We start from the raw sequence: 71110 nt of genomic DNA on the forward strand, positions 1-71110 counted from the left end.
GGTGATAACCAAAACTAATGTGAATCGCGGACTATCCTACAACCAAAGAAAGTAAAGGAGATTATTTTTTACCTGCGTTAGCCAAATAAAGGACGGGACTGCACCCGTTACAAACCGTAAAAATTAAGTTTATTAGTTTTACAGTTGACTACAGTTGACAGTTCACTATAAGTCCACACAAACAATTCTGGTTTCCTTGCACTAGCCATTTCGTCAAGATTTGGTCAATTTCTGTAAAGAAACAGTGCCACCTATAGGCCTGGGATATGAAGTAGCGTGTTGAGTCGTGTTGAGATGGATCCGTTTGGACGCAATTCTTGTTACGGTTCCAGGGAACCGTAAGAGAGAATACTGGGATCTTAATTAATGAGCATTCCAGTGTATGCATTGGTTGCTGTGTACCGTGTACTACTCTTAATCCCCAAGATATGCACCTTTTCCATGAGCTATTTGAAACCTCCTCTTTGCTCCCTGAGGCTATGAAAATCAGGTGAGACACAAACAAGTCTGGCCACACCCATTAATTGATGTAAATGTGTATGAGTCAGAATTCATTCCCTTTAACCTTCCCTTGTGGTACAATCACACAGCACTAGAGACCAATAGAAAGCTTTGTGTATGGCCTTTGAAAAGTATTCTGCCTTTATTCTTCTGGTGCATAGTATTTTGAAAGGGCCATGCGTGCAGAGACACAGACTCACTACTGCATGTCGTTAGTGTGTGGCAATGCTGTTTCAAAGGTGAACACCACAAACTTCACAGACCTGTCATTATTTTGGTGTTCACTACAACATGCAACATAATGATTGTTGAATACTAAGAAACTCCACAAACGTTATGTAGTTGTTTTCCCTCTTCCACATAAATGTTTTTTCAAAAAAAGAAGGTATGTAGTAGGCCTCATTCAGCAAATAAAGAAGTGGTCACTAAGGTGTTTTTTATTTTTTATTTAAATGATCATAAAACTACAAATAATGTATTCAGACAAAATCTCACAGACAAAACCACACAGTAAAAATGAATCCAGTCAATACAAATCAATACAATACACACATGCAGTATAAAAAGGCATTTGAATCCCACATTTTAGAAAATGGCAGGAACAACTCCAAAACCCATCCCATCCCCATCTACCCAAACCCATCTACCCATGTTCTCTTCCTAATGGAATGCCAGTTCCCCGACATCCTCTTAACTTGTGTGATCCCTATACATGTGTGCCTGGGACTCCACCGCGAGTTGGGGGGTACCTCTGCCCTTTTCCAGATGAGTCAGTGCTACAATTGCAGCACAAGAAGCCTCCTCCGATGATTGCGAGAACAGATGCTGCCCAGCCCACAAAGAGAGCTGCACCAAACTCATACCTGTCAAATCAGAGTTTGAAGTCACGTTTAAGATCTACATTTGTGGCTCTCAGAGGCCCAATACCTTTTGGCAGGCGTCTGAAGCACACATAATTTATATGTGTCTTGAAAGGCTCTTTATAAATAAAATGTATTATTATTATTATTATTGTTGTTGTTGTTATTATTATTATTATTATTATTATTATTATTATTATTATTATTATTACTGTATATGTGTATTTTATCATGTTTACTAAAGATTGAGGCTTACTTTTTGAGCCCATCATTGTAAAATAATGTGAATAAAGAACATGCAATTAAGACAGAGCTTAATTTAGAAATGGAGGTGCGATACTTGGATATGTCTTTCACATACTTGGCATTTGTTGGGGTGAAGGGGTTGTAGAAGTCCTTAGCTATCTTATGTCCATACATGGATGTGGCAATAAGAGCACTCAGTCCTAGAGCAGAGATGTGCCAAAACAGTTGTGACATAGAAAATATTAAAAAGTAGGACAAAAAAGTGTTTAATGTATAGATAAAAACTGATAACTGACCTCCAATAATGAAGAGAATTCCTCCTGCCAGGGCGATTTTGTTTTTCTGTTGCTTGTTCTCTGCCAAGCATGCGGTGCATTTCATGCCCACCGCAGCCACTAGTATTGAGATGGCTACCAGCAGGATGGAAAACACCATCAGGCCACGGGTGGCCTGCAGCTCCCCTAAAGCATCAAGAGAGAGAGAGAGAGAGAGAGAGAGAGAGAGAGATGTTTGATTAGTCATATTCAATTCATTAATTCAATAAAGGCAAGACAAGAACACACAGGGAATGAAACATAGGCCTAACCCTCCTCCCATGGAATCGTTTTCCACAATAGTCTATTAAATAAAAATATATACATAATAGGCATCATTTTAGATTCAAAATGTAATTTGTCTTATTCTACTGTAGTGACAAATGCATTCATTTACTGTATTGTTTGCACCTGATATGAACAATTTTGCATAGGCCTATATGCGCATTCAGCTTAGTGAAGGTATTCCAAAAATGGGAACTTGTCTCAACAGGTAGGGGCTGCGCAGAACGTAAACCCCACCCTTGGATTTATTTTTATTTATTTATTTTCAAAAAGACCAAAACGATCGCATTTTAACAGGCAAATAAATTTGTAAAAATTAAACGAATTACATTATATCCTTACATTGGGTTATAGTTTAGGTTACTATTAAAACCTGTAAAGCAAATCGCAGCAGCAGTTTTACAATAGGCTTTGTCCTATACAAATAGTTTAAGTAGGCAGTTCTTACCTGACAGCTGAAGTAATGAATCATATTCTTTGCATTGAATCTGCCCAGTACTCTGAGACACACATGACATCCAAAGTCCTTCGTGGATGGCTTGGGCTGTGATGATATTGTCCCCCGCATATGAAGACGCTTTCCATTCTACCATTGCAGTCGAAGCGATTATTCCGAAAAAGCCCAGCACAGCCAGACTGAAACCAAGAAGTTGAACGCCTCCGTTTGCCATATTTATGCTTTACAAACTTATAAAGGGCAGTCAGGAGCCAATAAATGAATAACTGCGATCGTGTGCTACAGGGCGTCCCACACCGCTTCGAAGAATTACTCTCAACGAGCATCCATGGGATAGCCTATATGGGATGGGATGCAAGTGCCGACTTATTTCTTCCAAGAATTGTGTTAACTTCCAAGAATCGTGTTAATTCTGTCTGGAATACACTGCCACCCACCGGAACTTTGTTGAAAAGCTGTCTGATTTTTCTCAGAGGACTAAAGAGGCTGTCCAGCCTTTTCCGTCAATATAGATGTACCGCAAAGCGGTACAGAATACGACCGCCGCTCAGTCCTGCACATTCTCTCCGCAAAAATAAATCCCGCTTGTCAATTTGTCTACATCCCCCTACTCTTGCAACTGTTGTGTATGTAAAGTAGTGTGTGCACGTGTGTGTTTGCTTTTGTGTATATGTGTGTTTGTAGCAAAGGCATAATTTAGTGCAAATAAAGTTTTGTCTCTTTAGTGAACTTCCCCATATCTCTTGTAATATATGTTAATATTTTAATGGTTCCGTTAATGGTTTTGCTATTGTTTCCGATGGGGCATTAATTGGTGTTACACACCTGCAGACTTTCTCACCAAAGATGAAGATACTTCATGAGAGGCCATTTCCTGTCCCTGGAAATGTATGCAAATAGGGTAGCAGTACACGCCCCCGCACATTTATGCAGTGATCGGGCTCTCTTTTTAACATTGAGGTCTATATGGCAGAATCCAGAATTTGTCAAAGCCTTATTTTTCTGAGCAATGGATGCACATTTCGGACACGGTATCATGATCTCCAAACCCTCCTCCCTATTTCAGTAGAATGTCGTGATAGTATGACCCTCCAGTCGGGAGAAAATCAACATTAATGAAGGTGTACACCAAGTTTATTTTGAACTCCGGCTTGGCTGGCTTGGAACCGAGGCGTTCAAACGTCAGTGGGACCCTGAAGCCCAAGCCGTTGCATGAAATGATTGAAATCATTGCCTCAATATCAACACATCAGGATGTAGGCTATGAATCTGATCGAATTTAGTATTGGCCATCCCCAAAATGCACCAGAATACAGGAAATCACATCAAACAAATTAAAACATTTCTGAGGAAGGACCCCCAAACCCCCCTTCCACATATGCGACAATTAATGGGGGGGCCCTTAATACATCTGGGCCCAGGGGCCCGAAAGTTCATGATCCGTCCATGCTCACCGCTAGGTGGAGGCCCAAGCAAAAGGATCCGAAGAGAACCCTTGTAAGGTGTACTGAAAAGCATACAGAGGCCTTCAGACCTTGAGCCCCTGCCCCCACCGGACAGCTTTAGGCTGGAGTTGGCGGTGGCCCTGGCTGCGGAGAAGAGCAGAGGTGGAGCGGCAAGGAGGTGGTGTCTTGAGGACGGACGGTTGGCGGAGCGTGTTCGCCGGTGCTCTTTAGAAAAATAAGGGGGAAAAAAAGTTTGTTGTGTGAAATTCGATGGTACGAGCCAGAGAGAAGGTCTAGGCCTTGGCGCGATCGTGGCAGAGTGGAGCGGCCAGAACAGCGGAGGACAGCTCTGCGACAAGGCAGCAGAGGACGCCAACGTCGGTAGCTGTAGCCCAGTGTTTCTCAAAGTGTGGTCCGGGGACCACTGGTGGTCCGCAAGCTATCTCAAGTGGTCCGCGAGCAAACGTGGTAATTGCAATAGTTGCAATATTGAACCAACTTGTATGTAAATCCTGCAACACTGCCTATAGCTAGGCCAGTTTAAATCATATGAATCCTCTGACACAATAAGCAAGGTGCAAAAACAGTAAGCAAGGTGGTTCAGTGAGTAGGCCTATTGTGTAATATAATGTTGACGTAGGTCTACTGTTTTTTTTTTTTTTAGCTACATGGTCCGTGATTCTTTTTTTATTGGTTAAGTGGTCCTTGGTCTGAAAAAGTTTGAGAAACACTGCTGTAGCCTGATTGTGCAGCGTGGTCCGGCTGCGATGGAACTGGAGTCTGCTGCCCTGACTGGCGAGACGACGGAGTGGAGCATCGGAGGTGCAGTGCCAGTTACGGTGCTCAGCGCCGGGGAGTCTGTGGCAGTGGAGGCTAGGCCCCGCCAGGTGTTGGAGGAACGTTGCGGTGGTGCACACTGCGAAAGTGCGACCTGAGGGCGTTCTCTGAAGGGAGCTGGGGACGAGAGGCGACAGACCAGGTGACTGCTAGCACGCCCCGCATTGGGCCGCTGGTGGTTGTGGTTCCCCAGGGTGAGTAGGGCTCTTGCAGTGTGTGCACTCCACCTGCTGTGTTGCTAATTATGCTAATTTCTGCTAATTAGCTCAATTACACAAATTGCCCAACATATGCAAATTAGCATCCGGCAGTTTCTGCATGCTGGGAACCCATACTATATATTTCCATCATAAAACTTTGGTGTACTCAACATTTCCGGGTCCACAATGGGGCTCTATGGGCTGTCCACCGGACTAAAAGGGGCTTTGTAAATCCTGCAAAGCTGAAATGCTTTAAAACTGTGTATTTCTTATTTTACTGAAGATATTATCCTTTTATATGATGCAAGAATGTTCTGTGACACCTCCGCTATGTTTTTATTAGATTGAATATGCAAATTAGCGTCGTAACTTCATGTGAAGAAAACCGATTGTAATCTGCTTAACGTTAGCTAATTGACTGGGTGCTAACGGGTGCATTACTTTGTAGGATGCCAGAACTCTTTTCGTCTGCATGTCGTCCATTGATTGCCCTGTCTATTGTCTTCCAGGTATGTTTGCCTTAGAAAATGTATAAAACCAAGATTTGTCATGTCTCTTATTACTGTACGGTTTATTTCATGTTTTGTATATTGTAACCTATACTATACGATCAAGTGCACTGCTACTACTATTGTAGGCTGTTTATTTCACACTGTATTGAACAAAATGTACTGAACAGTATATATCTTACATTATGTAGCTTACATTATGTAGCTTACAGTATATAGCTTACATTATGTAGCTTACAGTATCTTCCAGACCAGGAAAAAATGCTGACAAATCAACTCTTCGTTTGAGTGGATATGGGATGGGTTGACATGTCCCCTAGAGGCCAACATACAAAAAAATGTATGTCATCCTAGGCCCCTAGGTTCTCAAGATATCCACAGAAAACTGTGTCCGGCCATTAACGGGCCAGTTGGTGTACAGTCACTAAATTTAGGCCTACACATAAATCAATTTATTGTATGACCCCCCCGGAATGAACGGAATTTCACGAAACTTGGCATGCATTTAGAAGGTGTCAGAAGAATGACAGTTTTGACCCTGTCAGCCAGAGATACCTACGACTACAACACCTTATTTTTGCTTTTTCATTTTTAACTAGGTGGCGCTATACATGAAATGAGTGGTTATGGGATGAGTTGACATGACCCGTTGGTATCAAGGGATGACCTTTAAGTTGATGGGATGAGTTGACATGACCCGTTGGTCTCAATACTAAAAAAATGTGGTCCCCCTACGGTTCTTGAGATATTCACAGCCCTATCCTCCTTTCGGGAGTCTAGTCCGGCGGGGGGGTGGGGGTGAATGGTTCCGTGTGATCCTGGGAATCGTTGACACAAAATTACTGAAGAAAAAAAATCCGGAAGAAAAAAATTAATAATCATAATTCATATCATAATCATAATTAATGGCAATATAATATAATATAATCATTTTATATAGGCTATAATATAATATAACATACACATATGAAGAGTTTGGCTCCAAAACGCTATATCCTTGTTAGCATGCAGACCTTCTCAATTTATTTATGACTTCCAGCAGGGGCGTAACTAGCAGTGACATTAAACTTAAATTGCATTACAACCTGCATGAGACAGTGTACCTTCCATGAAATGGAAGTTCCAAAGAAATACACAACCATGCCGGATTAGCGATTGTATATGCATGCCTGTTTTAGGGACATTGGAAATGTGCTTCAATGGCCTCACAGACCTGCAGAGCAAATCTCAAATTTGTCAAAGGTTTGTATGGGTATTCCCAGGCTACTATATCCTCCATATTCATGAATTTTCATGATTTGTTGTTAGTTTCATTTAGTTTTCTAGGTAATTTCAGTGGAAAAGTAATTGGGTTATTGTTATTTGATTTATCTTTTCTGAATCCAAACAACACAACTGCGATATTATTGATACACAATTAAATATTATTAAAATGGAGATAGCGTTTTGGAACCAAACTCTTCATACACACTTACACATATAACCTACATATTTTCTTGATGTTTTCACCAACATGATTTCTATAGAGTAATATGTGAATTTCATTTATCAGTGATATACAGGAGACCGTACTCACAAGGACTTAACTAACGTGAACCATATATTGCTGTACCCATGACTTTGTGTTCTTTTCCCAAAAGATGATGTAATAGTCTGATGTCCAATCACCAAAGAGCTGTTTTGGCTGGCAAATATTTATTGTGTGCATAGTGTCTTTTCAGTCTTTCAGAGAGACAGAATCCTACTTCTCCACCTCTCAACAGTGCTGAGCATTGCCGTAAGTTATGACTTTTTCCTTTTTATGATATTCTTCTCAAAGCAGGATGATGAAACATTAGTTTAGATGTTTAGTTCAGTTTTGTTTGAGCAAAGTGTTAGAGTACGGACATGACAAAACACACAAGGTGCTTGATTTTCTGCCTAAAATAGAGACAGATTAAAAACAAAATACAACAGGATAGTAAATGGATTAAATTATTTTGCATGACACTTTTTAACTGCAAAAACCTAAAAACACAATAGCTTGTGTGAATGCTATTTTGTGACACGTTTTCAACTGCCCTGAAACGTTCTTATTTTTCAACAGCACAACAATGATAAGTCACCACAGAATCACTCTGCTTCTGTTGCTTCTGCACTGTTGCTACATCCGTGGCTGTCCTTCCCAGTGCCAGTGCTTCCTGGGGTCAAAGGTCATATGCTCTGAGGAGCGAATGTACACATTTCCTCAAGGTCTTTCCCTTCAGGTGAGAGAGCTCATCATCATAACCTCTGGCCTCACAAGCATACCCTCTAACAGCTTCCTGGGCAGCCCTCAGCTAACAAAGCTGGCAATCATCAGCAACCCTCTGAGGGGTATCTCCCCTCTGGCCTTCAGTGGCCTCACAGAGCTGGGGGACCTGGAGGTCAGCGGAAACACTCGGCTGGAGGCTGTACAGCTTGGGACCCTTGACCATTTGGGCAACCTCACTAGACTCCTCCTGAACAACAACGAGCTGCTGATACTGGAAAAGGGGCTGTTTGATCATCTGCCCAAACTGGAGACTCTGGAGATAAGGGGCAATGCATTTATCTGGCTACCTGCTTCACTCTTTGGCAAACTTCAAAACCTCCACTCCCTGGATGTGTCCATGAATAAGATCACCTCAGTGGAGGCCACTCTGTTGAGTGACCTGACACAGCTGCAATCCCTCAAGCTTGGCTATAACCAGATTAGCTCTCTTCCATCAGACATGTTTAAATATGTTCCAGGGCTAAAGGAGCTCAGTTTGCAGAATAATAATATCTCAAACCTGCCAGAGGGACTATTCACTTTCCTAAATAAATTGGAGGAACTTAACCTCCGAGATAACCAACTGACTGATGTGAGGGCTGGCACATTCCCCTCCACTCTGAAGGAACTCAACCTGCAAGGGAACCACCTCACCTTGCTGTCACTGGAAAATTTACCTCTTCTTACAGATCTGGTACTGTCAAAAAATAGGTTCACGGATCTTCCAAGTGACCTTCTCAAGAACGTAACTTCACTGGAACAACTGGATCTATCTGAAAACCAGCTCTCATCTCTACCTGCCACCCTTTTCTCAGGCCTCTCAAGAATAATTTCCATCCACCTGCACAAAAACAACCTGACCTCTTTGGAGCCTGATGTGTTCCAAGACCAGGTTGACATGGAGCGACTGACTCTGTCTCAGAATCGACTGCAGAACCTTCCCCATGGCTTCTTTGAACCATTTCTGGAAACAAGGAATGTGATCACTCTCCGTGGTAACCCGTGGAATTGCGACTGTAACTTCTCATATCTGTATACCTGGCTGGAGTTTGGAGGTTACCTGGTTGAGGATCTAGGTCGGACCTATTGCAAAGGTCCTGCTGCTTTGAAAGGACAGAGCTTGATGTCTGTAGAAAGAGACCAGCTGGTATGCTCCAATAACTCTACCATACCTAAACCTGTTCCAGCAGACTCCCTCCAACCCCTTGACAAGGAAACCTTTGCACCAAATCAAACTAATCAATGCATCTTGCAGAAAAACAATGATGTTTACTCCATAAAATGCACAGTGACAAAATGTTCTAATCTTAAGATTCAGGCCCATATTTATGGTCCTGATGGAAGCACAACAAACTATATTTTGAACAAAGAGTGGTCTGTTACCCAATGTGTAAATGGCACCAGGACACCCGAAGTTTGAATATTGTTTGTAAAGTTATTTTCAATCACACTATATCTGTGATGGTGGTGAAAACCAGCAAAATGTCACACATGTAAGCTAACGAAGTACTTGCATTATGTTTAAAGTCTACCTGTTAGTAAAATGCCTCTGACATTAACTTCATGAAGTTATTTAGCCATTTTCTGACGTTTGATCTGCTGCTGACTTTGAATGTCAACTAAAGAGTTTGTAATGGGAGCAAAGGCTTTGTCAACAGGCTATGGTCAAATTAACTTTTGTAGTCTTTGCTATTAGCAATTTGGGTAATGAGCAACATTCCCTACATGTGTCACTGAAAAACCGAGATAAGCAGGGTAGATGAACAAATATTTAAAGTAAATAGTAGCCAGCCTAAGTTTGAACAGCGATCCACACTGCACTCCGCCATTCTCTAGTAGTGAGCCCAGAGCTTCACTGAAAAAGAGGCTGCAAGACCAGCCTATCCAGTAAATAAATTATTATTTGCAGAAATGAAATGCAGTTTGGGTGGCCTTGATTATTTTCAAACAAACAAATATAGCCTAAGTAAAGTCAAAATATAGTGAAATAAGCTGAGTAAATCGTCCATCTAAGACAAGAGACATTACCAAGACATTACAGCAGTTTTGCAGTCAAAATAATGTTGACATCTCCGCCCTCACGCATACGTCACTAACAAGAAGCAGGAAAACAAAAGGAGAGCCGGGAATAGTAGTTTAGCAGATCTCACGGAAAGCTACATTGAAACGAGTCAGTTGTGAAAAAAAGACTACAAGTCCCACAAACGTTCTTTGTTATTTGCAGCATCCCATACAAGACACACAGATAGTGTTGAAGTGTACAGAGAACGTAGTGACAATTGGAAACGCGAGGTTAAGTTATCTAAACCTCTAGCTCTAGTTATCTAGCTATTCATATTGGCTACAAAGCACTATCTTGAAACGTTGCCAAATAGCTGGTTCCCTACTGCAGTTCTTCCCTTGCAAGGTTTATCACCACCACCCTTTCATTTGGGGGGGCGTCTGTGGCTGTTCGCTCCTCCCGAGTCCAGTCAGTTACATCAGCTAGTTAGCTAGCTAGCTAGCGACATCGAAAGATTGACCCATGTCCTCTGAAGAAGTCTCATCGATATCGGATTGGCTCGTGCTGAATTCCTGGTGGCTACTTTTGCCTTTCATCATGCTGCTAGTTGTTGCTGCATTTGTCGTAGCCTTCGTGTTGCTGCTCTACATGATATCACCGCTAATAAGCCCCAAACCAATGAAATTGAACGGGGCCCACGTCGTGGTAAGAGCAACGTAACGTTATAACGACAGCAGAACTTAATCAAAAGCCCACTCAGATTAAAGTAATCGCTGTTCAGTTTCGCAGAAATAATAGGAAGCCGCACGTTTGCTTATATTGCATGTTTTGTGAATACTAACTACTGTTACGTATCCATTCTGGTTAGCTACGAGGAACGCAACGTTAGCCTACGTTGAACGTTTTAGGCTAGCTGACCTGTCAATGAGGATGGCTGTATGTGTATGACCTTTGCTCCAAATCGATAACCAATAACATCCCTGCTGTGAAATCTTGTAATCAGATATGGCAGTTTTGTGGAATGCATGTTGCATGCATCAATGCAACAGTTGATTAGGGTTGTGCTCAGTACGCACTATTATTGCAGATCCTTCCCATGCCAGCCTGACTGTCGTTTGCTCCATCCTATACAAGTCATTGGCGCTATGTAACCCATACATCCCTTTTACGTTAGTACATCTTGCTTTTGTAACAAGGCTGGAAATAGGTGCATGACGTGATGTGCCTTAAGTATTTGTGGTGGTTTTAAATCGGTCATATTGTAATCCTGAATAAGTTAGGTGACCTACTGTTGTTTTTATGAGGGCACCTTCCACATACTGTAGGGCAGTCCTTTCCTTGGTCTCCCCTCATCATTAAGTATTGATCACAGGATTTGCATGGATACATGGGGTGGTAGTCCTAGTTGTTGAACCAGCTGGACGTTGCTTCTAGTCCTTTTAATCCTGGTACATCTTGTGACGTGCCAGCAGCCAGACTAGCCTTCCTATCAACTCTTTGCACCTGTCCTGGGCACATGTGTACTTTACCTTTCATTGGTGTCTATTTCTTTATGCACTCAGTCAAAGGAGCCCTTCATGTTTCATCCACCAATCCATCTCAGGCTCTGGGCTGATGTTCATTTAGTCCCCTTAGACTTTTCCACGATTGTCATTCTGCTCTCTATCTGACCATTTAGGCAGTTCAGATTCTACTCTGATCTGGTTCTGTGTTGCTTTATTTTTTAGGCAGTAGCTTACTTGAATACATTTATAACGAAAGACAGCTCAAGATTCAGGAAAGGAGGCACTTCATGAACCCGGACAGCTTAAGAGAATGCTGTACCTATGTGAAAGTAGATAGCCGAAGTCAGAACTGTCTAAATGTGCCTAGACCTTGAAGGTTTGCATTTCTGTATGATTTGCTCCGTTTTACATTTGCCTTGCTTGTTTTATTTCAGGGATTTGTAACCATGATTATCTTCTTTGTGCTTTTTGTTCCATCTTTAGTTGTGTCCTTGTTAAAGCACTGCATGGCATGGTTACATCAGGACATTATTTATTTAATGATAAAGCACCTGATAGCTCAGTGCCTTAAAAAATGTAGGTTATTGGAATGGAGACATGCGCATACTGCCAAGAAAGTTTAGAAGGAGAAAGAAGTGTAACTAATTTTGTATTTCTGGCCTTGAAGAATTATCTGGGTTGTGGTAATGTCTGGCTGGTTTGACAACATTATATACTTGCTCTTTATATGCAAGCTATTACTGAATTCCAAGTATATAATGGCAAAGAATCCAAGTTATTATGAAAGAACAAATGTGAACAGGGGACAGGAATGACTACGGGTCCAACAGCATGACATCAATATTGTACTTTGGCCATGATAGCCTAGATTGTGATTGTGAGAAATGTGTGTGGAACCTGATAATATGTTACAATGTGATAACCTTTGCAAATTTTGTCCCCAAAACAAAAACTTACAACTAAAAACATAAAGCTTATTTACTCTGTTAATGTGAATATTTACCTATTCAACAGTCTGAAAAAGATGAGCAAATCATACATACACATAGAATTAATGAAATCCTCATTCAAGTAAATTATAGCTTTTTTGTAGCCTCACTTGTATCCTGTGTGCCAACAGGTCACTGGCGGGTCCAGTGGTATTGGGAAGTGCATCGCCGTCGAGTGCTATAAGCAAGGGGCCTTTATCACACTGGTGGCGCGGGATGAGGTAAGGGGACTGAACTGAGTTCTGTGGGCCGCTGGGGTTCATGGTCTCTTTCCAGACCTTTACCATCAATAGAGACTTGGGTAAAATAGGTTGCTTTGCCTTGGAAGGAATTAACATTTATATCTTATAAAAAGTGTAAACACTCTTGATACTTCACCGCACTGAAGACTTTTAGTACTATTGGTACGATTATGACTGCCCTCATGGTTTTCTCTGGTATTCTACTGATCACAGTTAAATGGTGGACTGTTACAGCTACGTGGGATGAAATTCAATACTCCTTTTAATTTAGGGGCACTCATGTTCTTCAATGTTGGGTATTGCTGTCATACAGGTTTGTGAAATTAATTTCATTATTTTTTGTGATATATTTATCTCTTTACAGAGCAAGTTGCTCCAGGCGAAGAAGGAAATTGAAAAATTTGCCATAAATGATAAGCAGGTTTGTAGCAGCAGATGGCACATTTCTACAACTAGTGGAGGTAACTCTAATAAAGAGTTTTGTTTCTGTGTCGTCGTATGCTAAATTTATTTTAATAATTGCCTCTATCAGGTTGTGCTGTGCATATCAGTCGACGTGTCCAAAGACTACAGTCAAGTGGAAAGTGTCATCAAACAGGCAAGTGAACATTTAGTTTGTAAAATCACCACCGACCACACTGGTGTTCCTTCATTTGTGGGTGATGGGTTGGGTTAATCTGGGGTTCTTGTGGTGTGGCTTGCAGGCCCAGGAGAAGCTGGGGCCTGTTGACATGCTGGTGAACTGTGCTGGCTCGTCCATCTCAGGGAAGTTTGAGGAGGTGGAGGTGGACCGTTTCCGGGTGAGTTGCCACAACAATGGCTCATGGGGGGGTGGGGTTCTCTGTTTGGAGGACGTGCAGGAAACCCTGTTGAAAACAACCTCATCTGATCTGATCACATGCACCAATGCAATTCAGAGTGCAATGTGCATGAATTTACAATTTGCGTGATAAGTGCTGGTCTTGTATGAGTAGCCTCCTCTAGGGATGTAATGGTTACCAGTGTAATAATAAAGCACGATAAAATTCTCGACGATAACAATTACTGTTTTGATTTTAGATAGATAGATAGATACTTTATTGATCCCCAAGGGGAAAATCAAGATTTAATTATCGCTGTGAATTACCACGGTGTGAAAAACATGTATGAAATTATTTCCAGCATCATCCGAGTCCCCCAAAATAAGGGGGCGCAGGCGCAGCATGCAACGTGGGCCTAATGTGTGTTCGAAATGAGGTGCCACTGCTATGCATAGCCCTTTTCAGGATGATTGCAAACACAACTAAACCTAGCTAGATTTGTGGATTTGCGGTGCATTTTGCAGGCCTACTCTCACAGGAATGGCTCTCTGTTGAATCTACCAAATGTATAGGGTAGGATAAGTGGCATAACATTTTTGAGCGTTTTAACTTTTTTACCACTCGTCTGAAATGAATGCACAGCTGCCTACTGCATCTTGGAAGTTTGTTGTGATAAACACTCTTGACATCTACTAGGCCACAGCTAACGGCAACTTGTGACGGCCATCCATTCACGATATGTTGTAAAATATTGGAATTGTCGGAAGTTTACATAGGCTAGTTTAAACTGTAGACTATGCTTTTCTTGTCTCCCATGCCCCAGACCAGGAGGTACGAATGAAACATTACGCACGTTCCGCTTTTGTTGAAATAATTCCTGAACGATTTTGTTTAGAGCTGAAAATGCAACTGTATTTGACAGAGGATAGATGTAGGTTGCTAGTGACAAAATATTAACTTTCTGTGTGGCATTCCCTTTATAAATTACATTTAATTAAAACGTGTTTAAAATTGTCCCGGCTCTCCCTTATGTTAGGCTAGTAGGGCAAGCACGCACTCGAGTAGACTCGAAAGTTTTGTACGTGTGTATCACGTTTTGAAACTGTAGAAATTATTTATAACTGTAAAAATTATCTGTACAAGTAATTGTCAAAATTACAAATATGCCCTACACTTACAAATCTATGCTACAGCTACGGATCAGTTTTACAGCTACAAATCATCCTACAGTTAAAAATATTTTACCATTACAAACATATTCTACAATTACAAATCAATATTCTACGCACAAAAAGTTGTCCTACAGTTACAAATCGTTTCTGCAAGTGCACAGACTTTTGCACCTCCTTAGGGATGAGAAGTGTCTTATATGTACATGTATTGTGTGTGTGTGCATCAATATTTGTAACTAAAACTAATTTGTGATTTAACAAAAAAATAACACGAACGATTTTAAGTATTACTCATATGTCCTTCACTCACAAATATATTCCACAGGTATTAAACCTTCCACAGTTGCTTGTCTTTGAATTACAAAGCTATTCTGCCATTACGAATCTCTGCCGCTGCACAAGTATTTTCTACAAGTATACGGAGACTATTGAGACTGTTCTGGCACTTCCTGTTGAATAGCCAATGGCGATGCTCAGGTTTGGCTAGCCACCAATTCACTAATTTTACCTCAGTTGCCAGCCCATCTAACTTCTATTAGTTTTGCGTATGCATTTTCTTTCTCCCTCTGCACTAACATGCACCGAGTAACAAAAACGGAACCTTTTGCTATTAAAGGAGCCACACCACTGTTTTGACAGTAAGACACTATGCTATTCTATTAACTCACTTTTGTTGCTATAATGCATGCAGGACGGGCCAATTTTAAGCTCTGTCCATTATTTGTGGTAGGCTTAGAAAACATGTTCAGAGATAATATCGACAACCGTGATAATTTTGGTCGTTACATCTCTAGCCTCGACCCAAAGCATCCAAAAATATCACTGTTCATTCTCCAAGTTTACATTTGTATAACCTCCCGTAGTGACAGTTAGCCTTTTTTTACGGTGCAATGCATTATTTATACAGGTAATGTATTTAATAGTCATGTCATTTTGTGTACCTAGATACACCCAGGCCATACTCTGTCTGCTTAGAATGCTAAGTGAATATTAATCTTCCTTGATCCTTCCATGGTACACTGTACCTCCATATGATGTTCCTATCAGAGCTCCATATGGCTTCTTATTTAAACCATACACACACACACACACACACACACACACTTATATGCTCTGCTCTCAGAATGCACCAATCAGTGTGCCACATTTCATCGTTTGAGTCTGATACAGCCTACAGACATTAGCCTGATGATGCACAAAAGCACATGAGCCAATATACATGCACATGCAGCACACTCAGTCAGCAGGGTATTCAATGCTCTCTTTGCTCATGTGGTTGTTGGTAACCTTCCAGAAGCTTGTAACAGAGATGCAATTCTCTTGATTCTATTGATTTGTGTCCCTTTAACCCCCCTATGAGCTAGGAGTGCTTACAGACACGCAGGATTTTTTTCCTTATCATCGAGTTGTTCTTGCAGTGGGGAGGTTCAGCCCTTGAGCTCTGTAGATCGTTTTGAGACAGTGTCTATTGTAAATGGTTAGCACTTTTTTTTTTGTGCTCTCATTTTTCATTACATATTAAAAGATGGAAGATTTCTTCCATGCACACTAACATCATCTATGCATATTTATTTTAGAGAAAGAAGGCTTATTTCTCTAACAAAAAAACAAAAAAATGTTGGTGAGCACTTCACCTTCACCAAGATAATCCTTCCACCTGACATGTGACATGTCAAAAAAATGTTGATCAAAAAGCATGATTATAGCGCAGATGCCTCTTGGACTGGTCGCAATAGAAGGCCAAACTAAAATATGTTATTTTATCATACAACACATTGCCACTGATGGCTCAGGTTTTGAGGGGTCGTGTAGTACTTGAATTTCCCCTTGGGGATCAATAAAGTATCTATCTATCTACTGACTGCAGGAATAATGTCCAACAGAGCTGTTTGTAAACTGAATGTAACGGTGAAGTGCTGACTGGCTAGTAAAGATTTTACCAAATTTGTGAATAAATACACCCTTGGTGTGCTTAGAAGAATTCTTGGATCTTTTTCTTCAAAAAAAGAAAGAAAAATGGGAGTGAAAACATGTTGCATTCTTTTTTTGATTTGGTATTAAATAAAAACATTGAATTAACTTAGCTGTAGCTATCCTTTAGCTCAGTGGTTCTCAAATGGGGGTACGTAAAGGCACTCCAGGGGGTACGTGAGATTTTAAAATATACAAATATTTAAAATGTTCAAAATATTTTTTTTTATCCCAAATGTTTGAATTTTGTATGTGTTTATCAGTTCCAAAGTTTAATAAATTAGACACTGATGGCACAGTGGTTAGGGGGTACTTGGCTGAAAAAATATTTCACAGGGGGGTACATCACTGAAAAAAAGGTTGAGAACCACTTGGCGCTGGTTAGGGGGTACTTGGCTGAAAAAATATTTCACAGGGGGGTACATCACTGAAAAAAGGTTGAGAACCACTGCAGTTTAGCTGATGAGCGGTTCTCCCGCAGCTTGCGCCTGCTCTGATAACTGGTGTCTGCCCCCAACAGAAACTGATGGAGGTGAACTATCTGGGGAGCGTCTACCCAACGCGCGCCGTCATCACCACCATGAAGGAGCGCAGGATGGGCCGCATCATGTTCGTCGCCTCCCAGGCCGGCCAAATCGGCCTGTTCGGCTACACCGCCTACTCCCCGTCCAAGTTCGCCCTGCGTGGCCTGGCTGAGTCCCTGCAGATGGAGGTGAGTGGAGGTGCTGTTGCGCACTCTGGTGCCCAGGGGGCGTCTGTGGGCAGCAGACTGGGCACTTGCATACAATATGATCTTAGAAAAGTCAGAACTTTAGAATTGCTGTAGTCAAGGAGAAAAAGTATTCATTTGAAACTTAAACACACGTGGGGAAACTGAACAGTCTAACCAGTAGGCTATGATAAACTAGCAAATTAAGCTACTTTGTTTACAATATTTCCAGGCTTTAACCAGTGCTGCTTTTCATTCAGACTTATGTGCACATTTATTTATTTGAGTGTTTTTCATGAGTGTGTTGCTATTTATTTTCCCTGTGTTTAAATTGTCTGTGTTTAAAGTGTTTAAATTTAACTTTTTTTTTCTTCTGGTCCTTATCTGAAATAGATTTTTTTTTAAAAAATCAATAATTATCTATATTGACTGATATGAAATACTTATATCGTGGTACAGTTTTCAGCCATATCGCTAGAATATATACATATAGAGTTTTGTTGAGAGGGAAATGGCGAAATCATTTTAAGTGCACAGTTTTTATGAAGTGTTTATGGGACTGTGTCTTACCTACAGATGAAGCCCTATAACATCTATGTGACAGTGGCCTACCCCCCGGATACTGACACACCAGGCCTTGCAGAGGAGAATAAGTCGAAGGTGAGAAATAGTCGTAGGCCTCGATATGGTTGCATGTTATTGTCAAGCCAGTGGCTCTCTTTGGCTCTGTTAAACTAAAATCAGTCCTGTGTAATTTGATTGGTAAGCCTGAAACTCTTCCTGCCCATGATCATTAAAGGTCGTTTTTTTCCCCTCTCAGCCCTTAGAGACCAGGCTGATATCTGAGACATCAGGGGTGTGCCAGCCAGACCAGGTGGCCAAAATCGTTGTCAGGGACGCTGTGGTAAGGGAGGCAGGAAAATTACTGCTCATGCTTCTTATGCTGGACTGTAACGTCTGTCCCTCAGATGGATTCATTGTATCTATTGTATATGTGTTCAGCTCTAATGCTTTTGTGTAACCTGCTGGTGTGTGTGTGTGTGTGTGTGTGTGTGTGTGTGTGTGTGTGTGTGTGTGTGTGTGTGTGTGTGTGTGTGTGTGTTTTGCAGCAGGGGAATTTTAGCAGCTCAGTGGGGCCTGATGGCTATATGCTGTCGGCTCTCACCTGTGGAATGAGCCCAGTCACGTCCATCACAGAGGGCCTACAGCAGGTACCGTACTTCACTGCATTGCTTCAGTGCTGGCTGTAGACTGGAGAGTTCAAACTAATTAGCATGAAAAGAAGGAAAGAAAACCATTTCCAGAGTTATTTCATTTGGTTACATGTTCACAATGGATTGATGTGTCATGAAAAATTACTAGATGCGTCTCAGATGTTACCACATGTCATTTTAATCGAATAATTATTTTATAGCATAAGATTTTAAAATACTCCTCTTGCAAAGGATGTTGTATGACAATATGTTATGTTGTAAATAATATAATAATATCTGCCTGATGATAAATCAGTGCCTCTAAGTCAATCAAATCAAGAAAATGGTATTTCACTGAGGATTCATGTTCTTTTGAATTATTCCTTTATATTACGAAGTTATATTAACAATTCCAACGTTAACATTTTAATAACATACAATTCCAACAAGCCAGTTGAATCACTACCATAAGGATAATGAATTGCAATGCATCAATGATTTTTGCATTAACACACTCTCAATGCATCAGTGACACTTTGCTGATGCCTCAGCCTTGAGTCTGTAAACAACATGACGGTGATTGATGCAAATGCAAACTTACATGGGCAATGCTCCCACTCTTGCTTACTGTCTGGGTAATGTACAATATAAAATGACCAGCCACTGAGTGCTCCTCTCATGTGGTCCACTCTAATCTCTAGATAAAAGGCACCTTGGTTGTTTTGGGTGTTGGTCAAAATGCCCCTCCCTGTCTGAGCAGGCAGGTGTTTCCCATCTTTGGTCACAGTTTGGTCAAAGTTGTAGTCCACGAGTTGTGATGAGGTGGCCGTCCCAAACTCTTCAGTGTTGGGAAGGTTGTAATTAAGGAGAGTGTCCCAAGTAGCGCTCTATTATTTCAGAATGTCAGACTTGGTGCAGGAGAATCGTGTGATTGTATGCAATCTGAAATGACTTGTCTGTGTTAACATAGCAGCAGAAGTAGCAAGTGATGCCCACATTTTGTCTTCACGTGAAGTATTTCGGTGTAACGTAATGCCGAAGACAATCAGAAAGACCTTACTATTCTCCCTCAGACGCCTGCGCTCACTCCACGCGAGCACCAGCACAGCCTTTTGGATAGTGTCGCTCCCACGTCAGAGATGTGGGTTTTCATTTCTCCTGTGCCACCTTTCCTGTAGATCGTGACCATGGGGCTTTTCCGCACCATCGCCCTCTTCTACCTGGGCAGCTTCGACAGCATCGTGCGGCGCTGCATGATCCAGAGGGAGCAGTCCAAAGCTACCGACAAGAAGGAGTAACCACTGACCCCCCCCTGACCCCCACCCCACCCTCCATCTCCTCCCTCACACACACCCCACCCCACCCCACCCCATTGCCTCCTCTCCCTGCTCACCATTCCATTCCATTCCATTCCATTGCAGCACCATTCCTGCCCAGAGATGCCAAATTAGCCCATCCTTGCTGTAGCGTGGCGGGTGAAGACTCATCCTTGGCTCACCAGAGGAGGCCCACAGAAACGCCAGGCAGAGAGACCTCGCCCGCCTGAGTCTCGATGGAGTCCTGTGGCAGGCAGTGCGGCAGGTGGCCGTTGTCTCTCTGTCTGTTCTGTGTCTGTGTCTCCTGTGGTTTTTTTGGGGGGGTGAAAATGATCCATTGTTCTCATCATTCCTCTAATTGCTATATTTTGATGGAATCGATATTTCATTTTGGGAGAGATGGACTCTTCAGGTGACACTGCTTGAGTTCGCTGTTTGAGGTTAGAATGTGTGTGTGTGTGTGTCTGTGTCTGTGTCTGTGTCTGTGTGTGAGTTGTGTGTGTGCGTGCGTGTGCGTCTTTTTCAAAACCTGTGTCAAATTTGACCCAGCGTTGGGCGAGAGCTTGTTTGAAACATTTCTGTGACCGTGAGCTTGCGCTTCTCGCAATCCTCTCATTCCTTGCATGCAGCGGAAGCTCAACACATGATGGGCGGCCAGACTGACAGCATTTTTGCTTTATGATTTAGTGACTGAGTGACAGTGAATGACTACAGTACATGTTAGAAAGCCTCTCTGTCCTTCTAAAGCACATTTTAACAAAACAAAGCTAGTTATTTTCACAGAAGTCATAGCAGAGAGTTGTATAGGTATTTTGTGTTGATTTGTGGTGAGACGTCTGTGGGACACCATGTTGGAAAAGGGGGAGTCTCGTGCCATACGGCCTTCTGCCGTAAATTGTTGTGACGTGTCATTATGCCAAATGTCCCCTCATCCCCTGAGATGCATATGGGGGCTTTGCAGGCGAAGCTCTCCTTATGTAAAGGGTCCACCTTTCACATTTCCCTTTATAAAAGAGAAAAATATTTACTCTTCCTCTCAAAACACACTCTTTGTCTGTATATACTTTATTGTGTATTGAAGGGTGTACGCACCTTGACGTCTTGTAGAGTAGAACTTTACAAGCCTTACCTTGCGTATGCTATTTTGGTCTTGATGGAGATGTTTACTGTGCGCGTGTGTTTGTGGGTGCTTATGTGAATGGATTGAAGTGGATGCGAGTCGGTGTGGGTTTTACACAACCTCAGGAGCTCTGTAGGATTTTTGAGATTGCAGGATGCTGTTGGTGAAAGCCACACAAGGAGGATTAGGCTTGCAGGTACGAGCCATCACCTCCACTGGCCAGAGGAGGGAGCTGAAGAGCTGAAAAGGTTTTTTTTTTTTTTTGAACGGCCGAGGGCTTGTTCGCATGCTGCACGCTGGTGGTCAGTGCTTTTCGGGGCGCGGCCATCGACTGTCTTGTGATTTTAGTTGGCGATCGTTAAAAACATCTCTGGCAAGCTGCAGTCTGACAAACCCCTCTGGTAGTTTGTAAGCTGTGGCAGTCTGTCTGCAGAGGGAAGCGTTCCAGTCGAAAGCACGTGTGGCCGCAGGTCAACGGAAAGTTCTCCCATTCATAAGCACAGACGTTTACCCCCGGCTGGGACATGTCCTCTGGAGGCCAGACAGACACGGCTGACTCTGCCAGGTGTGTGGATCAGGTAGATGGTTTCAGTAAGTGTGTGGTGTCTTCAGTCAAGTCCCCCCTTACCCTTTGCTCTGTTTCTTCTGTGTTGCTCTGTACCCTGTCACTCAAACACAATACTCTAAAGCAGGCAGAGAGCGAGCGAGAGAGAGAGAGGGAAAGAGAGAGAGAGGGAGAGGGAGAGGGGATTAAGGGAGAAAAGAGAGAGGATTTCTTCCTTTTTAAAAGCATCACTTGTTAGGGAGAATGTACCACTAATACAAATACAAACTACACTATGGGGGTAATAGATATTTGTTTTTTGTTTTGTTTATTCTGTCTTCGTGAATTGCTTCACCTCATCCCAATGGCAAGTTTGCTTTAAGAATCAGTCAGCTCAGTGCACTGTTGAGATTTCTGTTGATTGCATTTGTTCTGCCCATGCTGCTCTGCTTCTGTTTAGAGAAATGATTAAGCTCATGCAGTCAGGCACTACTACGTGGAGGCCCATTCTGCTGTAAAAGCCTTAAGAGATACGCTGCATTCAGTAATAAAAAGCCTAGAAGAATGGATCCGTCCACAGCTAAATGTGGCTTAAATTCGCTTTAGGTTCATGGTCTTTCGTTTTATTCTATCCAGTTTTGTCCTTCGCAAATAATATTGATTGATTGATTAATTGATTACTCGATTTATCTTGATTTTTTTATGTTGTTGTTATTGCTTTTCCTTTGCCTTTTTTGTACATAAAGCCTTACTGGGATCCACAATATGAAGGTGAGAACACATGACTCGGGCTGATGATGTTCTCATTTGATGTTGGCTCAAGGTGAGGGCATTCCCCAGTGCAGCATAGTGATCCGTATCAGGTGCTGGTTTTACAGACGCACCATGACCAGCTCATTCTCCAAGTAGCGACTTTTCATTCAATAGCCAGTTGGTACGTAGCTAGCTCCCAGAGAAGCAATCATTTTTACCTTTATGTTTTATTTTCACATCTTTTAAGCTATGCAAAACAAGCCTATGCTCACTACGTATTTAAAACATCACATAAGACAATACCTGTGCAACATTCCTTATCATCAAGGCTAAGCTGTAGTTTTCTTATTTTGTTATGCACTACTGAGAGATGTTTAAAAAAGAAAATTGAGTTTATTATCACTAAAACACTGGAATGCATTCATTTTTTGTCACCATCGTTTTGGTCTCTTATCCTCTGTTGCGCCTTTTGCTTTTATTGTTTGTGTTGCCATACTTGTATAAATTTCACCTTGTGTGCCATTGACAAGAAAAAAGAGGAGAAAGTTGTTGCTTTGTCTTATTTTCTTACATGATAAAAAATAAATAACTTTAGAAAATCGAGCCTCTGCATCTCTTTGTTTTCTTTCATATGACGTGTGAATTGTGTGCGTGGGGTGAGAGAGGATGTGTGCATCTGATCCTTGTGAAGTACGTGTGTGCATTGGAGATGAGAGTGGGAATGAGCAAAAGAGCTGTGGCTGTGACTTTACCCCCCTTTTTCCCGACTGAGCGCAGCCTAATGTGTGTCTGTGCCTGCTTGGTTTTCGGGACATGAATGACGCTGTGCGAGACAGATGAGAGCTATTTCAGTTTAGAAGTCACCTTTGATCTTCGGCTTCTCTTTTTCTTTGAAAGTGAAGACACAGTGCCAGGCCTCTATTCTCTCTTTAAAATATGACCCTCAGGGTTGAGGAAAAGGTAGCCACAACAGATCTAACAGACACCAGAATTGGAACATCATAATGATGATGGGTACCAGACCAGCAAGCAAGAAAGAATCTGCCTCTGGGTGTGTCTTCAACCAAATGTGTTTCTTCCTACACAGTTCATTTTTGTGGCATGATTCCGTCATTTATAGTGTAAGACAGAACTGGACAGCTGTAAAATGCCCTGGAAGTGACATGCAAACACACAGTCTAAGGATACAGGAGATGAGGTGGACAATGTGATATTTATGAGCAAGAACATGATGTCAGGGTCAGTGGAGGGGAGTGGAATACATATCCCAGAATTCTCTGGCTGCAACGACCACTAGGGGTCCCACATGAAAGCTAGGATGTAGTCCACTTCAGTATGACGCACAGCAATAATTCATAAGATGCTGCAAAAGGAGTTGCTTCATCTCACCTAATATTCAAAGCAGAACAATTGCAAAGGCTGTCACAGATCAAAGAGCATAATTATGTAGTTCAAAGAACTGTTTTATAAAATTAGCTGTCTCAACTGGGTCCTTAAGCTGTCTTTAAAATGCAAAACGGATTAAGAGTTTCACATGACATCACAGCCATTATTTCTGGCATTTGAAATGAGGGAATTATTGTAGAATTAATGATCTATACCAGCATTGTACAATGTGTGCTGTGTGTCACCAAACCCTTTACTGGGAGATCCTCAAAGCTATTCGAAATCTCATTTGGGTAAGGTTACTATCGCTTATTTGTCTCTCTAAATGTAAGGACCACACATGAATGAGTGACGTAGTGTACAGGAAATACCTCAGAGTCGTCAACGCGATTCAACGCTCCCAGCAGAGGCAGACAAGCCAAGTCTGCCTGCCACAGGATTCACTCTAGTCGAATGGATCCTGAATGCGACTTGGGCAAGTTGTGCCGAGATGAATGCTAGATGTTCATTTCTTGCACGAACACGGGGAAGCTAATGGTGTATTGCAAGATCGCTCAAGACTCGGCGTTGCAAGCACTACGCTGATGAAAACTCGAATAAACGCGCTCCGAAATTATTTCGTTCCCTTCCGTCTTTTCAGGAGCTCCACTCCCAACAGTTTACTGTAGTCTGCCAGAATATCGTTCTCTCGCTCTCCGATCGTCCAAGACCTCGAGTGCTGTCGTGCATTTAGAACAGATTAATGTTGTCATGGACTGTCATCTATACGGATATATATCCTGATTCACATCGAAGGATTTTCGCAGCAGGAAAAGTGGGCGTTTTACTAACCACATATTGATGGGTCATATTACTGGCCAGCATATGGACAGGAGTAAGTTTATGCTTGTCTTTGAAATTACATTAGGAAACAGAAGGTACCATTGCATGCTTTATAACAAGTGTCTACATTTGTATCATTTGTATCATTTTGATTATGTCGAACCTTTACTTCACAGAGATAATCAGAATGCTTGCACTGAAGATGGATATATTTTAACGCTCCGACGTTGCCAGTGTGCTGTTTGCTACAAGAAGTATCTATCATGGCTAACGAGAAACCCTACGATAACCGCAATATTGTGGAAAAGTATATCCATTACAAACTGACAAAAAAGGGATATGCGTGGGAATTCCACACTACCGACGAAATAGACTCATCTACCAACGGCCTAAAGGACGCACCTACTTTAGTGACTCGGCGGTGCCATGCAACATCGGCTGAGGAAGATAGCGCTCCACGTAAGGGCAGAGTTTCCACATATGACCAACATGCCGCACTTCATCGAGTTTTACGCGAAGCTGGTGATGAACTCGAAAGACTGTACCAGCCTGACTTTGCAGAGATGTCTATGCAACTGCATCTTACATCCATCACTGCGCATCGTAGGTTCACCGCAGTGGTTGACGAGTTATTTAGGGATGGGGTCAATTGGGGGCGAATAATAGCGTTTTTCGAGTTTGGGGGAACAGTGTGCGTGGAGTGCGTTAATAAGGAGATGACGTCGCAAGTGGACAACATTGCGGGCTGGATGACAGAGTACCTCAATGGACCACTTCAAGCCTGGATCCAGGAGAATGGAGGCTGGGTACGTATCGTGCGCTGTCTCTTTCCGGCAGCAGCGTTTCTTCTTTTCCTTTTTCTTTTTTTATGTATACATGCCTTGCGCGTGTGGTAACGCCTCTTTAAGAATGACGCTTGCATTTCGTGAGTTGCTGATTTGAAGCTCGCTGTTTGTCCTGTGTGTATGACCAATAAGGCTTGATGCTGTCCGTCACACCTCCCACACGCCCCCAGTGCGCCTGTCATGTTGAGCTTTTTCAATGGCATCCGTCGACAGATGCGGAGCATTAGAAGCTCACTACTTCGTTGAAACACGAGAGAATAATACAGGTTTCATCTCAGCTTACCTAAGGCTCATGATCTCCTGTACATAGTTTGGAACTGTATTTGAAATCAGACTCCAGACTAATGCAGAGTTGCTAATAAAATGTCAAATAAAAAGCAAACATTGACATTGTGTCCTTCAAAATCCCAAGTAGAGCTACATTTTTAAACAGTGCACCAGAATCACAGGCCAAGAAATACTTGCAGTAAAAGGTGTAACAGTCTGAGGTTGTTGGACCGTATTGGATGTGAGTGTCACAGAGAAGGTCTCATATTGGATGGATGACGGGGACAGAGAGTGGCCTAACTGATGTGTGAGAGGAGGGAGATGGCAGCCATTATCCAGTGCAGAAAATCAATTCAGTCATCCGGAAGCCCGGAGGACGCATGTCAGGGCACATGTCAGTATAATTTGAATGGCCCCTCCGGGCAAAAACACACAGAGCATTATATTGACTAAGGTGGTAAGTGATGGATTGGCTTTCCTGGTACGTAGCCTACTTACATATTAACATAGAGAAAGGCATACTCAAAAACATAAGTTTGTAGTATGTTGAAGTGAAGCATCTCATTTTGGTTTCATCAACCTTTCAAGAGGCAAAGCTTTCGAGGCTTTTGAGTTGTCTGATAGTGTCCCAGCTCAACCAGAGAAGCAGATGCAGCTTGGTGTCTATCAGACACGCCTAGTAGAGCAAGTGTTGGAGTTGAAGGGGAGGGCCAGGGTTGGGGGAGTGTGGTGGCGTCTCCTCTGCAGCCGGCAGAAAACGAACAGCAAAAAATTAGAGGCTAATTAGCAGGGAGCTGTTCAAACGAAAACTTTAACATGCGTCTGCATTATTCAGCCTCTCTGTCCGGAGGGGTGCATGCTGCTTCATCAATGATGTATGGATAGAATGTCATATTTAAGGAAGAAGCGTTTAACATTCCCCCTGAGTCCCGACCTCCAGAAGATGGCAAAGCTGGGCCCCATATCAAAGGATCCCTCTGCAAAGAGGCCCAGAGCAGGAGAGTTGTTCACTCAGCTCCAACAGTTCCATTCCCTCTTCAATTCAGTGAGCTACAAGGGAGCTCTTTTTAGTTTAAAACGAAACTGAATCTCATCTGTCTGGAAGAGGGCAAAACATTGTCTTCTGATGTGGGTTTTAATCACTGAATTTCCATTTACACATCACTAGGGGCCATACAGTACATAACCAACATAATCAAGGACCGACATGCATACAAAATGCACCGTGTAATGCTCACTGGAGCATAATTATATACATCATTTATTCCAGTGTAAACAATGAAGGTCTGTATTACACAAATAAAGAAGTAGGCTCTCTCCTGAAATGGTCAGGTTGGGACATTGTAGAGCATATCAACCTGCTGTTAAAAATATTAACTGATCTGAATGACACAAAAACATGCACTCAGACTATACGTTAGAGCTCGGAGCTCGAATCCAATAGTGAACTTTGTCGCATTTAATCAAGTGACAATGTTTGAACAGTGGTCACAAGTTTGTCACTAGACTCAAGGCAGATGCTCAGGCATACTGGGTGTAATGTGAGAGGTCATTTGTGGGTGAGGAGTTTCCACACACTAAATCCAGATAGGTGTGCCACTAATTAACTCAGAAGTGACTTTGTGCTCTATGTGAGTTGGATTTGGAAAATTCTGAGGCCGGGCTGGCTCTCTGTTTCCTGTTATTTGAATGCAGGTTCTGCTCAAAATAGTTGAGCCGTGGTCTCCGTGTTGTTGAGTCTGCAAATCCGGCTGTGCTTTCCTAATCACAACAGTTCTTTAACTACAACAATAACAGACTAAATATGTTTGTCTCTCTGTCTAGTCTGAAATATCATCATAAGCCTAACATTTACTTACTCTGCACATAGTATATCACACTGACAAACACACGAACACCCAACTCTATGTCTCTCACCCCCACACACACACACACACACACACACATTCTTATTCTCTAATTTCAGCTGGGAACCCCCGCCATTCTCCTCTGAGAAAAAGCAATTGAGGCTAGATTAAGGAGCAGGGCTCCTTTGCCTGACAGGATAATCACTCCCTGAGCCCACGCGCGGAGCACCTGTGTTTATTTGTGTGTCGATGTTTAAGGGGCGGGTGATTGGATACAGTGGTGACTGCCAGCCTCTTAAATTGCATGTCTGACCCAGACATGTGGTTGCTTCATGGCAGAAGGTGGGGACTCTAGGTGGGGATTGGGGGTGCTTGTGAGGCAGGGGCTTCTGATGAGGATAAACAAAAATGTTTTTATTTCGACATCATCGTGCACATTGCGGTTGCTGACTTTATGCTGTGAGTGGTGTGATCAAAGGGACAGTTTAGGTCCTTTGCAAAAATCGTAGAAATCAATTCTGTCCCTAATGTTGCCTGTATTTCTTTTGTCATTTTCTCTTTTTGTGCGTGTGTGCTGTATCCTTTCTGGATTTTGAGGTATTTGTAACTAGAATGATATCACCAGACCCATTCACTTTATGAAGAAGATCTGGCATCGCTTCATTGGGGAAATGTTTCCAGTTGTAGCATCCTAATGGGCGTAGACTTTGTGTTAACTTTAAAATCATTGGTCCAGCCATTGATCGGATTGATGTTACTTCCTACTTCGCCGCTAAGAGCTGGTTCCTCCGAGAGTACCTTTAAAAACTGATAATAAACAACATTGGCAGTAAGGAAATAATGTATTTGCACAGTCTCCTGTATTTGCACATTCTTCTGGCTGCAATGATTTGATGTTTGCTGGCATTGCTACTACCATTTCATTGCTTCCTCTAGTTCTGCCACTGACACTACACCCCAAATACATTCATAGCAGGTTTAGAACACAGGGCAAGTCTCTGTGGCAGAGAGAGAAGCCCAGTTAACACTCTTGCATGACACTCCCAGTGCATCTGCTAAGGGTCACAGACAGCCATATCAACAACATTTCCGCTTCACTTCAAAGTTGAGAGGGTAGAGAACAAGAGGAAGTGATTTCTCTTCGTCAGGAGGCGGTGTTTACTGAAGATGAAAGGGAAAGTTGGAGCACTGGAGCTGATGAAAAGCCAACAGTCCTGTAAAAGAATGGAAAAGGAGAAATCAACATGTCAAACAAAATCTACCGCTGATTCCGGCACAGATTTACACTGCCTTGATATCTGCGGTACATCTTGATGGCAGAAAGGAAAGCGGCAAACAAGAAGGTGTCTCCTGAGGTGTCTGGAGAACTGTACAGTACATTCAAAATGGAGTACCTATGGTGCCCTGAGTGAGCTCTGGGCCGTGGTATGAAAAGAGGCACTGTTCGCGCTGTACAGTCCAGGTTCTATGTGGCGGTGCATGCAAAGTGAGTGAGCTGGACTCTGCAGAGGGTCAGCGCCTCGGCCAGTGTGTCCCCCTCAGCTGGGCCTCTCGCAAGAGCCGGTCTGGGCCTCAGCCATCTGCTCCCGCTCTGTTTATAGTGATCATCTCTGGCGGCTAATCTCAGCTGTACAGAATTTATCATTCGAACAAAAACACAAATTTACAGGCCTACTGCCTCTCCCTCTCTCTCTCTCTCTCTCTCTCTCTCTCTCTCTCTCTCTTTATTTTCCAATGTTTCTTTTTGCTGTTTTTTTCCTCCTCCCCCATTCAATCATGAACATACTTGAAGAGGTGACATCTAATTAGTTGAGGAGATTTTGGGCCTTGATGGAAGCTCTTAGAGCTTCTTTGGATTAGAGGTAACTCCCATATTGATCTCTGGGTGTTGAGCTGCCTTCACATTCAGGTCACTATGTGGCAGTGCCAAGCAGATTGCCAAAACTGGCCATCCTTCCATGCTATTAGCTTCTGGTAAACAACCTTGCTTCAGTTGTAATTTGTAATAGTAAATCCACTCAATATAGCCTTGTGACCACATCAAGGCCAAACTAGATGTACCGCAGAACGGTACAAAATATGACCGCCGCCCAGTCCTGCACATTCTCTCCGCAAAAATAAATCACACTTGTCAATTTGTCTCTAGCTCCTACTCCATCCCCTACTCTCGCAATGTTTGTGTATGTAAATGAGTGTGTGCATGTGTGTGTTTGCTTCTGTGTATATGTGTGATTCTCTGTGTGTGTGTGTTCGCTTGTGAGTGTGTGTGTGTGTGGGGGCGGGGTTATGGTGTGTGTGTGTGTTACTGTTTATGTGTATATGTGTGTGTTTTTGTGAGTCTGTGTGTGTGTGCATGTGCATGCCTGTGTGTGTGTGTGTGTGTGTGTGTGTGTGTGTGTGTGTGTGTGTGTGTGTGTGTGTGTGTGCCTGCCTGTGTGTGGCATGTGTGTGTGTCTTTATGTGGGTGTGTTTGTGTGTACATTTCAACTTCATCCGGCAACCCTTCACTCAACACCAACATCTGCAGGCTGATTTGTGTATAGTCACTAAATGTCAATAAATTAATTTATTGTATGGCCCCCCATAAATGGAATTCCACGAAGCTTAGCATGCATTCATAGGGTGTCATAGTGATCCTACAGGTCATTTTGTGCAGTTTTGAACACGTCAGCCAAAGATTACAGGGCCGTAGTTTTGCTTTTTCATTTTTAACTATATGGCGCTATAACGTAAATGAGGGGCTATGGGATGGGTTGACATGGCCTCTTGAGCCCAATGTACAAAAACAATGTGGTCCTCCTAGGCCCTACGGTTCTCAAGAATATTCACAGAAAAGTGTGTCCGCCCTACCCTCCTTTCGGGGGTCCAATCCGGCAGGGGGGTGAGGGATTAAAATGAAAATGGTTCCGGGTCATCCTTGTGGGCTACATGCCTATCAAGTTTCGTGCAGCCCGGTCTTTCAGTGTCCTGGGAATCGTGGACACAAAATGACTGAAAAAAAGTAAAATAAATATCCGGAAGAAAAAAAACTATGACTAAACCTATATGACCACTGCGTACACTAGCGGTGGAAATAAGAAATAAACACTAGTATCAGAAAGCATTGCATCCTTGTGGCATATCAATCAGGGTAGAGAGTTGTCTTCATACGTCAACAAATATCTATCTTCATTGCCTTAAAATGGGTCTCCAGTGCAGATTGAAAACTGAACAGAGCTCCCATGTATAAGGTACTCTAGCTCTTCCTCTATGGAGCATGTTTGAAGGCTGTGTATAGGCACCTTGCGCTGGTGCCATTAGCTTGGGCCAAGTCTCATTGGCTCCCTCAGGTCCTCCACACCCTTCCACTGCTCATTCCAGGGCCCCCTCTCGTGGGCGCCTGCGCTGTCGTTAGCCACGTCTGCCGTGGTGGGTGAATAAATAGAGGGGACCACCTGGGCGTTGCTTTCCTTAGGGCCCCTCGGAGGGTGTGGAGGCTCCGTTGCATGGTGGACAATGACATCAGGTCAGTGGGTGTTCACACACCCAAGACTATTTTAGATCCATGTGAACTATGGATGTGGCTATTCCTGAAGGGATGTCAGTATATATGTGCAAAATGTGTGCGTGCGTGCGTGCGTGCGTGCGTGCGTACGTACGTGCGTGCATGCATGCGTGTGTTGGTGCTATTGCTGGTTGTTGTGGGTGGCACAAAATGATGTAATTCAAGTGTGGCTGTGTTTAAAACTTTGTTAATCCCTCATTTCGTCGGAGGATTCCTTTTATGATTCATGGTCACCAGTGCTCTTATGTGGTTTTTCCATGTTGGCACTGAGAGGTTTGTTGTGTGTGTGTGTGTGTGTGTGTGTGTGTGTGTGTGTGTGCAGGTCTGTGCGCGTATTCAGTTTCCTTCCTCTGGTTGCACACGGTCGTCACGGCTGAGCGTTCCTGCATCCTGAGAGGCTGTCTTGACATCACAAATTAACTCTTAGCGGGGGAGGAACACACACAGATAAATTATACATCCCTGGCATAATCTTTGACACTAAATGGCCTGCCCTCAAAACAAGAGCTGCCCACCGCCAGCCTGCCCAGGTCTTCTCCTCTTCCCATGTACCTGCAGATACTGCCGACAGTGTCAGGTGACTGCGAGCACTCTGAAATATGCAGGGCTATGCGAGACGCCTCTAAATATAGACGCGCAAGCACGCCTCCAGAGCGACAGTTAATTGCCTTATTATGAAAACATTAGAAGATTGTGACACGTGGCTTGTGCGCATGAGAGATGGCACTGTCACATTATGCTGACACCTGGACGAGTGTGTGTGTGTGTGTGTGTGTGTGTGTGTGTGGAGAGGAGAGATGTGTACACCAGCATGGGAACAGGGAGTTGAAATTGGAGATAGAGACAGATAGAGATCTGCCTGCCTCCTCCTGTGTGGGGCCTTCGCAGCTGAAACACCTTGCTAGTTGTTGATTGCTTGAGCTGTGCACTGGACGGTGGCAGATATGCCACCTCTGACTTCAGTAAGGCTGCAGGAGGTCGCTTGGTTGTCTCCAAGTGCTTTTCTTTCCTATTTATGGTCCTGTTTCCATGACTCTATGAATAAAATATCACTGCGCTGTTCTGTTTTTTTTATGTTTTTTTTTGCTCAGTGCTTTTGGCTCTGCAACAGCAAGAGTCAGATTCTGTAAACAGATCAACAACCAACAGAAATAAAGCCAACCACAATCTCACCCTCAGTTTGGAGTTGAATTGAACTTTTTTGTAAACATACACAATGGAATGCAGTGTTCAGAGTGTTGGCCCTTCAGAATGGTTGCACAACTGCATTTATTTTCACACACAATTTCAAAAGGAGAAGTGAAAAGGATGATGAATGAATTTGTCACAGGAAGTGAAAAAAATTAAAGCAATCTTGGCTGCCATGCGAGACCCACTCATGGAATTATGAAACAAGTGAACAAACGATCGAGCGAACCCACTGAAGACTGTGGCACTCCCCTACCCGGGCAAGCCACTCCCTCCCTGGCAGAGCCCAAGCTGATGCGAGGGCGTGAAATCAATAATGTGCCACTGTCAGTGGGCAACACACGAGAGAGCCCTGGAGGGAGTAATTAGCCCTGAGAACGGTTACTTCCTGTCACAGGGCCACCATCAGATATTTTAACCAGGCACCAGAGATACTGCGCTTCCAGCTATCCATTAGCCAGCCTATATTTGATCCAGCAGGAGATACTGGTGTCCAGTGTCTGCAGCCATACTGTGACAGTGTGTTTTACATTGTGTGATCCCTGGGAATTGAGCTCATGACCCGTGGCTTACTGTAAGTCATGCTGCAGGCAATGGATTGAATTACACAGGTAGCTAGCGAGTGAAGATTTCACCTCAGCATTAAGATCTATCCGTTTTAAACTCAAGCCTTGAATTCAGCCGTGACTTCCAAGAGCTGTGTAGTCACTCAACAAGTACAATGCACAAGGGTAGCGTATAGGTGACAGGGAAGAAAAACAAACAGCATCACAAAGAGGATTCACACACACACACACACACACACACACACACACACACACACACACACACACACACACACACACACATACACATACACATACACATACACACACACAAAGTCAGATGAGCAGTTACTGGTGGCAGAATGAATTCTCTTTCCCCTCTCCTCGTTCTCTGCAGACTGCCTTCATCTTTGATGGCGCCTGATGGCTTTTGATGTGTTGGAAAGTGATGTGTGTGTGATGTTGGGCAGATGAAAGCTGGAGGGGAGTGTTTCCCACGTACCTCTACCGAGCGCCGCCACACAGATCCTCCTCTGCGAGGAGGCCCTCGCCACTTCACGCACATTTTTTCTGTCAGCTTTTGACGCACAGAAAGCACAACTCGTTCAGAAGATGGATATCACCCCTAACAAGCCTCCTTTCACAGCTTCAACTAAAGCCCTTATTTTTGTGACTAGCTTTCACACAGGCCTGTCCAAATTCCTTGTGTGAGTATAGAAGGTGCCGCTATTGCTTGTTTTGATTTTTGTTTCCGATAAGAAACAGAAGCCCTAAGCCACCATACCTGCCATTCAAACATTATGACCATAGCCTTCATAAACCATGGGAACTAGTTCATCTAACCATGAGGTACCAAATTCACAGTCAATCTGGAAATAATTCATATGACATTAATTTGCAGTGCTTGTGTGTGTGTGTTTGTGTGTGTGTGTGTGTGTGTGTGTGTGTGTGTGTGTGTGTGTGTGTGTGTGTGACAGTAAGTGTGCTTAGATGTGTGAAACTCGTGACATTTGCTTTGTCATGCATCAAGGGAAAACAATGTTTTTCCAGTAAACAGGCTCATTCTGGGACATGTGACCAACAGTGAAATATAATGTTTGCTGATCTCAGAGTTACCTCACCAAGAAAATGATCTCAGTATGACTCGTGACTCAGCATGATTCAAGAGATTTTTTAATAATGTAAGATTAAGGCAAAGCTCCTTTTAAAAGACTTGATGTCATGTACTGTAAGTTGTTCATTCTCTTTGTGGCACATAGTGAAAATCTGCTTAGCAATGATGTGAGGGGTGACCAAAAACAGTTGAGCCCAGTTAGGTTGCAGTAAATTGATGCCCTTTTTATTTTACCATGGCTTTGCATGGCGCCATGATTCATACCCCCAACACCTCCTGAGTAAACACTTTTATGACTTAATATTTAATGGGTGCGTTTTGCTACTTTTGATCTACCCAAACATTCACAGTTTGGAAAACCCAATGTCTAGACATGGTTTCATTCACTCAATATGAACAATATAAACCATTCTTATTGGGCCTAATGAAATTCTATTTTTCCAAAGTTAAGTGCACTGTCTGTTTGAGTGTTAAAAGACAATATTGTGTGAGGGGGACTCAATTTTCAGTGCCTTGTTAATTTGTGTTGACACACTCCAATTTTATGTCTTAATTAGCAGGTCAGCTATATAATGACAAAACAAACGCCCCCCCCCGGCCTTTTCCAATGTGTAGCTTGACTTAACTTTGCTACGATCTTTGTCCTTGTCTAACCTTGTTTAATAAAGACAGAATATTACATCCATGTTCTTCCATTACAAAGGCCTCAGTCAGAAAGCACTCAAAAACAGCCCAGGCACAGTAGCAGCAGTGATTAGGAGCCTTTGATCTGTGGGGTGATGTTAACAAGTGGAGGAGGGATGTCACAAGGGGGGGGGGCTTTTGTCTAACTACAAACAGCAGATTTTTTATTAAACTGTGACGGTGAAACAGTAGCTCAGCCACATCACACAGGCAGAGGCACAGGGAGGGGCAGCTGACTCTGCCAAAGACGAGGGCACCAGACACGTCTGAAGAGGCATACAGCCATACATAAAATGGCAGCCAATTTGTGCATATGTTCAGGTAACAACTAGCCAAACGTGTGATTTTGCAAAAGATAGTGTTTGGATATTGATGTTAATGTCCATTAATGTTCACTAAATTGCGTTGCGAAATATCATACTATATGATATCTTAGTTGTTCCCGCAGAGGTTGTCCTTAAACTATCCCAAAAATATGTTCCATCAAGGTCTTTGGCCTGCAGCGGAACATTATAAACTCATTAATTCTCCTCTCATTTGAATTTCACTACTCTTATAGCAGATCATTAGAGGGGGAAAACCTATTAATCTGCAGTGGAAAAGTGCCATTTTCATATGATTAAAACCAACTTGACCTTTAATTTTTCAGCCATAAAAGTTTTCAAAGTGTTCTACTTGGTTCATGGCATTGAGAGGGCTTCACTCTTCCCAGTAAATACTAATCAAATCCCAAATGCAGCTAAGGCCACTTAGAATAGGCTATAGAGCAGTCAAGTCACATACCAAACAACCTTGAGTATAAAAGTGCTTTTGACCTTCATGTCTATCATCTCTCTTTGCCAGAGGGAATTTACTCAACAATAGGCCATTTATCGTCATTTAACACTGTGCTTATTTTCATGGTCCTGCTCATGGTAGTATGGACATAGATTATGATATATTCTATATGCTTTTCTCTTTGTTTGGTCATGTACAATCAACATTTAACTTTCATTTAATGTTAATGACATTTACTGACAATAGAAGAAGCCTATGTCAATATATTATTGTCTATCAATTAAATATAATGTTTATAATACTTATGGACACTTCTGTCGTAACCTGGTACACCTACAGTATGCTGATGCTATAACAGTAAATCTAGGCAGTTCGAAACATGGTTTCTAGAAAGAGCTTGGTTCGAATCAGACTGATTGGTTTGCTGAAGGAAAAATGAAACTACAAAACAAAGTGTAGACTTTGTATCTCTTCACACATACTAGACCTCACTCTTTTTTCTCTCAGGGAGACCCAGTAGGCTGCAAGCAGTTATCAAGATCTGTCCCTGGCCATCCATTATCTTTTACTGCCTAAACAGCTGGGCCTGAAGCCTGCTAGTCCACAGGCCAGAGGGTGGTTCGGAGTTAAGGGAGGCTCTGGATGCTCAAGCTGCATCCCATGGCATTTAGCACCATGAAACAAAGTGGGATTGTTTTCCCTCCTCGCACCATGGCATTCCTCTCATTCCTCAGGGCAAGGCCAGGCTGGGAAATCAGCTGGGCACAGGGGGAGGCCACTGAACTTTTCCCTGCTCTCTGTTCTCTCTCCCAGCACAATGACGGCAGTGCTGAAAGAGCCAAGCGGAGGTGGGGACGAAGGCCTCCGTATATGGGGACAGAGGAGCTGGGGTAACTGACACATATAGCAGTGTCAGTTTGTAAAGGAAAGAAACTTCATTTTCCACGTATTCTTGTTTTCGTTTCAGTTTGGTCAGGTGATTAGGAGAACAACCTCCTGACTCTGTCCTCTCTTTGCTAAGACTCTTTCCCCTCTCGATCAAGCATGAACTTAGCCTAGAAATCTAGACGCGCCCCTAGCGGAAGCAAATTACATTTGCTGCCAGGGCTAGTCTAGCAACTCTCCATTGGCTTGTGAGCTCCAGAAATCGAAACTTAATCAGGCCAATGAAATCGTGTATAGAGTCGTTAGGTGGGCTTAACATAATGATTGATGGCAGAGTTGCAACGGTTTGGCTTGAATTCCCTGCTACTTGAAAACAAATAAGATGGATGTTGCTGTTAGCAAACAGTGTGACACGAGTTAAGCTTTTATTAAGTTGGCAAACGTTTGAACTAGCCAACTAGATCTGCTGGTGGGAAACGCATGGGACTCATAGCGCTGCCGCTGTCCTATTGCATGCAGAGGGAATTTGAAAGACAACTGATTATCCCGCCCCTCGGACTCAGCACTGCGAACGGTGAGTTTCCAGACCCTACATTTTAATGTGGGTCTGGCTCGTCAGGCTAGCATGAACTAATTGTGGGGGAAAATCCCTGCCATGGATTTTGAATGCTCAGCCTACATGGCCTGTTACATACAGGTTATGAAAGATGTACATGCAGAACTGGGTCAGATTGATAAGGGGGCAAAAAAGCCCCCCATTGTGGTCCTCTGTGATTATTCTTCAACATTGTTCAAAGACTTTAGTCCATGCAAAGCATTGATTTATTATTTTAGCATCATAATTTGCATTGCAGCTCTGTAACAAGAGTGTCATCCCTCCAGGGAGCCAGCTGCAAAAGTAACGTGTGTTATGTTGTCGCACCTGCTCGGAATCAAACCTGCTTCCCCTTGCCTTGGAATGTGTCTAAAGGCCCCTTTCCCCTGCATTTCACTCTGTTACACTGCAATACCAAGTCAAGCCTGAAACTATTTTCATTTCCACTGCTTTAGGAGTAATACTCTGCTTCTTCAACTCCAGCAGTCTCTAAGACAGATAAGCCACAGAGAGACAAAAAGGCCTTGATTCTCTCGGCTCCACTTCAAAGATCTCCTTTGAGGACCTTTCTCACATAGGTCATTGTTTTTCTTTTCATTTTAATGGTCATCTGAAACCCTTTAATCTTACCAAGTTGGAGTCAGTGTTCACTTCACTTATAGAGAATGGTGAACCTGAAACCAAGCACCATTGTGTGGCAATGTTCAGAAAGAGTGGAAACTTGTTGCCAAAACCTGACTGCTATCATTATTTTGTAGCTGCATAGAGGGCAAAACCAGTGAAAGAGGAGACAGAATGGATGGGAGATGAATGATATGATTTTTTTGTCTCTTTTTGATCTTTTCTTTTTGTTGGTGTTATGTCAGTCAGCGCGGTTTTCACATTTCACTCTGTAATATGCTCCTGCACCTATTGCCATAATAAAGGGGGAAGATTGAGAGCTTACAAAGGAGCTGAATCATGCTTTTGGCCATCGAGTGTTGTCTCCACGGCGTCTTTGCGCCGTTATTTCCATGGTTACCAGACATTTAGGCTGGCAGCGGGTGTCTGCTGGTTGCCAGGGCCGTTTCTGAGCTTCGGTGTAACTGGCCTCGGCATTATGGAAAAGTTCATTGCTGTCCAGACCTACGCTGAGTTTGTGCTTGTTACACCCACTCTCTCAGGGAAGAATGGTATGTTTGTAATCTCCTCGTCAAGGTTTTAACTGTTTGGACACACACGCGCACACACTGTTTTTGCTTTTTTCACCTGCAGTGCAGAAACTGAATCGATTGCTCTGTCCTTGTGTGAGGTGTTTGTGTCAGGGCAACAGTGTGTTGTGCCTAGGCTACACCCCCACACACACACACACACCTTAACATGTCATCATTACTACCTGTAAGACACCTCAACATGTCATCATTACTACCTGTAAGACACCTCAACATGTCATTATAACTACCTGTAAGACACCTCAACATGTCATCATTACTACCTGTAAGACACCTCAACATGTGATCATTACTACCTGTAAGAGCAACATGTAACTTTCATTCCCAACACAAAAATACTGTGTTATGCTTCTCTCAGAGAGAGAGAGAGAGGGTATAAGAGAGAGAGAGAGAGGGTATAAGAGAGAGAGAGAGGGAGAGCTTCAGCCTCTTTTGTGCATGGTCTTTCCAAGGGTAACTGGAGAACCTTCTCCCTCCTTGTGGGTACCCCTCTTTGCTTTTAATGACATGAGGCCTGGGCCCTCGACAAGTGACTGTTGCTAGGATTCAAGTATAAACAATGGCGTGTGCCCAGAGCCACTGGCGTCCTGTCCCTGATGTGGGTTTTGATGTAATCCAGTGGGCGCAGGCCGAGGTTAACCACCGGAGAGCCTCAGCCTATGATGTCGGAGCAACAGCCCCATGACAACGTAGATTATGCTGGGGTGGCATTAGTCATGTGACCAGTCTGATCATAAGGCCCCATGCTGAGGTCAGTGGGGGAGGGTTTCGCAGCCTGGAAAGGACCATGGAAGTTGGGCAAGATAGCAGTTACACAAGATGGGATGTATGTCGCACAAGATGGCACATGCTACTTGGGAATGTTCACATTCCCACAGTCTGGGAAGTGAGGCCTAGGCTACTCTCTAGTCCAGAGGCAATGGAGCATGTCCTAAAGCAGAGCTGCCAACTCTCACACATTGAGAGTGAGATTCATTCATTTGATTGGCTCCACATGCTCTTAGACCATTCGAATGCGTGAGGGTTGGCAGCTCTGCCTAAAGGATCCTCATACCTCATACCTCATACCTCTCTCATCTCAACCAAGTTTGTGTGTGTGTGTGTGTGTGTGTATGTGCTGTGCCTGGAGTGAGATCCACAGGATATAGGCGCATCATTTCTATCATTACATCACATTACCTCATGAAGCGTGGTAGTAGAAGATAAGACCTTGAGCGTTTGACCCTCATTACCACAAAGGCGTCTTCGATATGTCGTTAATGAGGGAGGCGTTTGGTTTTGAGTCTTGAAAATTGGACAAAGGTCACAGATGACACATAAATTGTAAGATATGGGACTAACGACTGTCAGCGGGAGGCATTGTGCTGTGAAAAGGATGAATCCCTCAACGCACAGACATGCGGTCAAGGCATCCGGAGATCAGGTCTGGAAAGCCTGCTGTGCGCCTTCAGTTTCTTTTTATAAAATCTAATTCAGTTCAATTGAATTTGTGTTGAATAGAACACAGAATGAAACACAGTCACAAAGAGGTCCCCCGAATAGAAACAATTGTCGTCGTGATGGGTCGGTATGGACACATTGTGCCTCCTGGCCTCTGGTAAACCCCTATTGTTCCAGAGGGCAGGGCGATGTTGCTAAGGGTGTGGTGATGGGGGCGCCCTCTCACTCTGCTTACCTCCACCCTGTGGCCTCTCCTCTCCACCTCCGCTCAGCAGCAGGTGATGACTCAGCATCCTCCTCTTCCTGCATCCTGCCGTGTCTAGCTGAGGCTGGAGCGGCTTCGTTAGATTGACCAGATCAGCGGGCGTGGCTCTCTCTCTGGCCCCCTGCTCGCTCGGCAGTTTATTTATAGAAGTAAGAGACAGACAGCGCCGCTCTTTGGTTAGTGCCCCTCTGGGGAACGGGCAAGGAGAGCCTGCTGCAGACATGAGCTTTTGTCAGCGCTCCTCTCGAGGGATGCCAGAGCCAGGGCCAGGCCATCATGAAAAGGACACACACACACACACACACACACACACACACACACACACACACACACGAACACTCCCCTATCGCCTCTCTGTGTGTGCTGTTCTGCTGGGCATGGAGGCTCTGTGACAGGCAAACGCTTCAAAGGTGGTGCTGCAGCAAGACAATAAGCTCAGAATACACTATGACATTAGAATGGTGTGTGTTTGACTCTGTGATTTATAGAGTGCCTATTTTATTTTGCAATTTTACAATTTTCCGATCCTGTTGTTGTGTACTTGATCTCTTGCTTACCTCATTTCTAAGGCTGTGATCCTGGCTGGAGTATTACTTTATTACTTTATCATAATTGGAGCAAGTTGCTTGATACTATTGCAACTGACAGGCCGCTGAGTAGCGGCTGCTCTTTCATTTGAGAGAGATGACTATCGCCTGTGACAGGGTTCCTGAGACTCAATCTCCAGTGACACTGGTATGAGAGGGGGAAGAATTAGACTTTTTTAATTGCCAGGTGCTATCCAAAAGACACCAGGCTGACGAATGGAGGAGGGAAAGAGATGGTGGGTGGGGTGGGGGGGGGTCGCCTCAGGCAGTCAGTCCAGAGTGCAGTGTGATGAGCCAATGCCCCATGGACCTGTGGAGGCAGCGCGAGGCAGCCAGTCAGAAGTGGGACAGAGTGAAGCAGAGCACCACACTCAACCCTCTTCCAGTCAGCCATAATGCTACGGCACATTGTTTGTGACAGGCTGTTGGAAATTTGATTATGGAAATATTGGATCCGTACAGTAATTGGATTATTGGTCCAACATTTTCTCTAGACGGTCATTGTCTTTTATGAAAAATACGGCAAAAAGGATTTTTCAGCCCATGCTGATGAGAGATAAATGAACAATAAATTGAATTTAGGTATGGTTCATGTCCTTGCAAAAAAGAGTAAACAAATAAATAAATAATAACTGGAAGTAATATGTCACCTACACACATGCTTTATTTGATTTATTCATGGTTGTTTCCAAAAGAGCAATGAGGAACCGTTAAAAACAGGAATTCTCAAGATGGCTGCCGTTGATTTATGGGCATATCAAATTCCATTTTTGCAGGAGACTGGATAATGGCCTGGGGAAAGCTTGTGTTTTGTGTACACACACACACTGCCACTGACACACATTTGAATATTTATGAGTGAGAATTGGGACGATCGCAGGTCATTTTTGCAGACAGCGCAGTGGTTGGCACTCAGATGTGGGCTGCCAGCTCAGCGGCGCTCCCTGATGCCCCAGGTGTTTTCCAGCGCGTACAGACGGCCCTTCCAGGCATGGTTCGCCAGCACGACAACCAGAGCGCATCTGTCTGCTGCACGGCCCTTCAATCTCACCTTCCGCCTGAACACACAGGAGATTGGAGTCCAGTTGTATAAATGTATCCAGGTCAATAACATAGGATTTTTTTTTTGAGAGAGAGAAAGGATTATTCTCTGTAGTGCTGTAACCTAATCCTTTTTATTTCAAGTTTTGTCAAATGAGACTTTATCTCAGTACTGCCAGTGCCATCTCAGGTAGCTCTAATGCTGACTATCATGCTGATAGCGACTTGTCCGTCCTGCATTCCTTTGGCATATACTCACCCTTCTCTGCCACTGTTAATACTGCAGCCATGCAGTTTGAAACATCGGCGGTCATAGCCATCTCTTCTATTTTACTTGGCCAGCTTGTTAAATCAATAGCCTGAGGTTTTGCTGGATGTGGAGTGTCAACTTTATCCAAGGGCTTTGTGTCCTTTCGGTTCCCGGCCAGTGCTGACTCTCTGCATTCTGCCGGTAATGAGCACGACCCAAAGTATTCAGTCATCGGATTTCCTTCAGGCGGGTCGATGAACGACACTCCTGAGACCTGTGGCTTCAACCTTGCCGCCTGGTACAAGGTTACTGCTTTGTCACCTATCGTCTGCGCTGGTCCTCATTGGAAGGCTTCAGTGTGTGTGTGTGTGTGTGTGTGTGTGTATGGGTGTGCGTGTCTTTGGGTTGCAGTCTGTGTAAACAGCAGAAGTGTTTGTTTATGTGAGAGTTCAAACCCACTGGGAATTTCCTGTCTTGCTTCGTGAGATCAGTGTGACAATCAGTCATGAGACATCCAAGTGATCCTGTCTAATCGTTTTTACACTTGCCTTTTTACTTGCTGTCTATCTATCTATTTATACTATCTTTAACGATAGCTTTCTGCTCATCACAAAGGTGATGGTAGGTACCACCACACTGAACTGAACTGAACACAGAACTCAACAAAGCACCTCATTTGTGTCACTAATGTCACAAAGCTGTCTGGTAACCATGGCGCACTGGCAACAAGTTGCGGGTCATGGCCCTCCCTCGGCTGGCCTTTCATTAGTCTGGGGCTCGCTGTGGGTTCCTCTGGGGCTTTATGGATCTCACATGGCCGAGTCAGGGCCGTCATAAAAGGGCAGGCAGAGTGATGTGACCGGGGAGGGATTGTGGTTGCGGGGGCTCCATGTGATTGCCCTTCACTTTATTAAAAGAGGGCCCATTTAAGTAAGCGCATTCCTCCTCGGTGCTCCCACTGCACTGGTGTTGGGGCCGAGCTGTCTTAAAGGAGCACTGGTGTGTTTTTCTATGTGTGTTCATAATTCCATTTTAGTTGCCTCCGTATGCAGAATGTATTTTAGAGTCGCTCATGAAGACAGTTGTGATAGTTACTGGTATTTTCCTTCATTCAAAAGAGCTGTTTGAAGCTGCAGTAGTACTTTTCCACCTTGCAATTGGAGTCTTGAATCCAATTTAGTCTGGCAATCAAAGAAGCAAGCCAGAAGCAGCAATAAGAAAACTGTGACATATTTATATCTTTGTTGACAAATATTTATATCTCTGTTGACACCTACTCATGCCCACGTACAGCTGCTATATCCAGCAATAGCACTTACCATGCTTGCGTGTCAAGACAGAAGTGTTGTAATAGAAAGGAGAAGGCTGCAGATTTTTCTGTCGACCCTGTGCTGGAGTCACATGAGTAAGTTGTGTACACTGGGCACTCCTCCCATGTATGTCTGAGCGAGAGAGAGAGTGAACGAGAGAGAGAGAGAGAGAGAGAGAGAGAGAGAGGTGCGGGGGTGTCTTATGATGTCCACCTGACTTTTCGCTAGCATGTCATACTCCCTGGTGGAGTTGCGGTCTGGTGCTTCCATGATTCCCTCCTGTGATCTGTGATCTATGATCTGGCGGCTCAAGTGCTTTCTGAAGCAGTTCCCACATCTAAGGTGAACAGAGCAGTATTCAAAATGCTATGTGAGGGAGGTGAAGAGTTTCAGGGATGCTCCTCAAAGAAGCTGGCAGGATATTAAATTCATAGCTATATTAAAGTGACCTCACTGCTCCAACATGACCCGTAGCAAGTTGATAACAATAGATCCTTGCGGTGTTGCATGAGTCATGGTGTATTAGCACCTGTGATTACCCAGGCTCCGCACATATGATCCCCATGGGAGTGTGTGCAATAGATCACCTCTGTATTCCAGCGCCATTGTATGTAGTGTTTCAGGAGACTCTTGAGAACCAAGGTAAGACGGTCAGTGTGCGGGCTACACCAAAGGCAAGTGATCGTTTACTGTGACATGTTGTTTTGTTCACAGCACATTAACTGTTTGAGAGAGAGAGAGAGAGAGAGAGAGAGAGAGAGAGAGACAGTTTTATTTTGGCAGACGGGGCCCCCTGCTGAGAACACATTCTCACAGTCGGTGGTCTCACCATGGCCCACATTACACAAATTAATGCACAATTCAGTGGTGATCCACACGTGGAAGGGTGCAGAAGCAGACAGTGAGACAGAGAGAGAAGCAGGGAGGTGTGTGTGTGTGTTGGAGGAGTGGGGGGAGGGGGGGGGGTAGGAGGGAGAGAGGTGTCCTTAGGGTGCCTGATGACCTACATGTCTCATCGGTCTGCGTTGCAACTCCCTCACATCCGCCTTGGATCACAGGCCGTCGAGGGCCGAGGTGGTAAATGTCGGTACCTGCAGGTTTTTAGCCCACAGGTGTGGGATTGAAGATGCAATGTGAGCACATTTTCTATGTCTCCGTCTCTAGTTTATGGTTATGGGGCCTTGGCTGCAGAAAACGGAAAGAGACGGGAAGGAAATGGTTTTGTCTGGTTGTAGCACTTTTGGGATGGATCGCTCAAGTGAGATCATATCAGCAAATGCCTTCAGAATTCACATTTTCTTGCATTCCTGCTCTTCGACTCCCAACCGGCACTCTCACTGTACTGAATGCAGAGATGGCATGAGACTGTAGCACGCTCATTTCTAACAACTGTTGTGCCATTAAGTGTAAATTGAGGTGCCAAATTATTGCATTCATAATGGTTTACTGAATTCCTTCAACCAGACAAATAGAGGTTCTAGAATAATTTACATCTATTGCAGATTATTCTAGAACCTCTATTTTCCAGTGCATGACAGGAAATATTTACATGAAAACTGAATATTTAACATTTTATATGGAAGTATTTAGAGAGCTATTTTGTTACCATCAAATATGCGGTATACATGCTGAAATAAAGACCCTGATCTTCTGTATAGAGAAACCATTCTCAGTCAGACTACATGAGGTCCTGCTGCTGGATTCCACCTTTAGAGACAACTTCCTGTACCCGACTGGTTTCCCTCAGCGGGCGCCAGAGAGGACATCCTCATCCACCTCTGTCATTCTCAAGAACTTCCCATTTCCAAACTATAGTGAGAACTCAGCCAGGAGGGTCAAGGGTACAGAAATACCACCGCCTTTGTCTGAGATGATGGTTTCTTCCTCTGAATCAGTCCCCCTGAATAGAACCAAATTGGTATCCTTTCCGACACTGTATATGTTTGACATTCTCTGACATATACACCGACGACGTTAGTGTGTATCCTGTGAGTGTGATGCAGGGATTGGTTCACATGACTCGACTCTCTCGCACACTCGTGGTCGACAGTCAGGTGCTTCAGGAAACGGAAGAGCTAAGGCCAGTTGGCCACTGGCTTCATGCAGTTTCCAATGAGTTACATCAGTTAGCCTATATCTCCATTTTAGCCATATAGGCTAGCTATGGAGCAAACAGTCTAACGCACTTCTATTGAATTAAACTAAACCAGGTTAACGGAATCAGACTGGGTTATTGCATGCACAGAGAAGAGAAGGATAGGCTATGTATCCTCTGATCTGGGGTAGATGATAAATAAGCTAATCTCCCCAAAAAAAATGCTCCTTTAAGGTTTTAAGGTTTTTATGATAAACACTCCAAGGTAATTATCACAATCACATTGGCGTTTACTTGGCATAATATGATTTGTGTGTATTTCTGTGATTTCTGTGGCACACCCATCTGTGTGTGTGTGTGTGTGTGTGTGTGTGTGTGTGTGTGTGTGTGTCAGGGGGTGGATGTGGACTTTTTTTATTGCCCTCTTTTTGTATTTGGCATCTTGCATGTGAGAGCATGTGCTGAATGAACATGAAGATCGGAACCCACATTTACAGTCTGGCCCCCCCAGCGAGCTGTGATCATGTGATCACACACACACACACACACACACACACTCACTCACAGAAAGAGAGAGATAGACAGTTATGCACAATGATTTCAGTTTTGCAACCCCTATTGGTCTACATTCTTTCTGAGACATAGAAGACAAAACAGCACTCACATTACAGTCAAAACAAAACAATGCATAAAGATGTTTGCAAATGCTTTGAAATTATGCTGCATGTCTACCTTCTAACAACAATACAAAAATGGCTTTTAGATTCATTTTAAATAATTTTCCTCTCTCTCTCTCTCTCTCTCTCTCCCCAGGAAGCGTTTGTGGAGCTCTACGGCCGGCAAAAGGAGAGTGTGTTTCGCAGCTCATGGCCGTCCATAGTGACCATCTTTGGCCTGGCTGCTGTCGGCGCTATAGGCCTGACTATCGGGGCTTACCTGGTTCAAAAATGAAGGACACCTTTCTTCTTCCTTCTTCCTCTCCTTCCCTCTGTCTTTCCCTCCCTCCCTCCCTCCCTCCCTCCCTTTCACTCTCTCTTGTCTCTTTCTCTCTCTCTCTCTATCAAACACACAAACACACACACACACACACACACACACACAATTCATGCTTGTTTTTATGAAGGAGCTCCTGCCCCTGTGAGAGGCTTCACTCGCTCTTTCTTCCAACCTGTCTCTCATCAAAGCATCCCATGTCACTCCCTCATATTCCCCCTTCTCCCCCCCCCCAACCCCTCCCTCTCGTCCCACTGATCTTCAAAACAAAGACACAAACCAAACAGTGCGGGAGAAAAACACAGCGGGAAAGGGAAGCTTCTGCCCACACACCATGAAGTAAAACGGCAAAGATACCAAAGACTCACAATTACTGACATGCAAAGGCTGAGATGAGGTCATATCAACTGGGAGGGAGCTTGGCAGTGATGGACCTCTCTGTTGTTGTTACCAACCCCTAACCCAGACATAAGTTCTGCGTGTGTCTTTCTGGCTGAAGTCCATGTGGGTGATTTTGTGTACAGTGAGGGGAAGACTTTGCATGTGCCATGGTCTCTGAGAATCTCCCCAAAGTAAAACAGTGCAACAGTGAGAATGTTGTGGTGGAGGAGAACTCAAGGACACACCCACGGTTTTACAGAAGATTAAGTACTCTGACCCCCCCCACACACACACACACACCCACGGTTTTACAGAAGATGAAGTACTCTGACCCCCCCCACACACACACACACCCACGGCTTTACAGAAGATGAAGTACGCTGACCCCCCCCCACCACCACCGCGCACACACACACACACACACACACTCTCTCTGTTTGGAGTGGGCAGCCCCAGTTGAGTGATGGACTGTGGGTTCACCCTTCCAGAACGCTGTCTGAGTTAGCCCCCTCCTCCTCACACCTGGTCCTGTGCATGCTGGCTGACAGAGACTTGCATCCAGCCCAGTGAGAGACCGTTGCCCTGTTGCCCATTTCTAGAGCCGTCGTCCCCTCTCAAGGTTAACCAGAAATGGCTATTTATCCTCACACTGCCTGCCAAAAAAGCAAGGCGAGGCCAGCCAACCCAGCGGGCGTCTGAATTCAAATTCATCTAGTGCCACGGTGTGTGTGGGGAAGAAACGAGGAGGGAGGGGGGGACTGTGAAGTTTTTTTTTTTTGAATCCACGTATAGTTCAGACCCTTGTCCTTTTTGACCGCAACATGGGTCATTACATCCAATCAGCACCTTTTTCTCATTTCTCTCGAAAAGTGTCCCCTCGTGTCACCTCCTGGGAGGGAGAAAGAGAACCGAGAGGCTTTCAGCACCTGTCTGGAAGACTGCAAAAGCACACAGGGAGTGAGGGTGATCCCAGGCGCGGCTCACTGTGTGTAATATCCGGGAGCTTTTGAGAGCTCCGCTCTGGGAGCCTCAGCCCTGAGGAGACGGACTGAGGGCCCATTGACAGAGGAATGGAAGAGGAGTGTTTATATTGGAACCATTTGGGACGTGGTGCTGAGAGACAAAGCAACCAAGCCTGACTACAGGAAAGAAAGAGAGAATGATGCAGGTGAGAGAGAGAGGAAATGGAATAGGATAGAAACAAGGAATGAATACAAAGGGCTTTGTTACACTGACTGGAGCATCAGAGTGTGTAGTGTTTAGTTGACTTTGGATGTATTTTAGCAAGAGATTAAGAGAGGATGATGGGGTGATATACACAGAGAGAGAGAAAGAGTGTGAGAGAGAAAGATGACAACTCCTGCTGTTGTAGATGAGGAATTCTTGACTGTCTAGGTTCCCACACAATGACTGTTACTGTTAACCATTCTTACTCAAATCAGCAAAGGTTACCAGCCCACTTGGCCCACAGTATAGTACGTACAGGCAGTGACTGGTGCCTCGCAACAGCTCCATCGGAACAGTACCTTAGCCTCCATGCCTGGGCATAGTTCCTGTAGCCCCTTCATGGTACTGTTCACTGAGATTAAAACAACTACTAACCAGCACTACTGCAGAATAAGCATTCCAAACATCACCTAAACTAGTCTCTCTAAAGCCCAGTCTTTTAGTGCAATGGAAATACCCATGATGCACATCAAACTGACTTTGTTGTTCTTGTCACATTTCAGCTGTCCACTTAATTGGTTGTGGAGGTGCTATACAGTCATTCTTTTAGTTTGTTTTCACTTGTGTTTACTGTCAAAAGACAAAAAAAAACAGTTGTCTGTGTTGAGATCTGTACAGTAAATTGCATTAATTAATTGTTTATAGTTTATATTTTCAACAAAAAAAATGACAATGACAATGACTGTAACAAAATGGTCACTGATTCTCATGATAATTCTTTAATGATTTTATGAAACAATCATCTTGTTAATTCTCCAGTCTCTTCCTCCGAAGATCAACCACACTCTTATATTGCTTTATATGATGTTTCTGAACGTTCTATTGTTGTGTCATTTCATTATATTGTTTAGCAGCAGCTACTGGTTTACAATAACGACATGTATGACATGGTATAATCATGTCTGTGTCTTACTTTTAGTTATTTATTACTGGGTACCCAAACATAGCTATTTAAAATCCAGAAAGTCAAGAGAACTCTTTTTTTGCCTTGAATGATTCTGAGAATAGCCCCATATGTTGATTATTTCCTTTTTATTTTATTTATGCTGTATGTTAAAGAATCTATAATGTATCTTGAGAACCAATAACAGTCATGGGTGTAAGTGTGTGAGCCCAGACAATGCTGCTTATTAAGTAGGGTTTATCACGGAAAAAATGCTATGGATATGTATTCACTCTTTTACATGTAGCCCAGTCATAGTGAGGATCACACAAAACCTACAAATTAAAAAGCTAAATATTGTGTAACAATACATAGAACATGCCAAATCTACTGTTGGTTGTTAAAAAAATTCTTTGATAATGTAAAAAAATATTGAAAGATGTCAGAAGAAGACACCAATTGAATTGAAACACACAGTCCACAGAGCCTTTGTTTTAGTCATTTTATTTAATATGTCATAGCTATAGGCTTTCTTTGTGTTTCAATCGTGCAAAATTATGCAGAGTGCAAGTGTGTTCACCATCCATTAGTTACATGTTTATAATTGTAACCCTCTGTGTGTAAATCAAGCAGATGTAGCATAACAGTACGTCTCACAACAGTGCAACATGAGATTGGTTCAGTTCCATTTATTTTGCATCACATCACAGAGGAGGATGGACAGGAACATATGTGGCAGTAGAGGATGGACCCAAAGCCTGGTGAAAACTCAAATGTATATCAACAACTCACATTTATCATATGTAGTCATTAACACTCTAAGAAAACCGTAGGTAGATATGCAACATTGTATAGCTCTTAGAAAGGAGGAGAAGGAAGAAGCAATCACAATTTTCAAACACAAACCTGTGAACAGACAGTGCAGTTTAGCACCGTGCCAGAGTGCAGCACACAGATTTGTTTCTGCATTACACACATGTTTTGGCCTTTTCTGTGAAAAGCTGCTATAACCCTTGCAGTCTGTGCAGCATAGTAATGCCAGTCACTCTGGTTGCAGTTACACTGTAAATAGTTTTACGCATGGGACAATTTTTGAAATAAGCTACTGGAATCTTGCATTCCAATACCACCCTTTCAAAAAAATAAATAAAAGCAGATGATTAAAATGTCTTGTTGTGTGTGTGCTGATAACACATAAAGTAAACACTGAAGTAGCTTTCATCACATGTAGCTTTCATCACTTCATTCGAATATATGTGTAGCTGTGGTAAATTTTACAAAAAAATTGTGTTAACAAAAAATTAACTCATTCCTACTATACTTTGGATACCACGTTTTAACCCCTTTCAAACACACAATATATCATGTGTTTTAACCTGAGGAAATTTAAATCACTCCTATTTTCTGTAATAGGCTGTGAGCTACTGTGTGGTGGGACATGTCTTAATTCATGTCAAAACACATCTAGAGGGCATAATATTTTATAAAAGTAAGTACACACTGCTTGCATGCTTGTGGGGCCTATAGGATGTTCAGCGACATTTTCAGTTCACTTGGCTGTTTTGTTTGATTTACTGTGCATAAATGTACAGTTTAAGTAGACACCATAAATCTGAGAGAAGGAGGAAATAGATATACAAACAGATACAGTCTCTCTCTGTGTGTGTGTGAGAGAGAGAGTGAGAGAGAGAGAGTGAGAGTGTGAGTGAGAGAGAGAGAGAAAAAGAGAGAAAGAGAAGGGAAGCCATTGCCAGTCAGCCAGCCAGCCAAGGCAGAGCCACTGTGCTGTCTCCAAACTTCAAAGCCGCCCCAGAGCATGACATTGTCAGCCATCCTCTCCTCTCCTCTCCATCTCCCTTGTGCTGCTAAACGCGCCGAATGTAAAACTAATTCCCTCAGGCAAGGTTTCACTTCACACACCCGATCGTGTCTCTCACACACAGACCCTCCCTCGCGCCCCAGACCCGCTCGTTATTCACAGCACACTGCGCTTCAAACAGGCGCGGCTACGGCCCCGCAGAATTTGTGAAAAGCGCGATGTGCTAAAACTAATGCGGTGCGTGTAAGGAAGGGATCCCCGAGGAGGAGAATAGAGAGGAGAGTTCTTTTTTTCATTGGGTCGAGCCATTTTCTTAAGCTTTCTACACTTTCTCTCTCTCTCTCTCTCTCTCTCTCTGTCTCCATCTCTCTCTTTCTCTCTCTCTCCTCTTCTCTTGCTTTCCTCTCTTGCGTCGTGCATATCAAATACACTGCATGCTCTGAAGAAGGAGAATTTTAAATCAGCCGCAGGCTTTCATGAGATTGTCCGGTGTGTGCTCATGCTCTCCGTAGTGCATATCCCAGCAGTGGGGAGTTCTTAAAAACGGAGCCTGGCCAGCCCTGGTGCAGCAGCAAGGTAAAACGAACTAATGCGGCTGTTGCCGTTTCGTGGGAGGCTTCCTGCCAGGGACAGCAGGTGTACTCATCAGTATTTCTCTTTGGTCAACAATGGGTGTCCAGACCTGCATACAAAGTATAGCCTACATGTTTGTTTCCCCTAATCGATTCACCTCATACATGGACAGATTATGAACTTTCGGGTCCCTGGGCCCAGATGTATCAAGGGCCCCCCACTAATTGTCGCATATGTGGGAGGGGGGTTTGGGGGTCCTCCCCGAGAACATTTTTAATTTGTTTGATGTGATTTCCTGTATTCTGGTGCATTTTGGGGATGGCCAATACTAAATTCAATCAGATTCATAACCTACATCCTGATTTGTTGATATTGAGGCAGTGATTCCATGCAAAGGCTTGGGCTTCAGGGCCCCCTGACCCCTTGGGCCCCTGGGCCCGGTAGGCCCGTGCAGTAATCCATCCCTGACCTCATATATGCACCTATAAAACAGTGTTTCAATGTGTCAGCTTAGCAGAGATAACTTGAGAATGAGATAACAGAGAGGGTGTCTTGTGTGTAAGGAGAAAGACCTGATCTGTGCTTTAGAGAGCTGTTCTTCCTAAAACACATTAACAATGCCCCACCCTGTGCAGTGGTATGTGACAAATGAGCTTTCTCCATTCCTTTCTGAGTTGACAGGTTGACACATGCCAAATAATGTTAAATAATGTGTAGAAAGTTCATTGACAATGGCTTATCAATGCAAAGGAAAATGTCTTGTCTTTTTGAGGTCTAACTTGTCCCCCAATAAAAAATAGAAACGAGGAGAACTAGGAACAGACTGAGAGGGAAAACAGTACTTAGCTGCGAAATAACCCTTCTCTCGTCACAGCAAAAGTCCAGTTTAAGTTCAACTTAAGATCTCAAAATATACCTTATTTCCTCTCAATCTATTCTTATTTCTATTAAGAAGGGTCATGGAGAACAAGTCAAATCTCAGTTTGAATTTTGCTTTCCCATGGCAAGTTTCAAGCTCACAGTGTATCTTCCTTTAGTTTTGGAGCACTGTTATAGTCAGCAGACCACTGCAACAGAGGTCCAAGGGTTCATGTTGTATTGATCAGGCCCACATAAAAGAGCTTTTTGGATGTGTGATCTCTGTGGGCTGTGGAGTTAGGAGGCATAACTGTGAGAAGTAGATAGCTGTCTTGAAAAGACAAAAACACTGGAAGCTGAAAAAAATGAAAGAGATTGCTCTGATATTTGATGTAAAATCAATAAGTTGTCCTATTTTGGAGCTGGAAGAGCTCTTGCAAGGTAATTAATTAGCATCCGTGAAACAACAGACAAAGCAACAGAAGGTGACCAACTGATGGACCTTTGGGTAAGATAAAGCTGGGTTATACCAGAGACAGTTGATAAAGCGAGACCATTCACAGAAGGGTTCTTCCTGTTCCCCTATGGCATAGGGTTCGCCAGCACCATGCCTTTTTAGGAGACCAGCGAGAGATTCTTTACACTGTGGCCCTATGGAAGAAATCATTTTTTTCTCGGATTATGCCCCAGCCCTAATTTCTAAAGGATCTTTGGTTATACTAACTACACTGATGAAGTGCTGAAGTGATACATCCTTGACTGATACTGTTCAGATTCAGAATCATATGCTTGAACTTCATCAAACCTACCAGGATATCCAGTGTTTTTTTGCCTTTGTAAACATATTCTTGAAAAGAAATATCCAACTAAGGAAAGGCACTCACACATAAATACCTTCCATACTAATAGAGTTGTGCTGCCATCAAGTGGGCACTGTTAAAACTACTGTATACTCTGCCATATCCAATATGGCAAGTAGATCCCACTGCCCGCTTAAACCACTGAATTCTGTCTTCAATTAGTCTTAGGAGTGGGTCTTTGGAAAACAAACCTCTAAGAGGTACCTAAAAACATTTTACATGCATATAAGCAGTCTCCAATTAAAACATCCAGTTTGCATTGCAAGACATCTAGCTTGGTGCAGTCAAAGTCACACTGTTGACATGGGATACTTAGAGCATGGTATGAGTACTGCTTTAATCTTTAAACCACCACAGATCTTAACATATCCAGACAGGAAAGACTCAAAAAGTCAGGCGACATTTGCCATTAACTGGAGAATGTTGCACTCAGAGTTTGAGATTATGAATTATTATGACTTTTATGTTGCACACCCACACCTGCCACCTGAGTGATTATTTATGAGTATTATAGAATTTAAGAATTTATGAACAGATTTCTTTTGAGGCAGTTAGGTAAGAAAATAATATATATATTATTATATATATATATATATCTCAAGGCAGACCATTTATAACAATGCATTTCTATTCATTCACACCCATGTAACATACTGACCACAATGAAAGTACGAGAGTATGAAGCTTTCATTGAGATCTTGTGTATATTGTGTGTTGTGATAAGAACACAATCTTGACAGAAATGGCACTATTTAAACCATTTATTTACATATAATACACTTCCTTTTTATCCTTTATACTTTTAAACTTTTGGGAAAGAAATAACTCTGGACATTGTATGTCACATGACAATATTTACACATGAAAATGGAGGGCCCACGCTCCTCTAGTGAGAGGCCATATTTACAGTGCATGGCAAGTGCATTAGGACGTCCATGTTGCTCTTCTGCCCCCACATGCAGGAGCTGGTACTACATCACTGGTCGTCATCAGCGTTTTAGTGCACAGGACAGGACAACAACCCCATTAAAAGCTGCTTTCCACACTAGTGTTATTCCAGCCATGTCAGTGAAAGCACACTGTAGCCACATAAATACACACACATATACAAAGCTTACAGTATCTCTAAAAAAAAATAAAGCTTAAAAGTAATCTTTCAAAAGCATATGTCTTATAGAAAAATATGTGCCCTTTCCAGGAACGTAAAAACCCACAAAAATAATGGACACAATTCTATTGGGCTGCTTTCAAATGACACTCACATTATTTGTAATAGGGGATCTCTCCAACCAAGACTGTGAGAATCACTTGTTGGCTGTACAGGCTAGACTGTTCCAAGGCACAATACTTCATGAACAATGACAACATGGCAGAAACACACCTGAATTAACAGTGCTAAATGGACACTGGTGAAGAATGAGCTTCAGCTTGAGGAGCTAAAACAATCAGTTAACAACCACTGCAACCTCTTGCCTGAAAATGGCCATACCATTCTGAGGCATTAGGGTCATCATCAAAACAAAGAGACAAAGTGTGCTCTAAGACTGCTTGCCATTCTGCCTGCTTAACTGGTTCAACCAACCCAGTGGTTCACACAACAAGCAGTTCCATGTTGTTGGCTTGAACCATATTTGTCCAAAATCATTTCTGCAGTGTTATCACCACCAAACATTCAAACGTGTTTTGTCTAAAAGTTTTGATAAAGCATGCAGCCTAAGCCTGTTCTGTAGTAGTTGGTATGATGCAGCATAAGGTCCTATGGCTTCAATCGCCACAGGTATAAACACAGTGAGTGACTTGGCACTATTGTCATTCATTTCAGCAAGGAGCAGCATATAATAAGTGTGCAGATAATAAACATTTACAGCAGTCGCAGGGGCTATAGTCTAGCCCAGTTGGCATTACAAACAGATCAAGAACAGCCACGTGAGTCGCGCCAGTCTTTGAATCCAATGCAGACAAGGCCTGGTTTTGTTAGGAGGATGAAACAGTGGGACGTCCATCCAGCCTCCATCCTGCGCCCCCCAGTGCGGACTGAGGAGCGGCCAACTCCGGGCGTGACCAGGTGTGCAGCTCTGGCATGAGGGCACCAGACCACAGTGGACCCTCAGGCCACTACCGACCGGTCTGGTTCCACCAGGCGAACCTGCTAACCCTGCGCTTTCCCAGTGGGCCCACAGCAGCCCCCCTGTCACTCAGCTGCACTCTCTTTCCGTTCACCACCTATGTGTGAGTGAGAGAGAGAGAGAGAGATGGAGAGAGGTGGAGAGAGATGGAGAGAGATGAACTCATTGTAAAATGTCACATGTAGGGTTGGGACGGTATGGATTTTTTCTCACTGCAGTTGAAAAGCAAAAAATGACCACGATTTACCGCTTTAACCCCCAAAAAAAAAAAAAATACAGTTTTGATTGCAAGTTATGGATTATGAATTTTGTGCCGCCATCACAACCAATTAAACTTAAAGACAGCCACAGCAACTTCAAAGGTCACTGGACCAAATGCTTCATACATGAAAGAAATAATCAGTTTAACAACAAGGCTATCACGATTTTAGAACTGTTACATTCATGACACTTATGCTACAGTTACAACTGTAGGCTACCACACTTTTTAATGGCTGCGTCAGGTTGTAACAAAGGTAGGCTAAATGTCACTATATTTTTAACAAACTGAAACATATTTTTTTAATTCTGTTTCAACTTTCATGGAGTAAACATGTATGACTCCTTTCTGGCCAAATATCAGCTTTCAAGTTGAAAGTCTTTGTGTAAATCGTGTTTGAATGGAGAGAATAAAAATGTGTTACGATTTTGCCGGTTCTCCCCTACTCTCGCATTGTAGGCCTAAACACAAATGGAATATTGGAACATTGAAACACATGCGGAAGGTCAGGTTTGCTTCATCTTTTGATGATACATTTTGAAGTTTTGATTAGAAAACCTGAATCCATGTCATAAGATGGTCTCTCACAAAACACATCACTACATTAAACACTACGTACACACATGCATTTTTTTCCCTGCGGTGATGACGGTGACAAGCTCAGACCCTTAGTAGGCGTCACGTGACCGCGGTATTGCGGTAATGCAGTTACCGTCCCAGCCCTAGTCACATGTATACACATATCCATTACACCATCCACTTCAATTCACAAACAATTGAATACACCTACATGCACTACTAGATAAATAACAATATTATCGATCCATATGATTTATATATGTATGGAGTCATGTTCATGCTCATAAGCAGTGAACTGCTGGAGGATTTCAGAAGAGAAAAGTTCAGTGAAAGACGTGAGTAGATATGGGGCATGCCAATACAGCACACATTCCCAGGAAGCAACCAATCACAATCACAGTGAGGTGTGATGTAGGGAGACGGGAAAACATGGCCTCAAATTCACACCACATGACAGAGCCTCTACAGACAAGAGAGATTCATACATCCCGTCAACCAACACACCCATTCTCTCTTCTGCTCCTTATACATACACTGGCAAAGGTCTACCTACGTCTCTCATGGTGGGTCGAAGCCATGCCAAACCCACAGGCAGGCACAGAGCAGTGCTACAAAGCAGGCTCTGCTGTACCTGAGATTGAGGGGTGGAGGGATCTGGGCGGTGGGAGGGGGGGGGGAGGGTGGGGCGTGTGCCAGGGTGGTGAATCAGGAAGAGGGCAGAGCAGCATCTGAGATGTAGATGAGGAGAGGAAGAGAAAAAGCAGGAAAAGCAGGAGTGGAGAAAGAGGGGTTAGGAGTGCTGAGCATCGATACCTGCAGGGGTGAGCACCAGAGCCTGCAGGATGTCAGACAGGGAGATGACGCCCTCGATACACGAGCGCTCGTCCACCACCACCAGCCGATGCACCTGGAGAGGGTGGAGAGAAACAGACAAAAAGGGGAATAAGTAGTTTTCATGTTCTCATCATTTATTGGGAAAAGGCAAAATCACACATGTACAGACACAGCTCTGGTGGTGCCAGGACAAAGAAAAAAAATGGATTTAAGGTGTTGGACTGAATGGGTGTTTATGATCTTACCTCTGCTTTAACAATCCTGTTCACAATCGTGTCAAGGTTCTCAAGCTTGTTGCACTTGACGACACCCTCAAAGTACTGCGAACGATGCTTCAGAGCCTGGGTCACGGTCACATCTAAGTTGTTATAGGTTTTCTCTGCAGCCAGGTTCTACACACAGACAGGGAAGGGGAGAGGGAATGGGACATAAATGGGAGATAAATGGATTAAGCACATGGATGAAGGACTATTCCTGCATAAACATGGAATTAACTGCAATTCAAAAGAAAGGAAAGACTTACAATGACGTCAAATTTGGAATAAATGTCGACCACCTTTCCTGTGAGAAGGAATCAAGATGCAACATTACAACAAAAGAAGCACATAATCTATTTGAAACATTACAACAGAAGAAGCACATAATCTATTTGAAACAGGCATCAGCTACATCAACAAGAAGCTCTAGTGAAACAGATGGAAAGCAGACGTTCCTACCTGACTCATCCACTACAGGTAGAGCTGACACCCTTCTCTCAACAAACAGGTTCAGAGCTTTGATGATGGGTGTGTTTGGGTGGATGAAGGCAATATTTGTGTAGGTGCCAATACCCATCTCACCTAACGTTTGCTTCATTAGGGCAGGCTTTGGCATCTCACACATCTGTGAGGAAACAAATATAGAAATTCATGCCATACACAAACAAAACACACAAATATGCAGATTGTAGCTATTGTATATCCATGGACACGTACACATACTGTCAACATCACTATGAATCCTTTGTGACACCAAGGACTTTAGTTGTTTTTTTTATCCCAAGTAAAATTAAGACAACTTTTAAGAAACTCCCAACAGATCATTAAATGACTTCCCTCTGATACAATACAGCATGAATACTACAAACAACTTCTAAATATAGCTGTGAATGTGTCTCTCACTTACAAACAATTGCAGGAATTTCAGGACCCTCTTGTGTGTGAGGATATACAGGGCATTGCCAGTCACTGGGTCGATGATGGGCAGCCGATGGATTTTGTTTTTGATGAGTGAGTAGACAGCTTCAAACAAGCTGTGGAACATGAGCAGACAAAACGTCTTCAAATGGCCTTTGATGGCCGCTAGAGTCACAGTATACTACATAGCACAAAACAGATAGGCGCAGGAACAGCTGCATGCTGCGTTGGCAGAATTCATTTTCATTTCCTTGATTGTGTCAATATTGATCAGGACGTCCACATGTTGGGAGCCAAAGGCAAATAAAATGACTGGATGAGGAGAGCCAAAGGCAAACTACTGCTGACGGCTAACTGAGGTTGCTAACATACAGCATCCATTTTGACATGAAAATCCAAAAACTCATGCATGCAAAGCCTGTTGTCTATACTGGCTTCACACATACCAGCATTCAGACATTTGAAAATGATACAGATAAAAGATTAATAAAAGAAAAACATCCTACCTGGCCTCAGGTGATATACTGACAAATGGCTTGAACGTCTCTTGCAAGTACAGATCTGGAAGTAAAGAACAACTATTATGATCACTATTTTTCAGTAAGTCACAGGGATGATTCCCATACATGGAGCCAAGTCCCAGAGTTTTATTTCCAAGGAAAATTCCATTGAAGTTCTCTTTTAGTGCTTAACTGAAAGTTTAAAATCAATTTTTAAAATATTTAAATCATACTGTACTCATGCTTACCTCTCCATGTTTCAATCTTATGCTCCTCTAATTCATATAGATGTACCTGAGAAATAAAAGTATACATACCATCACCATCACGATCACTATGAAGGACTCAACTAATCAACAGTAGACACTGACTGCTGACTTACCAGTGGTGACTTGTAGTATCTGTGCAGGATGATAATAAAGTCGGTGATGGTCAACATTCCTGAATACAAGGACAAGGCAAATCACTGCATAGCTATGGCAAATGGGTACCAGAAACAAACTTCAGGAAGACACTTGCTGTATACATTAGAGTTATATACACAAGATTAGCATTTGTGGATCTATAAATGAAGACAACTAAGCAACGAATGACAGAGGTCTGAGGAGAGTGTGTATATATCTATATGTTTTTAACTGAAGATGCCCCTACCCACAAAGCTCTGCTTTTTGGTCTCCCACAGTGGTGCTGCACGAACTCCATTGGCCACCAAAGCAAAGAACGCTTTCTTTACCTGATGGGTGTTAAAACAGGAGCAGAGGCAAGCTCATCATAAGCTCAAAGACACAGAACACTGAGCACAAACCATTCATACTTTTTCAGAGTGCACATTGTCCGTGTGTTGCATTAACTGAAAATTGTAGCGATCCTGCTACAAAACAGTGTTAGTTCTTTGGGCAGTGGTTTTCTCATGCTGACAGTAAGCTTTAGTTTAGTTGGTCATCTGCTTAGATCATTTTGTTGTTTTCAGCACTCCTTCCAATCTGGGTTTAGTCTGTTATCAGAACACAATAAATCTGTCCCTTGGGTCCAATGTTAACCAACGCATCCTGATTACTGTGTTGGACTGTGAGGAAATTTGTAGTTGACTGGGCTTTAGGGTCACATTCTCAAAGCCAGCAGAAGTTAATACTTCTACATGATTACTGTTTAACCTGGGCACACCCAGTTTTATAGCCATACACCACCACTTCAAAGAGGCAACTACAGCCTTATTCCTGGGAATGATTAACCATGCAATAGAGACTAACTTTTTTACCGCCAAATTATCATAACAGTGGTTGAATACCAACCTACAATGTTACCGTTACCATAAAGAAAGCAAATAGTGCTTTCTACACCATTTTCTGGTTTGCCTTACAGTTTGCATCACTATTTCTTTATTTATATTGACAGGGAATATTCTCAAACTAATAACATACTAAACTAAACCAGGAAATCTGTTACTTTTTTGAAAACATAATTTAGAATGAGGTTTGACAAGAGCAGTATGGTAAAGTGTTAGAAACTATGTGATCAAAGATATTAGCACTTGCCTGTAGGGAAGTGTCAAAGACCACCAACTTCGAGCTTGTGGGAATGAGATCATAGCATTTATGAGACTTCATGAAATGCATGTACATGTCATTCTCTGGCTCCTCAGACACTGTGGGAACACACATTGCACAACAAAGTTAAACAGTATATATTATATCAGTTAATGTGAGGATGACTTCCAAGTTTGCCTTGCCTGAGTCAGGCGAGTGTAGGTTTAATGAGGTTAAATATCCATCAATAGTAGGCTATGTAACTCCATGATAGCCTATAACACCATTTGGACCAAGTTTCAATTAATTCGCCTAAGAATCGGATAATTCCACGCCGTTTCATTGTTTCATTAGTAGTGGCCAATTCAATTCAAGCTTGGATGGCTGATGCCATGCCTCTTTGCTGCTTGGATAGGCAACACAATTTCTGTAAATATCTGCAGAGCATCATGTTTCAGTCTTGCAATCGCCTGCAATTTGTTGCAATAGGCTAGGCTACTAAATATCGAGTTCTTTGATGTCGGCATTATTCTGGTTCCTTTTAGATTTCATAAAAAAAAAAAACGCAGGCTAAACACTGAAACATCGACAAACGTTTATCGTGTTGTATTTTCTACAAATAACTTCTTAGGAAGAATGATTACTGAAAAAACATGCTCACCTTCATCTTCAATTTCAAGTTTTTCCAGCATGCCTTCGGCTAATCCAGAGATCTGTGAATAAAGACAGGATTTAAATCACCAGCCTACCGAGTGAAGACTTCTTAACCTCGCGACTCAAAGTGAAACCGGGAAACTTTTACCTAATCAGCTAACCGACAGGAAAAGAAAATGGGACAACCGTGTGATTCCTTCACGTAGCCCGCAGAAGAACTATGACTAAAGTTACGTTGAAGGGCAAGTGAAACTATTGCTCTTGTGCTCATTCATGTTTGCCCTTGCCCGTGTCCCCGCTGCAGTAACCTAGTTCACACAGGGACGCAAGCGAACAAACTCTCTGGGTAAAACATGAATCAGGCACAGGCACAGGCACACCCCCAGAATGTAGGCTTGCTTACATAATCCCTTACAACTACTACTACTACTACTACTACTAATAATAATAATAATAATAACAAAAAGAAAAAAAAAAAAAAGAAGAAAAAAACAGTTTTCTGTGTATCAAAACTGCAGTGTTGGAGGAATTATTTGCAGCAGACTTGGTGTAACATGGCACAGACTGAAAAAAAAAAACTGACCAGTGCTCAGTTTCAGAGCATTTAAGGGGCATGACATGTGAGGATACCAGGCAGTGCCCACTGCACTGACAACACCAGGAAAAGCCCACACAGCCTTCATCCCCACAGCAACCTCAGACACTGCAGGGTTTTTTCCCCCTTCCAGACTGCAGAGGTTCTCACCACCACTCGCTATCAATTTCTGTGACAGTAAACATGGCACCAGCCTTCCACACTTCACCACTGCCACCCTCTGGATTGCAAGGCAGTAAAACAAAGCAGATGAGTAGAGACAGGCTGGGTTCCATTTTAATCTGCATGGGCGAGATGTGTTACTGAGCCTGACTGAAATACTGCCAGCTGTGAAGGACCCTCCGCCAGAGTGAGGTTAATAAGGAAGAAGGGTTTAAAGCAGGATGCCCCTGATGCCCACAGACACACATACACACACACACACACAGACAAACACACACACATAAAACAACGTCATTACAAATCATCTCATTTCAACATAGCTATGACTTTTTTCGGACTATCCATATTTCACCAATAATAATGTGGAAGCACAGTTTACTTAAAGAACAATGTTACGTAGTCTACACACTGAACCCCATCTCATCAGTTCGCTGTCAAGTCAGAGCAAATGCCTGAGTGGAGCACACATCTCATTAGACAAAATGCCGTGCTGCTAAAACTACATGAGCCAGTGGGGTGGACAGTGGTTAAATGAGCCCATCAGAGCCGGCAGCGTTTTGACTCAGCTTTGCATCAAGCCAATTAAGCTCAGCGGAGTCTTGATTACTATCCGGTCACAACAGTTTCTATGCCGTGTGTGTGTGTGTGTGTGTGTGTGTGTGTGTGTGTGTGTGTGTGTGTGTGTACTACTTAAACAAATACCTCCCGGTAAATTAACCTGAAAACGGTTTTATGTGAATAGGAGAAGGCAACTGTATACTGTATGATCAACCCACAGGGACAATATTTTGTCTTTGGGCGACAGAGGATATGTTTTTCCTTGATCCATATTGGATTGATCCATGTAGTACAGTATGTGGAAATGGCCTGACCTAAACTAGGAAATTAAACCTCAACACCCCACAGTCATGGTCATATCTCCAGACATATTATATAGAAGACAATGCCAAGTTCAGACATCCAAACATCAAACCAAAGCAAAGGGCAAAGTGTCTGTGGCTCACCTGTCGTGAGGTAGACTTGGAAACAGAGGCGAGGATGGGGGGCTTGGCGGAGGAGAGGGGCTGGCTGTAGCGCAGGATGGACTCCGAGGGGGAGGAGGGGGAACGGGACCGCGGCTCCACCCGCTCCGGGACGGGGCTCTGGGCGTCCACAGAGAACACCGGCGGGCTGGGCGTCTGGGTCGGTGTGCCTGGTGGAGAGGACAGGCCTGAGGCTGGGAGGACACAGAGGTTGCACCATGCAACATCATTGTTATCCACAGAGACTAGGTTTTGAAGACAGCGATTAATAAGGGTTTACAGGGAACAGAGTAAGACATGTGGGGAACTGCACAATGTGTGTCCCACCAACAAAATACAGGACAAGACAGATTCTAGAAAAGTTTGCTTTAAAGGTTGTATCAGCGATTGCAGGCCCAAAAAAGGCCCAAGCATAAATGATCACATTCATCTAATCTTTCCTAATGATCCGCTAGCTGCCCGGCCCATTAGCAGGCCGTCAAAAAAAACGCGCCTCTGTAGGCAGCCTAGGCTCTGAGATCTGCACACAAAAACAATTGCTACCAACAAGTGTTGCCAACCACTCAAAGGCAAAATAAAGTGTTCCAACCAATAACCGACGAGATGCGTGTTCAGGAGTTTCAATTGCACGGGAGGGAGGGGGAGGGAGTATCGAGTTAGCTCTCTGTTTTGTTTGAACGTCAACAGAAGTGACATTACCCTGCCATCGCTGATACAACCTTTAAGAACAACTTTGCTCTTGAAATTTCTCTATCGGGAATTGAAGGATTACTTTACCTTAACTGTAGAAGCCCTATCACAGACTAGCTCAAACTCAATGTAATATTTTGTCTCTTTTGATTTTGCAACTTTCAGTGGTAACAACTAGCTTTGCCACTGCCGTTCTCTGTCAGTTTCCCTTGTATGGCTGTTAACGCAGTGGCCTAGCCCTCATATTGTCTTCATAATCTGCATACTCCCCTTGTCCTCACAGAAATTACCTGCTTTCACTAAACCTCTTAAATGAAGATGTTTGATTGAATCCATTCTGCATTTAGTAACAAGCTGTCACCCATCATAAACTTAATGTAAATCTGGGTGTGAGTATCATATACTCACTGGACAACATTCAGTTGAGTCGATAATGTGTGTAGGTGAGTGAGTGTGTGTGTGTGTGTGTGTGTGTGTGTGTGTGTGTGGGGGGGTGCTTTTTTGTTTTGTTCATTTGTTTTGTGTTTTTGTGGTAGGCTGTGTGAATCATTTTACAACTGCCTGGTCAAAAAAGTTGAGACAGGGCAAATGTGACTGAAAAGAGAACGATTTAACAGATTTCTTGCATAACTGATAAACTCCAAAAAAAACACAATGACTAAAAAATAGTCTACATTATGCAGTGAGGTACTTTAGGTAAAAGCTGCTGACCAAAAAATATAAAATGTGTGTTAATCAGTAGTAACTGTAACGCCAGTGAACACAATGTTAGTTCTATCAGGCTTCCCTCAGCGCTGGTTGTTCCTGGAATCCTGGCTATCTCCTGACATTCAGCAGCCTAATGCCATCTCTCTGCAGCCCGCTTCATTTCCGCCATGGTGGCGTCTTATTTTAGCCCTGGCTGCGGTCACACACATTCCACGGGAGCAGATAAGACACAGTGCAGCACACACATGCTAGTCCACTGCTGCTCTGCTGTATCGCCTGCCAAAAGCACCTCACACTTACAGTTACAGTGAGTGAGTGTGTGCGTGTGTGTTTGTGAGTGTGTGTGTGTGTGTGTGTGTGTGTGTGTGTGTGTGTGTCCTGTGCATGTGTGTGTGTGTGTGTGTGTGTGTGTGTGTGTGTGTGTGTGTCTGTGCATGTTTGTGTGTGTGTGTGTGTGTGTGTGTGTGTGTGTGTGAGAGAGAGAAGAGGCATCACTGTCACACCAATGCGCTAACAACTGCTGACTGATATGGATCTGTCACAGTCCCAACACTGCCTGCAGTCGCACCTTGCAGGGTTCCAGTCTATAACTGTGGATTCATTTTGGCTCCCACAGAAAATCTATGACAAAAGTCAATTGGACTCTGGCATCAGACCAGCAACAAAAACTTTTGACAATGACATGATATCTTTGTATTGCCAAAGATTGTGCCAATGAGATTTTGGGAGATCCTACTTTTCAAGATCTATATGCAAATCTATATGCCCTGGAAAGGTATTTCAGTTGCAAGGTTCAGCTTTCAAAACTGAATAGGAACTAGGGATGGTATTACAACAATCCAAACATCAATAAACACTTGAGACGCACCGGAGCTGTCAACCGAGTCCACTGGTATTTGAGGAACAAGTCATTAATATGCCTAGCACATGTGGCCTTGATCTTATTTAGCAAACAGCAAATGTCATGGTTGTGCTGAAAGGCAAGGGAGGGGGGGGCAGTCATCTGTAGGGGTGGCAGGGGCTATTGGGGCAACTGAGTCTGTTTGAAATATGTCACAGGCAGCACATTGCAACATGTGACCGGGAGAGAGAGAGAGAGAGAGAGAGAGAGGCATGCAGGGAGTTGGAACCAGGTATCCCCCACTGGTGTGATATGCATATGAGAGAAAGAGAGAGAGCAACATAGTGTTAAAAAAGGAGGACTAGTGAGACAAAACCAGAGATACAGTATACTTAATATTTATACGATGGGAAAGGAGAAGGGAGAAAGGAGGAGAGGGCGTGTAGTCAGGGACAGACTTGTCAGTAATATCCTCTAATCTAAAGGACTGCCAGTAAATAAGCATCAACAGTGTGTGACACACTGGTCACCGGATCCACCCAACAACCTGCTTTAACCCCTGACACCAGAACCTTACCCTTAGGAAGTAGGCCAGTGAAAGGCAAGACCCCCCCACACACACACACACACACACTTCGACCTATCTGAGTCAGGGGCTTGTGACCAAAGATTCTAGAACAGAGCTCTGTTCTAGAATCTTTGCTTGTGACTATGTTCTACCCCTGTCATGCGCTGGACATCTGACAGAGAGTCAGAGGCAGTGTGCTGAGAGAGGGGCTCCCTGACTCGGGGCTCCCTGACTCGGGGCTAGGGGTCACAGCCAGTCCCAATTAGGTAGGAGTTGTCAGGTCCACAGCCAAGTGGCCCCCGACATACTTTGCACACTGTAGATCCCATGCCTGGTCCACTATAGTATTACCCCCCAACCCACCCCCCACTGAGGAACTCTTGGCAGGCTGGCACAGTACAGTTTGGCAGATGAGTCAAAATGCACACACAGAATTGTAAATGTATGGTTTGAAATACAACCGCTAGTGGAAATTATTAGCCTTGTTGAACCCAGACAAACCTGCTGGCAAATGTAAAAAACGATCTCTGTCTGGAGACTGTCCAATTGAAGCCATGTCTGAGTCACCAATAATCCAGGAACCAATCACAACCGCTTATCCTGCATGGGGCGGCTTTATATGATGGCAGACAGAGTACAGCTAGCAGTGCTATTTAACACAACCAATGGCTGCACTGATGCCATGTATTTTCTTTGGAATTGAGTAAACAATTGCATTTAAAACCTTTGAAAGATGTGTTTGCTATACTTAGCCTGGAAAAATCCAGACTCATTCACGAAGTGAAGAGTCTGGTGACTCTCGATTGGAAAACGTTTACAACACTTTCACTGTGACGGGCACTAACTTTGAAATCATTGATCCAGCCTCACATTGATCACATTGATAAGAGATCCATAATGTTACTTCCTACTTTGCCACAACTTTACAAACTGATCAACAATCAACAGTCAGGAAACAATATATGGGAGTCCATCTTTGCTGAAAATAAATTTCTGCATTTTTTCCAACTGCATTTTTTGATGTTTGCAGCAGGCTTGTGCAAAATTCAGAATTTAATTGAGAATGACTCCTAAATTCCAATTTAATTCTTGAATTTGAATTGAGGTCCAAAATAGGATTTAGAATTACAATTTGAATTAAAGGAAGTAGAATTGAAATTCAATGAAATTCGAAGAAATTCATAAACATAATTTAAGGGTAGTGCCTAACAATGAAGCTTCACAGTATATGTCAGATATGATTGCATCAAACACACAACTTATAAATTAAAACAGTAACCAATTACATTTCCAAAGTAATCTTCTCAAAACTGAATGTATGTGAGATTCAACACATTCTTTCTGTTGTGTGACTGTGGAATTGCTTTGAATTGCCATGAATTTAATTTCACTTCCTGTCATTCCAATTCAAATTCAAATACCGAAAAGAAGTGTTTAAGTTCTGCCAGCAGGTCCGGCAAATTAATACATGTAAATGTAAATTTAATTTCAGTGCTGGTTACACCCCTTGGAATTGTGAATGAAGGGTCCCCAGACCCATTCTCAATCTCAATTGTAGCTTTACAAGTAGGTCAGTGTGATAATATTTATACTAAAGTGATAATATTTATAGTAAAGTGATAATATTTATAGTAAAGTGATATTTCATGATATTTCATGCTCTACCATTAGATAATTGAAGCTACTGCTAGAGTAGTCACAACGTTTTTAACACAACAATAGACCATAAATTGTGGCATGAATATCTTTAAATTGTATAGCCTTTAGCCATTACATGCATTGCAATTGCAATGGCACAAGATATCACATAAATACTCAATTTCCACTTGGCAGAAGTGCCCTCGGGGGCTCAGATACAGGTCTCTAAAGTGCTTTGGCAAAAGTTTCATATCCGCAGATTGTTAACAAGAATGTGAATTTCCTCTGAATTGTAACTGTTATATCCCTGTGCTATCATCTGGGGCGAAACTGGGTCATGCTCCCATGCCACAGGTAAACCACACAGAATAAGGGGCTCGGCTGACTTTGGCTGCTCATCTCCTAAATCACATGCCCATCTGACACCAGAGCCTCGCTCAGAGCAGCGGACTGCTCCAACACAAGTGATGAGCAAAGGGGAAGTGCCATAAAGAAATCAACACGAGCATCTGCTGACAGCTCAGTCCAGCTTGGCAGGCTGTCGGAGGTGGCCTGACCGATTAGGACACCACAGCCTTGGGAGCATGCAAAGCACCCCAGCTGCAGCATTACAAATGTAAGATCACATTTGCATTAGATAACATAGCCATGCTATTTAGTGGGGAAAACTATGGGAATGCCATAGGGAGGATGCATCTGAAACCAGCCATAAACAGCTCCGACAGAAATAAAGTATTCTTCTGTTCCATTTTTAGCTTTACAATGAAACACAAATAAATGAAAAACAAAGTGAATTCACATCTTTTACACACAATTGCACAGAGGTAAGCTCAATCAGCGTCAACTCTTTTAATTCTGTCCCTCACTGTGACACCAAAAGACCTTCTCTAGAGTAGGAGTAAACAATGAAATACCCATTCTCAGAGTCACCCATTTATAGGCTACTGTAAGGATATACCAGCAGGGCTTAAATTTCACTGCTGGATTGCGGGTATTGCGCATAATTTGTTCAAGTCCCGCAACTCTAGCCATCATAATGCGAGAAAATGCGAGACATATGTTATTGAATGTGTGTGTGTGTGTTGTCTGTATGCTACTGTGACCTTGAATTTCCCCTAGGGATCAATAAAGTATATCTATCTATCTATCTACACTTTTACAGCCTGTCTGATGACATTAATATAATCATGAAGTGGCGTAAATGCGGTGCTATTGGCCGGACGGATCAACTACTGAGTTGAATTGAACATAGCCTCATGCAGACGCAGACACACACACACACACACACACACACACGGAGAGAGAGAGAGAGAGAGAGAGAGAAAACCACTTTGCGCTTACGCAAATAGGCTATGCAACCATGGCAAACTTTTACATCTGGAAAGAGCTCCTTGGTAACTATCCTGCTAGCTCAGGTCACGTCAACACTTGATCACAGAAAGATTGTCTTCGGCTTGTTAGTTTTTTGACATAGAAACCATAATGAATTGCATCCACATATCCTATGCACTATGCACAACTTTTATTCACTAGCGACTAGCCTAAAACTGTCAGGCTGAAGGGAGGCTAATTACTCTCACGTATTTCTTAAAGTGACAGGCACTCAATTACACCTATTCATCACCCATTGATATATATACTGACAGTATATCTATGCTCATCACCAATGTGCACTCAATTAGACCTACACACCACTTTAAAGATATGCCTAAGTATTATAGTTTAAACGTCAATATGAAGCTTTCAAATTACTAAATATGTTTAGCTACTAATTACTAGTAAAATGCTATACATTAACCCACTACAGTATTTATTACTGATGACATCAGGGTGGTGGGGGCCCCAAAATCAAACACATTTTTTTTTAAAAGTATCGAAATCGCAATTCTTGACTTGGTATCAGAATCGAACCCCCCCAAATTGTGTAAATCCCCCCTATTTTGAAAAATGAATTTTAAGCCCTGACCAGTGCTTCAACACTACTGTGCCTTTCTATTGAACAACCTAGCTATGCTGTATTGCACTGTACTGTCCTTTACTGCACTACACTTCAGTCAGGCCAGCTAAGACAGGTGGATATTACTATGACGTCTGGGCTCTTTTGTTGCTGTACCGGGCAGGCCATGGGGCTCTGACTGGCGTCTGGCCATCAAGCACTCCTCCTCCTTGCGCTTCTTGCTCCGTCGCAGACTGCCGAACCTCTTCATCTGGAGACACGAGCTCTGCGCTGAGGCTGAAGATGGAGCGTGCCCTTTGGGTCAAGAGAAGAGGACTGGGACGACAGGGGCCGGCGGAGAGCTCCAGGTGTCTGTGCGCCGAGGAACGTCCCCACTTTTAGTGTTACACCTACACACGAGGAGGTGGCATGAACACTAACGGTGGTGGCTTCAAGAGACTGGGTGTGGGAACAGAGATTTACACGGGAATAGTCGTTTTCTAACACTCAGCGAAGAGTGAAAATGTCCTGTTTTAACACACAGTATTAAGCTACTCACACAGGATGTGTCTCATTTCTATGCCCTTTCAATATCTGTGTTGGGTTCAATATGCCTCTTCAGAAATGGCACGAGCATCTATGGCTCTCGAAGCAATGTCTCAGGACTTTCTGCTCAAATCAGAGGTCACCGGAGATCGTTGTGAGCCAATAACGATCACAATGAACACACGGCACAAGCCACCTTGGATGCCAGCAGGCCCATCAATCAGTAGTCATAACATACCACAGCTAAGCCGCGTCCTTGTGACTATGGCCCAGATCTTGGCGCTCACGCGGTCATCCAAAGGCACAGCAGAACAGGAACATGGGCAGTGTGGCCAAAGTGAGGGCATGACGAAAAACAAGTCAGCAAAAATTGTCCTCGTGTCCTTGGCAAACACCATCTTCCATAAGCGGACATCTCACACGTCTCCAAGGTGTCTTCCCACTGGGTGGTCAGGCTGGGCTGGGATTGTGCTGGGCACTGATGCCGCACCGGGAGCATGAGTCTGTTCCCTTGAGTGCTGGCTCCTCTCCCTCCCTCTGCCTCCCTGTGCGCTGTGGTGGGAATCCCAGGAGAGTGTGCGCAGAAAAATCAGGTCAGGTGCAGCTGTGTGTCTCTTTAAAATAGCCTGCATGACAGGACTGTGTAAGAGGAGAGCAGCCAGCCCGGATGAAGACCCCTCATTGGCCTGGTCCACTGAAGTCCCCACCCACACCCTGCCCACTGCCAAATAACCTTTAAACACTGTTCGTTGCTACCCCCCTTAATTTACTGTTCACGGTCAAATTTGACCGGACAGTTTTAACTGCTCTTAAATACCAATACCATGACAAAAAGTATTGTTTAATAGAACATTTATTGTAAACAGAACCTTATTAGATAATTAACATCTACAACATGTGTGTTTGTGTGTGTGGTTGTGTGTGTTTCTGTATGTGCGTGAATGTGTGCAAACACTCACTGGTGGTTCACATGCACAGTGTGTGTGTGTGTGTGTGTGTGTGTGTGTGTGTGAGAGAGAGAGAGAGAGAGAGAGAGAGAGAGAGGGGTGTAAATGTGTGTGTGTGTGTGGTGTGTGTGTGTGTTTGTGTGTGTGTGGGTGTGAGTGTTTCTGTGTGTGCATACATGCATGTGTGTGCAAACAATGGTGGTTCACATGCACATGTGGCAACATGACAACATGAACTGTGTGTGTGTGTGTGTGTGTGTGTGTGTGTGTGTGTGTGCACATGTGTGTATATGTGTCTGTTCGTGTGTGTGCGGGGGGGGTGTGTTTCTGTGTGTGCATGCATGTGTGTGCGAACATTGGTGATTCACATGCACAAGTGGCAACATGAACTGACAACATGAACTGTGTGTGTGTGCGCATGTGTGTGTGTACATGTGCGTGTGTGTCTGTTTATGTGTGTGTGGGTGGTTGTGTTTCTGTATGTGCGTGAATGCATATGTGTGCGAACATTGGTGGTTCACACGCACGAGTGGCAACATGACAACATGAACTGACAACATGTACTGAGTGTGTGTGTGTGTGTGTGTGTGTGTGTCTGTGAGTGGGTGTACATGTGTGTGTGCTTTATGTGTGTCTGGTTGTGTGTGTGTGTGTGTGTGTGTGTGCATGCATGCATGTGTGTGGGAACATTGGTGGTAATGCTGCTTTCGAGATGTCTCGTAAATGTCTCGTAAATCCGCCGCCCGAGTTGGAAAGTGTAAATTACCCAGCTTTCTTGCGGCATTTTGGGCAGGCACGGCCACTTTACCTCGGAGTACTTGAGGGTACCCCGAAGTGGACGTACGACCTTACAACGAACATGGCTGCGCCCATAGTTGAGATGAGATGGCATGTATTTTTTTTGCATATGTACTGTGTTGGTCATGTTAAAGTTGATGTAATGCTCTTACACACTAGATTACATTGCTGCTTCAATCCGGTCACCAATTCATGCATTGCACGGTCTTGCTGTGCCTGCAATACAATGTAACAATTTGTTTTCCAGCCGTTTAGCTAGAGGCTACATGTAGCACAAAACAATAACAATGACCAGCCTCCTGCTAATGCCCCTCGTGGCTCGAGAGAAAGGCGTTCCTAAAGCCACTCATTGGTACATGTTGTACGGGTGAGTGTACGATGATTTACGAGACATCTCGAAAGCAGCATAAGTTGTAGGAGTGTGTGGAGAGAGAGGTCTTTTATCTCCTGGATGAAAATTATACTCTTTCCC

At 43.4% G+C, this 71110-nt stretch overlaps 5 protein-coding genes across 13 annotated transcripts in view; 3 read left to right on the forward strand and 2 right to left on the reverse strand.

Moving 5' to 3' along the window:
• Window positions 1-932: 932 nt before the first annotated feature.
• cldn1 (claudin 1) lies at window positions 933-3209 on the reverse strand. The gene is made up of 4 exons (XM_048254133.1): window positions 2655-3209; window positions 1904-2068; window positions 1723-1807; window positions 933-1364 (listed from the first exon to the last, which is right to left on the reverse strand). The coding sequence occupies exons 1-4, from the start codon at window positions 2875-2877 to the stop codon at window positions 1208-1210; spliced, it is 630 nt and encodes a 209-aa protein (XP_048110090.1). The 5' UTR covers window positions 2878-3209; the 3' UTR covers window positions 933-1207.
• Window positions 3210-7277: 4068 nt separating this feature from the next.
• On the forward strand, window positions 7278-9485 carry zgc:153913 (carboxypeptidase N subunit 2). Its single transcript, XM_048241069.1, has 2 exons — window positions 7278-7431; window positions 7741-9485. The coding sequence occupies exon 2, from the start codon at window positions 7748-7750 to the stop codon at window positions 9344-9346; it is 1599 nt and encodes a 532-aa protein (XP_048097026.1). The 5' UTR covers window positions 7278-7431; window positions 7741-7747; the 3' UTR covers window positions 9347-9485.
• A 645-nt stretch (window positions 9486-10130) lies between these two features.
• kdsr (3-ketodihydrosphingosine reductase) lies at window positions 10131-22845 on the forward strand. The gene is made up of 10 exons (XM_048241082.1): window positions 10131-10633; window positions 12554-12643; window positions 13029-13085; window positions 13197-13262; window positions 13369-13464; window positions 17128-17319; window positions 17893-17976; window positions 18137-18220; window positions 18426-18527; window positions 19688-22845. The coding sequence occupies exons 1-10, from the start codon at window positions 10451-10453 to the stop codon at window positions 19805-19807; spliced, it is 1074 nt and encodes a 357-aa protein (XP_048097039.1). The 5' UTR covers window positions 10131-10450; the 3' UTR covers window positions 19808-22845.
• Window positions 22846-24018: 1173 nt separating this feature from the next.
• On the forward strand, window positions 24019-45974 carry bcl2b (BCL2 apoptosis regulator b). The gene is made up of 3 exons (XM_048241095.1): window positions 24019-24502; window positions 24627-25256; window positions 45754-45974. The coding sequence occupies exons 2-3, from the start codon at window positions 24714-24716 to the stop codon at window positions 45889-45891; spliced, it is 681 nt and encodes a 226-aa protein (XP_048097052.1). The 5' UTR covers window positions 24019-24502; window positions 24627-24713; the 3' UTR covers window positions 45892-45974.
• A 7306-nt stretch (window positions 45975-53280) lies between these two features.
• The window catches only part of LOC125293845 (5'-AMP-activated protein kinase subunit gamma-2-like), a 31156-nt gene continuing 13326 nt past the window's right edge, over window positions 53281-71110 (reverse strand). For 4 of the 9 annotated variants that reach the window (XM_048241998.1, XM_048242017.1, XM_048242028.1 and 1 more), the window contains 13 exons: window positions 61949-62160; window positions 60195-60246; window positions 59543-59652; window positions 58659-58740; window positions 58390-58448; window positions 58256-58301; window positions 58014-58068; window positions 57497-57623; window positions 57049-57214; window positions 56856-56893; window positions 56578-56724; window positions 56312-56405; window positions 53281-54757 (listed from right to left, as the gene is read on the reverse strand). In XM_048241998.1, coding sequence (XP_048097955.1) covers window positions 54726-54757; window positions 56312-56405; window positions 56578-56724; window positions 56856-56893; window positions 57049-57214; window positions 57497-57623; window positions 58014-58068; window positions 58256-58301; window positions 58390-58448; window positions 58659-58740; window positions 59543-59652; window positions 60195-60246; window positions 61949-62160 — 1220 coding nt within the window. In that variant the 3' untranslated portion in view covers window positions 53281-54725. Of the gene's footprint in view, window positions 54758-56311; window positions 56406-56577; window positions 56725-56855; window positions 56894-57048; window positions 57215-57496; window positions 57624-58013; window positions 58069-58255; window positions 58302-58389; window positions 58449-58658; window positions 58741-59542; window positions 59653-60194; window positions 60247-60335; window positions 60592-61948; window positions 62161-68524; window positions 69555-71110 lie in introns of those variants that run through there. The other 5 variants (XM_048242056.1, XM_048242047.1, XM_048242066.1 and 2 more) reach the window with 5 other exon arrangements.

The sequence above is a fragment of the Alosa alosa genome, chromosome 1, assembly GCF_017589495.1.
Source record: "Alosa alosa isolate M-15738 ecotype Scorff River chromosome 1, AALO_Geno_1.1, whole genome shotgun sequence".
Taxonomy (NCBI): domain Eukaryota; kingdom Metazoa; phylum Chordata; class Actinopteri; order Clupeiformes; family Clupeidae; genus Alosa; species Alosa alosa.

Excerpts from the sequence above, each read along its gene's own strand:
- cldn1 (XM_048254133.1), bottom strand. The coding sequence starts at position 2,877 with ATGGCAAACGGAGGCGTTCAACTTCTTGGTTTCAGTCTGGCTGTGCTG. Across the intron at positions 2,069-2,654 it reads TTCATTACTTCAGCTGTCAG|GGGAGCTGCAGGCCACCCGT; the intron begins GTAAGAACTGCC and ends TTGATGCTTTAG. Across the intron at positions 1,365-1,722 it reads TTCACCCCAACAAATGCCAA|GTATGAGTTTGGTGCAGCTC; the intron begins GTATGTGAAAGA and ends CTGATTTGACAG.
- zgc:153913 (XM_048241069.1), top strand. The coding sequence starts at position 7,748 with ATGATAAGTCACCACAGAATCACTCTGCTTCTGTTGCTTCTGCACTGT.
- kdsr (XM_048241082.1), top strand. The coding sequence starts at position 10,451 with ATGTCCTCTGAAGAAGTCTCATCGATATCGGATTGGCTCGTGCTGAAT. Across the intron at positions 12,644-13,028 it reads CACTGGTGGCGCGGGATGAG|AGCAAGTTGCTCCAGGCGAA; the intron begins GTAAGGGGACTG and ends ATCTCTTTACAG. Across the intron at positions 17,977-18,136 it reads CAGAGGAGAATAAGTCGAAG|CCCTTAGAGACCAGGCTGAT; the intron begins GTGAGAAATAGT and ends TTCCCCTCTCAG.
- bcl2b (XM_048241095.1), top strand. The coding sequence starts at position 24,714 with ATGGCTAACGAGAAACCCTACGATAACCGCAATATTGTGGAAAAGTAT. Across the intron at positions 25,257-45,753 it reads TCCAGGAGAATGGAGGCTGG|GAAGCGTTTGTGGAGCTCTA; the intron begins GTACGTATCGTG and ends CTCTCTCCCCAG.